This window comes from Tribolium madens, unplaced genomic scaffold, assembly GCF_015345945.1.
Source record: "Tribolium madens isolate multiple individuals breed KSU strain unplaced genomic scaffold, Tmad_KSU_1.1 Scaffold_3;HRSCAF=73;Tcas5.2_LG2, whole genome shotgun sequence".
In the NCBI taxonomy this organism is placed as follows: domain Eukaryota; kingdom Metazoa; phylum Arthropoda; class Insecta; order Coleoptera; family Tenebrionidae; genus Tribolium; species Tribolium madens.
Window position 1 is genome coordinate 2,060,122 of NW_025401006.1, and position 72,089 is coordinate 2,132,210.

At 35.0% G+C, this 72,089-nt stretch overlaps 1 protein-coding gene across 1 annotated transcript; it reads left to right on the forward strand.

Annotated features, from left to right (window-relative positions):
• Positions 1–23,178: 23,178 nt before the first annotated feature.
• Positions 23,179–42,487, forward strand: LOC123007538 (toll-like receptor 6). The gene is made up of 2 exons (XM_044402902.1): positions 23,179–27,366; positions 41,651–42,487. The coding sequence occupies exon 1, from the start codon at positions 23,516–23,518 to the stop codon at positions 27,347–27,349; it is 3,834 nt and encodes a 1,277-aa protein (XP_044258837.1). The 5' UTR covers positions 23,179–23,515; the 3' UTR covers positions 27,350–27,366; positions 41,651–42,487.
• Positions 42,488–72,089: the final 29,602 nt, after the last annotated feature.

Sequence of the window (72,089 nt, forward strand, 5' to 3'; positions counted from 1 at the left end):
CTCTGGGATGCGGGCTCTCCCAAGACGATATTCTGTGAAACATGCGCATCCCAACAAGTCTCAAGGGAGGAATCGTGATCCGAGTGATGAACAAAGCTTACCACCACATACGATTACAAGTGAGGGACGTTTCCCTCTAACAAATCAACACTTTTTTGCCCCCGACGATGCGTGTAGCTAAAAAGTCCATATGTGGGGCGGCCGAAATGATGTATCGTGGGGAATTCGTTCGGTATGTTACCTTTTAGTGGTAGTTGGCTTTGACGTGAGAAGGAATGTAATAAAAGTAAGCGAGGGTGCATTCGAGGGGTAGATACAGTTGATTGTTGTAGGTGTGTTAGCTCGAGGGCGATTTCTTCTCGTACTAAATAATGAAAATAAAGTTGGGGAGCAGCAAGGCTATTTGTCAGGAATTTCTAATGACATGCGGAATTGGCGGCGATGTTGAAAAGCAAACTTTTAGCGAATTGAAATGTATGGGAGATTTTTTTAATGATCATCTAGATGTTGTTTTAATCTGTAAAGTAGAGAGCCGTGTAAAAAGTCAATCTAAACAATTTAAATTTAAACATCCTGGCAAAAGGGTTTTCCGGAATTTAGGATAATCTCCTTTAATCTGACCAAAAGTCTGGTCTTCTAAAAAGGCAACTTTGTTTAAGAGGATTATTCCTGATATATAACTTCCCATATCCAAGTCTACCGTAATCACCATGTAGACGTTTAATTTGAAAGAGCTTTTGCCTACGATGTAAAATTAAACCCCCAAGAGTATTACTTTTTATCTTCAACTTTGCATTCGCGAAATGAATTTCTAAAATTAATAACCGTACGGCAGGCAACTCGCTGGATTAGGATATACTAAAGTAGTCTGTCAACTACCCGCAATTATTTCACTGCAAACATACTACATTCTGAAATCATTCCTTACAATCGTATTAGTCGAGCGCAAGCGCCTTCAAACTCCTTACTGCCTCTCAATGTGGCATTAATTAAAGATTTAATTAAAACGTAGTCGATTTGGAAATGATATTTCGTTTATAGCCGCGCAAATCTTAAAAGACCTCGAAACTTTTCCTTCGACTTAAACGACTCTAAAGAGAAACGGTAAATAAACTGCCGCCAAGCGCACAAGTAACTCCGGATTGCAGGGACTTATTGGCAACTAATTTGATTGGCACATTTATTCCCTAAGGAGGTGATGCCGGCAGCTCTAAATTTCCGTTTGAAATTTACCAAAGTAAGCGTGAAATTGTTTATTCTACTTGTAGCTGAAATTCCCTTAAGGAAAATTAATTTTGCACTAATTATAGATTGCGGTTTATTTAATATTTACTATGAAGTTTATCAGTCTTATTAGATACTTACAAGACAAAGATAATTAATAAAAAGAGCGATCGATGAGATGCTACAAAAGTGTCAACATTTAACGCTCAACAAATACGGCGATAAATCAAACTCGTTTGGCACATAATTAATTTTTATTCCTATACTTATTAATGAAGGCAAACTTTTTCCAACTTTCCAGACAATGTTTGCCCTACCAAATAAGAGTTACGATCATTGCAATTAGAAAGTTTTGTAAAGTTTATTGTCCAATTTTGTGTGAATAGTCTGAACGGGCTCAATTTTAAATCCTTAACTTTTAATAATTAATAATATCAATAAAATTTATTCCCTGCACGCAACAGCTTAATGAAGTTAACGACACTAAAAATCTCCGTTTTACAAGCAAGGAATCACGATTGATTATTAAAATCTTTTGAATTCCTCGAATTGTAAAAAGTTTGTCAATTTCTCTTATCTCTAAATGAGATCATATCTGCGACCTGCATATTGCAGCTATTGACAAGACCCCTATACATTGGTAATTTGTAATCAGTCATGCATGCCAATGTATCCGGCCTGTGAATGAAGGACCATATTTCACAGCAATCTGCGAAGTTTCAGCTTCAGATGCTCAATTTACGATCGACCGCTGTCCATCCGACTCCTACATTAAACATAAATCAGTAACCTCGACGAGCTTTATTAAACTATTTGTGTCTACCTGTATCCAAGAAAACATCCTAGTAAATCTTCAATTTATGGTAACGATAGTCATCGTCTGCTGCAGACAAAAATAAAATAATTATCATGCGAGCGTGTCACTGTCATCACAACATCGTTTATCACGAAACAGCTTTAGAAAAAAAAGTGAAAAATTCAATTCGATTTATTACAACGACTATTTTCTTCAAAAAGTCGCAGTTGAAAAACGATTTGAGAAATTGTAGTCAAAAATTAGAACTAGCAATATTGTGTGCTTGCGTTTATCGAGTTCAGTGGTTGTTTATTTTTCAATTTTAATGTGCTCGTATCCGCAATGCAATGAACAATTCATACGTAAGAGAGTTTCAGCCCTCTCGACTTGTTCGATGGAATTATTGGCTCTGGTTCCTGTTTGTTAGCAATTCCGGTACTGCAATAAGTACTTCCGAATTTATGGATATTTCCAAATAATTTAGCCTCAGTTTAGAATTTATCTTGTCTATGGAATAAAGTCGGCATCTCCGGTCTACTTCACCTGCAATAAACAACACTCGACTCCTGGTTGCCGAGATCCAAAGTGTTCTTCCACCACGTCCTTTTTCGTCGGGAGGAAGCTTTAAAACAAGCGTGATATAAAAGTAAACAAGTTAGAGCGCTTCTGAGGCACCATTCTTCTTTGTCATTCTAAGAGCGAGATTTCCTTAATTCTATTATCCGTATTCAGTCCGCGCCTCTTCTGGAAACATATTCAGCATAAATATAGTTCGGTTGATTCCCGCAGGGCTCTGGGGCGCGCTACGGTCGAGACCTGCCGAAATTTTCAATTCGCAATTATCGACTTCAGAAATCCCCTGATTATAGGGACAAATTCTCTTTGAGGAAATGCCGAGTTTCAAAAACGACTCGACCCTCCTAATGGCGATTTTATTATGTTACGCAGTGATAGCGCATTAAAGGGCGCACATAAATTAATCCTAATGAATTTTCCTGAATTTTAATGCAAGATTTGTTAACAAATACGCACTACATTGAGGAAAAATAAAGTTGAATAATGTCGGTAGTTGTGAAGTTAATTAGGCAAATAATGGGGTTATTGTCTTGAGAAGCACCTGGAGTTACAATAGAAGGCAACTATAGACGAGATAGATCCCTGTCGTATTCACACTGGGACCTAGATAAGACTTAACGAGTATAACAAGTATTTACTTTTAACGATACTTCCTTGTGGTGTCATTTCAGAACTCCTGTCATTCGTTGGGTGTTATTTTCACATTCTCTCGTAACAAGAACGAAATATTCTATGTAGAAGAACGGGCTGCAAATGTATTGTCGTAAACACATAGTTGGAGAAATTACGGTCGAATTAAAACCCAGGGGTTTCTATCCGAAAGGTTTAGAGTCGGATTTTAGGACCGTAACGTTTTAAAATGCTCGTGGATACAGAGTAGGTATTTTATTTAAAAACGCTGCATTTGTGTAATACTCTTAACTTGAATTGTTAAGGTGCGCTGGCGGGTGAAAAGTGCTAAATGATTTTAAATTCAGCGACTTAAAATGTGAATTTTAATAAAGTCGAGAACGAGATCAGCAAACCATTAAACATCCTTTGTGACAAATTTACAGATTTTTTCTCAAGCAAAGGAAAAACGTAGATATGATGGCTTAAGGTCGTAATGTTGAGCATATGTCAACATAACAAACCCCTTCTACTCCAACTGATCAAGATCTGGTAATAAATGTTCACATGGAAGCTCATTACCACTTTGATGGACACCCATATGTCTCCTAACCCATCCCCCACTGACCGGTTTGATTAATCTTCCATGAATTTTTGTTGCCTCCTACTTCCGTCAACAGTTAACACGTTTGGTCGACCACCATATTTAAAACTGCAGACTTTAATGAACTAAAATGAACATTCGTTATTAACGCTAGACCTGTTGGGATACCCAATTGCATTACGTCTAGATTAAATTACCTGCGGTTGAAGTTCTGTTTTAATTATCGGAATGGTTGGTTGAAATTTACATCGGTTTATATCTACATTAAATTTACAGTTAGTTTCCACTAATAATAAGTTTAGCAAATTTACATAAATATTTTAGTAACCGAAGCATCTTGCTCAAGCGATTTGCAATCAACCGCATTGTTTAAAATTAATATTTACACGTTTTGTATTATGCAACACGTTCAGTTAAAATAAAGTCCATATTTATGAACATAAACTTTAGTAGTTAGTTGAAACAGTGGTTGTAAGATACTGGCAAGAATCAAACTAATTTTCCAATAAATAGTGTCTGATTACAAGAACAAGATAGGTACAATCAGAAATTCAAATGTGGATTCCAATCTAAATATGTAGAGGTCGTTTTTCAGTCTTTCGTAATTTTTCGTTGGATTTGTGTCTTCTTCAGTATAAATTACCGAAATAAATACTAAAAGGAAAAGTGTGTCGTGGGATTTGCATATATGATTTCGGCGTGCTTAAATCGTACTTAAAAAATTGCTATAAATGGATTTGTCTTCGTGTGCGATGTTTGTATTAAAAATTGGCTGTCCTTGGGAAATAATGACGATGCCTTATAAGGTGACACCTTAAGCTTAATTTTTATGGCAATCACGATGAAAAATTTGCAACTTTAAAAGCTTACCATTGAATTGTAGGTATTCACGTAATGTTACCTCTTGTTCCCTAGAATTATTTAAATCCTGTTAAGAATGGCACCTATTTATAAGCGATTGTCACAAACTGTCCCAACAAAACCCTTTTTCATGATTACCTTTCCATTAGCATAGACGTGCTTTCATGAATAATGATGAGATGAAACTCAAATTTACACATTTTTCTCCTTCTTGCACTACAAAACTTTAAAACAAGTCAATCGTTAATTAAACTGGACTTTTTCAAAACATGTGTGACATTTAAATCGGATTATCCTTAATGCCGTTGATCTTAATTAAGGGCTTAATAATTTTATTCATTCGAATATAAAACGTGGGATGTGAAAGTTGATTCATGCAACAAATTAAAAACAAAATTTCACGAAATAATTTAACTTTTAAATTATACTGGCTAAAAATAAGTCGTCTTCACTCCATTTTATCTATTGAACGAATCTACCATCTGACCATTGCTGTCCCTACCTAGAAAAAGCTGCCAATTATTTCCGACCATTAGAAGAACCAGATGGCGCTATGAGGGTGATTTCACTTTTTATCTAACACTCTTAAAAGACTTTCCTTGCTCACTTAGAGTAATTAATTTCTCCAATATGCAGCTTGCATGCTTTCAATTAAAATAAAAATTGAAAAAAGTCGGCTCGAACACGTTATCGAGGCAGTTGACAGCATTTCCTGTTTGCGGTTTCAGAGGCGGCAACTAAACGTCAACAGGTTCTTAAAGCTGTCATCTACACGGACTAATTTACTGTTTCAAAAAATAAAATTTGCGTCACCAATGCAATTATTTCATGAATAGTGAAAAAGGGGCGATAAAAGAATCCGGGCGATTTCCTGTTAGCCTTCCGGAGTCCAGTTTGGAAAATCACTTATTTCCCTTTTCGTTTTGATGCTCCGATAGATCGTTCCAATTCTACCTCATAAGTTAGAGAAGCTGAATAAATTCAAAACCGTTCGCCAATAGGTATTCATCCTCATTCGAACCAGTTTGCTTTGACTACATTAGAAGGCTTAGTGGTGGACAATCGATCCAATATTACTCCCGGTTTAATGAGATTTACTCAAACATTTATTTTTCCACATATATTAGAACCACACAAGAATGCCTCCCTTGCTCGAATTTGCAATAATGGCGAGTTTGACTCAATTGCAAATTTCACAAAGAAACATTTTTTATTGAAAAGTGTAATTTAAATTGTTTTTAATAAATTCTCTAAAAATGTAGATTCTTGTGTAAAACCTGTATTCCCAACTAAAAAATACTATGCAAATGCTGCATATTGCTGATACATGATGAGAACTCTCGCATACATTTCATAATAATTAGTTCTTTTCGCCTGAATTGCAATTTGTGTTCAAAATGCGCTGAAATAAAAACTAAAAACTTATTCAGGTATTTTTTTGAAAATAAATAATTTCATTTAAATTAATCAATTTTCTAGAGTTCACTAATTGTGTTAAAATATTCTGTCAGAAGTGGCCGGGCTTTTCATAACTTGAAATGGGCAGGTCGTTTCCGGTCATTATCTTCTACCCTAACGAGGCCCAAATAACTATGAGCTGATTAGCTAGAATCGGTGGCTTAATTTACTCAAATGCACTTTTAATTCGTCGAGTGTGATAAGAGAGCGAAAATGGCCATTAAAGTTAAATCGTTGATTAAATTTAATTTGAAAACAATAAAAAAATCGAATAACCCTTCAACTGTTTTTGGAAGTTATCGGATTTTTATTAATTGCTGTGAGGCAATTTATTAGTTAAATGAGCATTTTAAATAGCGCCCTTAATTATAATTAAAGCCAAGATACGCTCAGTACCTGAACCTAATGAATTCTCTAACTTGTAGCCATTAACATAATTTAAAAGTTTTTAAAGATGAGATACGCTTTGAAAATAAATTATTTATTATACGAGCTTTCAGAATATTATTCAAATAGTGTAAAATTGAGAGAAACTTAAATATAACTGTTGAAATTATAAGAACTAGAACTACCTGCCACACCCCCCACCCTACGATAAGTTCAAGTAGGCCCTGCAAGGGGATGGAAAAGTAAACAAAAAGCATTACTTGCTCGTCTCCCGAATGAACAAGATGTGTATGTAAAGATTGTTGTAAATATAGAGTTAAGTGAAACATAGTGTCTCATTAACCCAATCCAATGATGATCACTTCACCGTGAGTGAAGTTCGCCTCAACAATAACAGTTTCAAATAAAGAGTGTAATTGGGGTGTTTAAATCGCAATTAGCATGATCAAATTGATTACGTTAATGTAGTGACTTCATTTACATGTCGATGGAAAAATTGAATAATAACCACTTTGATAAATTAACTGCTATAGTTTAATGTTCTACTCCATTAGCAAACAGGATAACATGCACAGCATCAAATTTTAGTTAATGCATTTGAAATAAATTACATACATCAATTTTAAAAAGCTTTATAAATAAAACATTTTGCAATTAGACCGTTTCAGGAAGCAATTTCGCGTTAAACTTCAACGCTGCAAGAACAAGATTGATAGGAGTAGAACGAGCAGGGTTTGCTTTATATGGTCACTTCATCCGAGTCTTCTGTAATGAATAAGGCGCAGTCTCATTAACAACGTTTGTTGATTTTATTATTTCAACTTGTTTTACTGGTAGTTGAAACAAAACAGTACTGCGATCGTCGACTTCAATGCGCTTTGATGGTGTTATTATCCTCTAAAGAGCAGATATCCCCTATTTACTTTACTCCACTTTCTACTTGAAAAGTAAATAAGAGAATTTAACTTCCAGATGAGATCAAAACTTTCCAAAAATTTTTTTGCAGTGTTGGAAAATTCCGCAACGCACGTATATGGTATTGTAATTTATTGTTGAGGAAATAAAATGTATACGACTGTGTTTTCTCACGCTTCCTTTTTATTTAGGTTACCGGCTTCGGGATTAGATTCTCATCTATCTTGTTAAACTCGTTTGACATCGAGAAAAACTCTTTGACTCTCCAGGAATCTTCAATTATATCTCGCTCTCCATTTATTATCGACTTATTTAATTGATTGAAAGCACACACGTTTACTCTTTTTTGCCCTAATAATGTCAGTAGCAAGTAAAATGTGTAACTTTTTAAAACCTCAAAAGTACGTCTTGAAACAAAACCCAATCTCGACAATTTAGGATTTACACGAAAGTTGATTTGAAATCACACAGGAATAATAAAAGTTTAGTACAGAACATTCTCGCTTGTGTCAAAGGCATTTCAAATTTTAAAAATCTCACCTCAGAATCGGCACCAATGAAGTGTCTCAAATGTTGTCAGTTTTGGATATAAAGCCGCACATTTAAACAAAAAGCTCGCAAATAGCTAATTCAATCCCTTCAATTTATGCCAAACGATTGACCTATTTCTGAATCTGCACGATGTCATCGTTGCTACCACAGTTGTGCATTTCGTTTTATCAAATACAGTGATTACCTCTAGCCAAGAGGGCTTGTGTTGATAAAGCACATTCGTGATAATGGTTGTTGCTTGGATTCCTCATAACGAAGGGCAATTTGATCAACATTTATGCAACGCTGCAATTTGTTTACGTGTGATTGTACAAATAAGTAATTTCCTGAAGCACAAAAGCTGCGACCAATGGAGCTTTGTCAGGCTATAATACAGTTTGACACAAAATAATGTTCAGACTTTCAATCGGAATTAAACTATCAGCATTTTAATAGCATAAATGTAAAAACGAAATTTTTTATATTTGTATAGGTACCGATTGTTTGTAAATAAAATCATTTTTAATTGTTCACCCTTTTGAAGTATTTGCTATGTTTAATCACATTTTATCCAGAAATGCATATTGATTAGCACAATCAATTTCAACTACAGTTTTAGAGTAAAAATAAAACACAAAAATACTTATAGTCGATTAAATCGACTTCTGAGGAAGCTGAGGGGGTCGTACAAGGATGGTGCCCCACAGTACCACACAATATTTGAAAAAACTGCAAATATAAAAAGAGTTGGAATTATGTTATATTTATACTTATTGTAAAATCTTGTCACAGTAGCAGTTACTACTTGTTTCTTGTTGGTCCATGAAAATCGAATGAAGGAAAGCGGATTGTAAAACAAAAAAAAACATTGCTCATCTCCAAGTACACGTTTTTATTTAAAATTAAAATATATATAAAATTAAACAAAAGTAACAAAAAATAAAATAAATTTTTAATACTTTCAATAAAACTATTCAGAGTGTTCCGTTTTTATTGTTACAAATTTAAACAGGCGATAGAATATTCAATTTTAAGACAAAAGTTTCCCATGAACATACAGGGTGCGCCAGAACTCGCGCCCCAGAGAAAATTTTCAAGTAAGGTAAGATACCAGGAACATGAAAAAAAAAGTTTAAAAAATTCTGTCAAAAAATTTTGACATTAATTTTTTGACATTTTTTATATCTATTTAATGAAACTGATTAACTTGTATATGTTTTTTTACAATTATTTAGTAAAGGGACAAAAATTTTGCCAATAAAAGCCACAAATAACATTGAACAGAGTTACAATTTAGGATTTAGGATTTTAATAGCCTATGGTAAAATAACTTGGAAAATTATTTTTCCGAAATTTTTATAGATAAAATTTTTTTAACATTTTTTCCATGTTCCTGATATCTTTCTTTATATGGCATTTTTCTCTGGGCCGCGAGTTCTGGCGCATCCTGTATATCGAAAAATCCACGCGTCTTTTAATATTTTTTTTCCAATATTTCCAAAACCATTCCAAAAAATCAAAATTTGGTAACCTTTACACACCTAAACGAGTACAAAGATAAAATGTTGAAATTTTTAATTAGGAGTTTCTTAACTGGGTGAAATCGGTTTAAAAATGTTACAGACCATAAACAGCATAAAAATTAAATTTATCCGCAAACGTCACAAAAGTGACCACTTTTATGACTAAATGACATAGGTAAAAGTTTTACTTTTCAGACATGGAGTAAAAACAATGTTATTTCAGCATTTTCTGGGGAGGTACAAGGTAGATTATCAGCATTCGACATTTTGCACCATAAACTACACCAGTTATTCACCAATCAGCACTTTCGAAATCTCAACACAAATTCCGAAACTGACGCGTGACGTTTGTTATGATTTTATCGCAAAGCGTCCTGATTATTGAGGTGATTTACTTGATTATTGGTATGTTGCTCTTTTCTCTCCACCTGAATCGTTTGCGAATAAAATAGTATATGTTATTTGGAGTAAAAGTGAGTTTATGTGGCTCAGCTGAATCCATTTGCCTCACTCCGTTCGTCAAAATAAACGTTCAGCTTCGCCACATGAACAATCACTTTTCCTCCTAATAACATAATCTACTATTGTTTTACCGTTTAGGACGCCCCTGATTAAAAATTTTGGCCATTTCATCTTGGTATTCGTTTAGATGTACATACATATAAAGATTTTCAGCTGAACCAAATTTTCTAATTTTATCTATTATGAAACATTAGGAAAAACCGTAAAAAACGTGTAGCTCCCTTACATAGTATTATTTTTTCGAAACATGTTTATAGAAAATTTTTGTCTTAAAATTGAATATTCTATCATCTCTTTAAATTTGTACTTAATAGTATATATATATATATACTATTATAGTAACATTTATTATTCGTTATTAGTTTCAAATACATGCATATGTATTTGCTTTAAAGTATACAGGGTGTCCCACGAGTGATAATGAGCCTCAAAATTTTTGGAAGTAACCAACATTACATTACATTTCAAAGATAACGTAGATATTAAAATAATTAAAATATTTAGATTTAATAAATTAAACATATAGTGATCAAACAGCACTTCAACTTTAATTTATAAAAAGTCAAACCGTGGAGAATTTGCTGAGAATTACTAAAATGTTGCGGAAAAGACTAACAATATTCTCATTTATGAAGAATGTTTAAAAAACGCTTCGCAGACTGCACGTTACTATCCAGCGCGATATCCAAATATACTGAAGTAAAGTCATTTTGACTGATGATAGAAATTTGTCAAAAATAAAAATACGGTTACCATGTTTAACTAATTAAAACGAAATATTTTGGTATTCACGTTATCTATGAAATGTAATGTTGGTTGCTTCAAAAAAAAATTCAGGCTCATTATTAGTCGTGGGACAGCCTGTATATTTTAGTCCATTAAATTATTGATCTGATTTATTTGCCGACCGGCTGGTTGCTCAATTTGAAAATATCCCATTTTGGCCCACTTCCTGAAATTATCAGGTGATTAGTGCAAAACCTCTCTAATTTGTAAATAATGGTTTTTAATTTGGCTTGATGAGCGGGTCAGTTTTGCCGCAATGGCTCTAAGCTATTCCAATAAATACACCATGTGTTCGAGTTAGGTGGGTCTGCAAGGTCTCTGGTTAAGCAGCCTCAAACAACATAATGACTCTTGTAATAAGCAGACGTGATGCCGGTCGCTTTCGGCACCTGCTTAGTGCACCTAATAACACCTTATACTATCTTCTGCATCTTCCACATCACAGGACCGGCTTTAAAAAGAATGCAGACTGTTGTAAAAAGAATTACTTCCAAAGAAGTGTGAAACGAGTTACGTTAATTAACGTGTCTGTTTAAATAATTCATTGAGTTTGATAACGCGGTGGGCACGTCTGTACTGGGGTGTTTTAATTAATAATTCGACGTTTTGCAGCTGTTTAATTACAAACACATTAATTAAAGTCGCGCGGATTTTTTTTAAACAGATTGTTTTATAAAATTTTTAATCCGTACCTGGGTGGAGGCCGAAACCTCGCAACACCAACCTTGTTGTTTACGCCTGTGCTTAATAATCACGCTACCCAAAGTCGCCGTCTGAAGACCGTTGTTAACACGATAATGACAATGAATTATCAACCAATAGAAAAATGAGAGTGATTTAATGTAATATAGGTGATCTTTTTCGAGACGGAAAAGTTCTTTTCACTACTGATAGATGAGTCAAATCGTGTGGTTCAATGCCGTACCAGTTCCTGATTTCCATAAGTAATTGAAGATCGCGTGACTTTCAAACAGTGTGTACTGCATTAAACTCGTCATATATGAGTTTAAAACTTAACAGGAGATGGAAGATCTTGTCTCGTTTCGTGTCTAGTCGCTTAATATAACATGTTAATGTCACGTAACGTGAGCAATGTTGAAACTAAAGTTGGTGCTTGAGGAAGAGTGACGCACAAACCAATGTTCTACGCCACTGGCTGAGTGGCTGTCACTCTTAATTAGATTCATGTTCTAATCACAATGAACACAAGCAAAATACAGTCACCATTTTTTAATAAATCTCCGCCACTGTGATAAGCTATAAACTGCCAATTGAGATAACAAAGGTCAGCTCAACGTCTACTATCATTCTCCAGCATCGTTTTCAACTTTACAACTAAAATTTCCAAGAAATCATGTGTCCAAATAACTGCCGAATTGAGATGCTTAGCTTTGAAAGCTTGTTGTCATGCTTTCTTCTATCGGTCATCTTCTAGCAGTGACAGTGAAACAACATTATTACCATGCTTGATGGTCACGAGTGAAAGTCACGAATTTCGGTGAACGTGATTCATGCACCAGAGTGCAATTGCAATCGACTGCTAAGTGCAGTAGATCACAAGAATCGGGACCAGAGTTCTTCATAGATACGGTACAATAATGTCATATTTACGGGATGATTATTTACATAGTCGCTTGTGTATAACAACCTTGTAAGGGATTGTTGAACCAGAAGACGATCCTCTCACCTCAGTTAAGTCACGCCGTTGGTGCAACAAGATGTAATCAGGGAAAAATCAAAACCAAAAAACTGCAACAATTTATGGCCACAACATTAGATCTAATAATAAACTAATTAAAAAATAAAGAAAAAAATGTTAAACAACTTTTGATGTTGGCTCCTGATTTATTGTATTACTAACTAATTCGGCCCGTTGCCATCCGCTCGGCATACCTTTTGTATGTTGTTATTGGCTCATCAGGTAGAGCAAAGAGCAGTGTGTACACATAAAAGTTATTGCCACTCTGGTAATTATGTCATTAATTCTTGTTGAGTTTCTTTGATGTTTATGGCACTATGTGAACTTTGACGGTATCATTAGGTCATAAATTTCATCAATCGTGGGCCTCTAGTAAAAAACACGTAAAACAACCTGCAACTACGATAAATAACCATCGAGAAATATCGGTACAAATTTTGTTTAGTATCAACATAAAACATTTAATAGTAATAATAAAAAATTGTGTGTGATACAGCAGTGTGTTTTATAGTAAAATGCATATTCAATTTGTGCAACCGTGGAGAGAAAATGCTATAAAAACAGAGAATGTTAATTAATGGAAACTGTTTAATGCATCTGTTGTGATTAGACTAGTACAAAAATAAAAAATAAAAAATGTTTGTATGATCAAAATCAATGTTTGTTTTGTATAATAATGGATATACGCCTGGTAAATTTGCATTATGTTTCAATCTATGCACATAACAGCTAAATTTTATAATAAAATGAATAAAAATGTATAATTTTAATGAGAAAAATTATGTTGTTAAATTAGAGACGTTAATTTACTTTCAATTATTGTTAAAATCAAGATTCTTTATAAAATAATAACCGCAATAACTGAAAAGCATGTGTTAACAGCACTACATCAGCTTGAATAATTTATGATCAATTTTGTCTGAATTGAAAAGGTACCTAAAGTTTGTTTTTTTTAAATGGAAATTACCAAGTCAAAATTTTGGTGAAAAAATTGGTAGCAGCTTGTCTCCATAGCCACAAATTTTGTTTGCTCTTTGTTTTTGTACCTAGAAATTTTGTTAAAAAATTATGGTTATGCTTTCAAATTCAGATGTTGTCAAAATTGTGACTTTTATGACTCTTGTGTGCCTGTTTGCTCTTTGAAAGCACTATAATTGAACACCTGAGGACAGACATCATTACCTAAGGTCTAAAGACAGAATTCAGTGCTAATAACTTTGATAGAAACACACTGCAAGTAAGTATAATTTTGTGGACAAAAATGAGGATCTTGCTACAAAAACTTTGAAGAAAAAGTATTATTTAGCAAAAGATACAAGTAGGTATTATGATGATTGGCAATAAATTTTGTGTAATTTATTGAAATGAGCTCAAAGTTGATGCATTTTTTAAATGCTTCTTCACTTTAGTTTCAAAATTATTACTTTTTCAACTCGTTCCTCAAAAACGATGCACAATACACTAATTTAATTGCATTCTTTCCGAGGTTCTTTCTCATTCATGTTTATTTTGTATTGTTGTCGATGTCTGGCTAAAAATTAAGAATATTTAGCAAACCTGCATTACAAATTGCGTCTACATTTTAACGGGTCCTTGTTCTAACTTCCTGCTTGCGAACTACTCGTTTCCAAATTTCGAAAAACTGTTAGCGGTACTGAATTTGTTCCTTTTTTGGTGTTTCGTCTCTAAATTTTCTTAGACGATTTTCTGTATTGACGTTTAATGACATTGTCTTCAAATTAATTCAAAAAACCAGAAATGCCAACTTCTTTTATTAAAATTACCAGGAATGAATTTACTAGTGGTGCCAACGTTAAGACTGTTTGGCATTTCCATTTAAAAAAAAACAGACTTTAGTAATAATTGTATTGTGTCGAGGTTACCGATTGGTTAGATCAAGTAAGTACATAGTAAAAAATCCAGTGTCAAATATTAAATATGCAACTCTATTTCAATTATACCTATAGGGTTATTCATAAATATGAAGCAATATTTGAACCTCAAAAAAAACCTATAAAATGATGTTAATTTAAATAGTAACTAATGTCCTATCTGTATTGATAAGAAAAGTGCTCGGAATTTGGATATGGGAATTTGTTTTTTTTATAATAACTTTGGAACCATTTGACCAAATATTATAAAATTTGGAACAGTTATTTGCGAAAACATACCTTTTAAACTGGTAATCACAAAAACAGGATACATCTATACTGAATTTCTGGTTACTGCAGTTGCAGGTTACATTTTGTGTTTTCTGTTTTTTTGCTCTCTTAGCACTAATTACTAATTACTAATGCACTAGCAATTTTAAATAAAAAATTCATAACTTTTATACACCTAAAATAGACCGATTTAAAGATATTTTAAATTAAAGTGAGGCAGTGGCGTAACTAGAATTTGCCCCCCCCCCCCGCGAAAGACGTCTGTTGGGCCCCTCTCTTATCTGGTTTCGGAGAAGAGAGTAGTGTAAAGTATAAGAAGAAACTAAAAAATGCAATCCTTGTAGATTATACATACAGGGTGTCAATTTTAAAACTTGCAATCGGCAAAATTTCTAGAACTAAAAAAAATATTGAGAATCACTCACCTGTTTCGGTGGTTTTTAGGGGAAATCAAAATGGTATGGTAAGTGACGCTCCTCCACCCACCCTTCAAGCCACAGTCACCTTAAGTTAAAAATTTTAAATGGCACGATTCTACTTGCGATACATCGTTGGAAAGCCCATAACAAGCGCTTTTCAAAAATGTCATACAACAGCCTATTTGGTAAAGCCATTTTTCCAATTATTCAAACACGAAGACGTTAAATTTTATTTTTTTTATATTCAAGGGTGGGTGAAAGTGTGTCACTTATCATGTCATTTTAATTCCCCCTAGGAACCACCAAAACGGTTTTGAGTGATTATTAATAACTTTTTCAGTTGAGAGAAATTGCCGATTGCAAGTTTTAAAATTGACACAGTGTATACCTAGTATGTATATTTTATTTCGCTAAAGAACAATAATTCTCAAAGAAACAATAGTAGAACAATTTAACAAAACAAATAACAATAAAAAAAAATTATAAGCAATAATAGCAGAGTAACAAAATTTCAGCTCACGTTTACTTAGGTAATTTGTTTTTTCTTTGCTTTTAAATTTGCAAAATTTTGGATAACATTGTCCATGTTTGGTTTTTAAGCGACATCGTATTCTAATGACAAAATGGACAAATTTGTCTTTTTTGGTTCATAGAGTTCCGTAAATAATTTTTATTAATTTTCATTTAGAAAAGGATATCTCCGCTGATGTGATGGTGACAGGCATAGTTAAATACAGTAAAGAAGAAAAATTCTGCAGTTTTTTGTTTTTTATTGCATTGGCTTATAATAATTTATGTACACCCTTTAATATTTTTTAAACTATTACCATTATTATTATTATTATTTTGGAAAGGGCCCTTTAACCCAAGGGCACCCCCGCGGTCGCGGGCTTTGGCGGGTGGGTACTTACGCCACTGAAGTGAGGACTGCACAACGTTGAAAGCAAAAATTATGAATTTTGAATGAATGATATCTAATATCTATACCTAGCAACCAATGACCATGGACAGACAAATCGCTGTCAACTTTAACATTGGACATTGTTGTAAATTTTTATGAATTAAATGTTACGAGATCCATTTGTGGGTTATGTATGGAGTCTGTGGAGAAAACTTTTTTCTTAGTCTAAATTTTAGTGTTACGATACTCTTTTTCATGTTGAATTTAGTCAGTATATCTCTAATTAGAATATTTAGAGTTTGTTTTTATCTGAATTACACGAGAATTTCAGATACAAAAAATTCTATAAATCTAAAACATTTATTTAAATAGTAGCTATAGTTTTTTTTTATTTGCTGGTGAGGATAGTGTGAATCACATGACATGACCTCCGTCTGTTTTTTAAAATTTGACAGCTTGTGACCTTTTGGTAGTAATGTCAAAAATTTAAGTTTCTCCCTGACATTAGGATATTTATAAGGCTTGAATTACAATTGTTATGATTACGTAGAGGGTATAAATTATAAGCCCCAAAACAATTTTTTCATAAAAAATAAAATTATAAATGACCTACGTGATGTACGTCACTATAGCTCTGCTTTTTAATCGCATTTGTTAAAGTGTGATAAATAGTGTGATCGACCTTATGCAACAAGGCTGTTTACAATATTGAAAAGAGATAGCTATCGGGTACGTGTTTCGAATTATTAATTGATTCACACGCATAAATAAAAAAACGTACTTTACAGACATTATAATAAAATAAAAAGTATATTAACTAAGTATAATCTTAAAGTTTTAACAAACAAGATGTACCCTGGAACCAAAAACTGTTTCATTAAAGAATATTCTTGTGCACACATAAATTTCTGTAAATTAATATAACTTATTTATTGCTAGAAGATAAAAATTAATTCCAAAAAGGTCATTCTTTTCGTAATTACTAATTAAACTCTCATTGGGATTGGCAACAGTATAGTTCTAAAAAAACTTCCCGCTTAAATTTTACTAAGTTTATAGTAGTCTGAACACTACTTATGCAACTGCGGCAACTCAAAATCGTGTTAAATACACTTTTTCGAGTTACAGTGTAATTTTTTGAGTAAAATGAACACTTCTGAGTAAATTAACTTTATTATATATACGTGTTAATTCAAGTGTAAAATTTAAACTGCAAATTTTACACTATTTACTTAACACTAGCAGATTAACACACAAAATCACTTGATTTTTTACTGTGTATATTTTTTTGAATTGAGTCTTTTAATGTTTCAGTCTTTTGCAATTAAGCACGTAATTAAAATGTTTTATTTACCTACAAGCAAATTCCACTAGTGTCCTAAATTTTCCCAGCTTCAGTTACAATTAATTTGAATTACAAAAGTTTAATTTCTGATTAAACAAAGCTACTCTTTAATTAGAAACTTTTGGTCCAAAACAGTTGTTTACTTTGTGCTTTCTTAAAGTCGAAACTTTTCAACTGTTTTATTACGTTTTCTTTATAACTAAAAAATTATTTGAAAAATAAGTTTCCACTTGAAACAGTTTGAAAAATTTTGTCGCTTTATTGTTTTAATTATTGGAGATTTTGAGTTATTTAAAGAATCCACGTCCGACGGAACGGCACAAAGTGAAAAATGGGGAAGTAAATTAAAGACTCGCGTCATCAATGACAAATTGGTGTCATGCATCATGCAACGAAGATGGAACAAACACAAGATGTTCCATTAATTACACATCATGGCGCAGACGGGAGAATTACAACAAATTATTAAACGCACTTATTTTTGGATCACCTTTGAAATAACTGTTTTATTAAAAACTGTGTGATTCGGTTTGCGTTTGACAATTAATCAAGCGAAATTTATGTGAGTATTTGAATGTTTAGTCCTATCTGGGCCACCAGATCGCATTGATTTGTTCGTTAACATATTTTACATTACGTCCTGGTTTATCAGTTTTACAAAACTTGGTAAAATTTCATGCAAATCGGACAAATTTACATAAAATAACTGCAACTTTACCGGTGATTTCTGCTCTGATGATTTATATTGTAGTCGGCAAACCCGCGGAAAGTCGTTTATTAAAAAATAAATAATAAGGAAAGAGTAATTTGTTGCTTGAGATGAGACAACGCCCAAAACATAATAGCGAGGAAAGTTGAACATTATTTCGTTTATCCATGCAGCGTATTGTTGCAATTTCACTGAAAGTTTTCCACTCAGGTTTGCGGTAATATTAAAGTTGCTTGTTTTGTTTAACTGTTTAAATTGTTTTCTCAATATTTGTTTATTTTCAATCAAAAGTTTGGTGCAAAGCTCACAACTCTACGACAATAAGCTACAAACTTTATCAAGATTTTTCAAGCAATAGACTAATGAAATCCAACTGCCACTTCGCTCTGATTAAATTCGCGAGTCATTCGGCTCACATGGTCCTCGAAATACAAAGTTTTGAATTTGTGCTTTAGAAACCCACAAGTTTTTTTAAATTGGTTTATTAATAAATGATGCACAAGTCTACCGACTATTGAACACATGTTGTGGGCTTAGAATTCGAATCGAGAGCGTATTAATTCGCGCTTTTGTTGATTCGTCATGGCCCCATCACGAATTGAACCGAAAACTTTTAAAAAGGCCGCCGAGGATTCTCGTCTATAATAATTCTAAAATAAAGTTGAAAGTAGACCCGCTGACAGAGCGCCCCGCATTATTTGTAACGTTCCAAAAGTTTTGCCGGTCTCTGGAAAAATCACCAATAATGATTTTTTATTATTCCAATCCCGAGAGTCTCCAACTGCGCTTGGCTTTGATTGGCAAATTAAAGGGGCCTCCTGTTGCGTTCATTTGGTGTTTATTATTGGCCCCATAAACAAAAATATTTGAGAAATATGATGGAATGAGCATTAGTCAACGCGGAGCTTTTATGATTGACGATGTTCTCGACCAAATACTCTCAGACAAATTAAATCGGGGAATTTGCTTTATTTTGCTCTTATTTACATTCATAAAAAATCGTGTGGGTTTAGGTCGGAACCAAATCGATATAAATAGTTGAGAGTTATACCCTCTTTAAGAAAGAATTTTCAGTAGCTGCCTCAAACTTTAAATTCAACCAATAAGAGAGAGTGATTTATGCGGGCCTCACGGTGGCGAAAGGGCGTTCTAACGACGACGTGTATTAAGTAAACATGTAATATTTTACTCAAAATCTGCCAACACTGTTTACATTTACCCGCACCGTTTTCATAATTGTAATTACAAAAATTTCATTACAAACAAAGTTGCCCCGATGTGGCGACACTTTTTTCTCTGTTTGAGTTAACCGGATTGTCATACGGGTAATTTACGAGTGTGGAATGTTTCATTTAAATCATGAGGGCTTGTGGTTACAACTGCCTTACTTTTTCAACTTGAAACATCGGTGAACTACACAAGAACTATTTTTTTGATCTCCAATAAAATTTTTAGTTCACTTTATAATGCAAAAAATAGAGCAAAGCCAAAATCCGCTAGCGTTATTATATTGTTTTTAGTTTTTTTTTTGTATATTTTGTATCTCTGCTTAAAAATCCTCACAAGTGATGATAGTGTGCAATATACGTGCAGCGAATTTTGCTCCGTAACATCAAGTTTAGACTATAATTCAGATTTGATGCAGCAACAAGGCTCGTAGAACACGACGTCGTAATTTTAACAAATACAGCATCATTATATCGAAATCGAGTCAATTTGGAAGTTTCGCTTTCACACATACTTACCTGTGGCCGTGACCCGAGCTTGTTAAAAGCGAATCTCAGATTTTCTATTAACTGAAATTGAAAGATAGCATTGATTAGCATTTTTTTATTGTTGAATGCTTTGGTGTTATAATTAAAATGTAAGTCTAGTTCAACAAACATCCCGTTAATTCTATTATAGGAGTTGTTAGAAAAAAAATCTTAATAATAGGAACTAAACAAGCACAAAAGAAATATCTTGCTCGTTGTAAATTAATCTCAACATGTTGATTAATTCTTTTATTAATCATTGGTAAAAGCGTTGAATCATGAACTGTAATGGCAAGATAATGCCTTTATTATTACAAACGTCAACAGCCACTATCAGCTCGAGTCCCTGTCAAAACAGCACTGCCACTAAAATGTAACTTGAAAACGTTAAACACAATAAAGTCGAGCTCTTAAAATTTTATTCTCTAGTTTGTTACCGTTTTACAAAGTTGCCATAATGAGTACTTTGTCCGATAAACCAGTTTTATGTGTTCAGTGAAATAAACGCCTTATTTTCTATCAGTTTTATTATTTTATAAAATGACAATGTCACTGAAACACATTTGAGACAATACTCAGAAATATCTGCCGCACTATGACTATAAAAGTATGAGCCAAAGCTCGTTACAAACACGGTAGCAATTTTTCGAGCACAAATTGATTACTCCGTGCCAAAATAAAATCAGACTGTCGTAAAAACATGTTAATAGAATCGCCTGTTTTATACTCGACAAATAAAATAAAAATGAAACCCAAGTCAAAGTTTTTGCTGGACCGGCTGGAAAACATTGGAGAGTCCCAAAACTTACAGGATTGTATTTACTTTAATCACATTTCAATTTCCTGCTACGCTCTGCAAGTCAGCAGGTTTACAAGCATTTCAATTTCCTAAACGTACGAAGGCCTATTGGATAGACTTTGTTTTATTTGAGCTGCAATCGATCCCGGTTCCAAATTTCAAAAATTATTATTATTGTTCGACAAATCCATTCAATCTATCAAATAAACTTTTTTATTGATTTGCCATAAATTTGAGGATGACGGATAAATGTGTATTAATTCTTTTAAAAATGCATTCATTCAAATTGATTAATGAAAATGGTATTGTCTAGTTTGATTTATGAGATTATATTTTTGTTACAAATCAGAAACTGTTAAAAAAATAAATTCTAATATATGTACCTATTTAGTCCGTTTGTTTACGCATTGTGATGTAGGGAAGTAATGTTTTAGACGAATAAATATTACACTGTGGCAGGTATTTCCTCATAAAGCCCGAAAGCAAACTAGATAGAAGTTGAAACGGTAAGTGGTAGACTGAAATTAATGCTCTTAACAAGGCTTTTCCAGTTTGTAAACCTTTGAAAGTTTGTTAGTAAAAGTCTTAAAAATTATAATCGATTTTACCTGTTGACATAATTATAGATGATGCAGATTCAATTTGGCGTAATTTCCTCGATTTAAAGGAGTTACTTTCAAAAGTGTGCTTCCGAATACATTGGGGCAATGCAAGCAAAACATAGTCATAAACTTGCCCCTTTTTATGTTTGCACGAAGCTAAAGTTTGCCAACTTTAAAAAGTCGCATTATAAAATATGAAAACGGTCGTGACTTTGTACATTTGATGCGACAAATTAAACATTTCCAGTTTTATTCGCGCTTTTAAAATTTATTGCTGGGTCCGTGTATGTAGTCGCATCTTCTCTACTTTTTTTCATCTCGTGTCAAGGTGTATTGTAGAAAATGCGACAAGGTACGTATAAAAATCATGTTTTAAAAATAGTGTGTTGCCATCGCGTTTTTAAGCCAAGTGGAAAATATGTTTTACAGGGGGAGGCGAGTAGATTTCCCGACCCCAACTTAATTTTCCGCCATGTACATCTCGTATGGTGCTGTGGTAAATGAGTTGCACTTCATTGTCGTTTTTTTCTCAGGCGTGTCGTTCTCTGTAGGGTTCTGTTTACTTTTTTTATATACTTTGTCATGGTGCCACTGTTTAAAATACACATATTTCTGCAAACGTCACGCCGGCTCGCACTACGCCTACTCAAGGTCTACAAACCGACATTGTAATTTAATTTGAGCATAATTTTAAAGAAAAAAGCACATAATTAGGCAAATCATCCCAAAGTTCCAAGAACCTTCCATCCGTGCAACGCAGGTTACCATAAATTGAAAGAAATGATTTAAAAGAAGTGATTTTTGTTGTTATTGTCATTGCATATGTGTGCCTTTCTTGCCGTAAGCCAATTACTCTGGAAAGTGTGCAGCTCTATGCATAGAGGCTTGCAAAAGTCGAAAAGGAGCATCAAGCTTTGTAGTTTCGGATTATGATTACACGGTCGAGTCGATCGTTGTATAAAACCAATCTGTTGCGTGATTCAACGGAGTCGGGATCAGACATTCAATATCTGCGAGTTCTTCTGGCTATAAAATGCATTGCCGCCGCCACCAAACGTGTGCATGCGCGGCGCCGTTCGAATTTATAGCCGATGAAGTAGCGACATTAGTCGGCAGGTGTTTACCCGGTCAAATCAGTGCCCGGAGTCGGAAAGTAATACAGTGGTGACCGCGGGAGCTACCACCTGCCACTCCGGACGCTGCTCCGGGCCCTCCTGCGCTAATCGTGACAAACGACCGGGGTTATTTTCTCGACCATCCTCGCCCGACTTCACTCGATTACGTTACTTACCCCCTGTTCGACCGCCCAACGGCCGCAATACTTCTATCTAACTCGTGTTTTACAAACCTTTAGCCAACGCTTTGTTCTACAATGCCGTTTTTGCAAACTTGGCTTTATCACTGTCAGCACGAACCTTTGAACCTAAAGATAAAAGTCCAATATTTGCACAAAAAATTCTTTGTTTCATTGCATGCAGATTTTACCAGATTTTATACACCCACATTTGAGGCCAAAACATCAAAATGAAAACACTCTGGTCGACATTTTATTGATTATTAATTAAAAAAAAATCTTTATTTTTATATAAATAAACATTTACGTTCTTTTTTTTTACAAAGTTTGTGTTTATTTTGGGAGTGGACTTGTTGTGCGTTTAATCTGTTTTAAAATGTGCACCGCGTCCCAGGATCGGCGCTTGTGACCGCTTGTAGCGTCGGCTTATAGGCGATGTTGTACATTATTGATGGCAATTGTCCGCTAGATTTAACATATTCAATATCTTGAATAACTTGCCGAGGAATTCTTTTCCGAGAGGATAAATTTGGCGGGGTCTATAGGGCGCACAATTCCTTTTACGAGCGGCGCTTTTAAAGGCGGGGCGCAGACGCCAAGCTCGTTTGATCCCGCGGACCTTCGCATGCCCTCGGATCCCCACAAGCTCACGCTCTTCTCATACACGTTCCAGCATCCGGAGTTTAGTCTATCACCATCTTCGGAGAGAGGTGGTAGTGGTTCATGTTCACATTCCGGGCGTGAACAATCACTATTTCTTAAAGTTGGGGCAAAATGACACAGACACTGTTCTCGTTCATTGTCGATATTTCAAGTGCTTCTAACGCTTTATTAGTAATTTGAGGGTTTTGGCCACTTTCCGAATAAATTATTGTTGGGGGTGATGCGGTGTCGAAAGTGGGGCGTGAGTCTGTTGTAGATTGGTGGTCGTCAGTTTTGTTGCGACCGCCGAATGGAAATGCTGGTTTGTCGCCGATGCACCCTTTTAACTAACGCGCGCACCATGAGTTAAGACTGAGTTTGTCGAAGAACTGTCATAATGGCGGTTTTATCTGGACTTTTCGTGATGTGTTTAGTGTGTTGTGTGTTTGGGAACGAGACCTCGCCAACGGATTCCTCTGCACCCTTGCGATATGAAGCTCCCGATGACTGTCAGTGGTGGATCCGCGAGTCTACCGTTTCTGGCGGGCAAGACGAAGTGGCCTTAACGTGTAATTTGAGGACCATCAACAGTGAATTCGACACGACCAATTTCAGTGTCATCCCATCCGAACACACCACTTCCCTCCGGATCGAGTGCAATGCGGAAATTATGTCCCGGAGTAGCTTAGACGACCGCAGTTTTGTCCATTTGACAAAATTGAGAGAATTGGAGTTGGAGCATTGTAAATTGGGCAGATGGCCGGCTGGTACGTTATTAGGATTGAGGGATTTGAGGAATCTGACGGTGAGGACGCACAACACCGATTGGCCGGCAATGAATTTGGATTTTGCTAAAGACAGCTTTATGCCAGTTCGACAATTGGAGAGGTTGGATTTGAGCTGTAATAATATTTGGTCGTTTCCGGAGAACATTTTTTGTCCTTTGATCAACCTTGTGGCTTTGAATGTCAGCGAGAATCGACTTCAAGATGTGAGCGATTTGGGTTTTCGGGAAAAGGCTCCCGGAGTTCCGCAACCATTAATTAGTGTATCTGAAGATGATCAGCCCCATAATGCTGAAACTACACGCTCGTTTGCACATCCGTGCAGCTTAGACATTCAGGTACTTGATACTTCATTTAATCATTTCGTTTTGATTCCGGCAAACGGATTCAGTGCACTCCGGCGACTTCGGGAACTTTATATTCACAATAATGAGATTTCGATGGTGGCGGATCGTGCCATCGCCGGACTCAAAGCGTTACAAATATTCGATTTGTCTAATAATAAAGTAGTGGCTTTACCATCCGAACTTTTTAAAGACTGTTCCAATTCCATAAAAGAGATTTATTTACAAAACAATTCGATTAGTGTGCTTGCTCCTGGACTGTTTTCGAATTTAGAACAACTGTTGGCATTAGACTTGTCGAAAAATCTTTTATCAAGTTCTTGGATCAACTCGGAGACATTTGCTGGTTTGATCCGCTTAGTACTTTTGAACTTGTCATATAATCGCATAACGAAATTAGAGCCGGCTTTCTTTAGGGACCTGTACACGCTTCAAATCCTCAATTTAGAACATAATTCCTTAGAAACTATTCCAGCCGACACGTTTGCTCCCATGAATAACTTGCACACGTTAATTATTTCCTATAATAAAATCACGTACCTCGACGCATACTCGCTAAACGGGCTGTACGTTCTGTCTCTGCTGGCGCTTGATAATAATCTCCTCGAGGGAATTCATCCCGAAGCTTTCAGAAACTGTTCCAGTTTGCAGGACTTGAATTTGAACGGTAACTCACTGAGAGCCGTGCCTCTAGCGCTCAAAGATATGCGTTTACTTCGTACAGTGGATTTAGGCGAAAACTTGATCTCTAACCTCGAAGAGCCCGGTTTCCGAGGCATGAGCAACTTGTACGGCTTGAGGTTAATTGGTAATCAACTTCAGAACATCAGTAAACGCGTATTTAACGATTTACCAGCACTACAAATTTTAAATCTCGCCCGCAATAAAATCCAGAGAATAGAACACGGAGCTTTCGAATCTAGTCCCAACCTTCAGGCAATTCGTCTCGACGACAATATCCTAACGGACGTCAGCGGCCTTTTCGTCAATATTCCAAGTTTATTATGGCTAAACATATCCGATAACCAAATTGAAGGGTTCGATTATTCACTCATCCCCAAAGGATTGCAATGGCTCGATATTCACAAAAACAAAGTCCGTGAACTTGCCAATCGTAACAACTTGGAACTACAATTACGCCTGCAGACTTTAGACGCCAGTTTTAACAAACTAACGAGGATTAATGCCGCAGCCGTGCCCAACAGTATTGAGTTATTATTTTTAAACGACAATCTTATAACCACAGTCGAACCCCACACTTTCCTAAAGAAAACAAACTTGACGAGAGTGGATTTATACGCAAATCAGATTGTTAGTATGGATTTGAACGCTTTACGGTTAACTCCAGTAGATCCGGAAAGACCGTTGCCCGAATTTTATATCGGAGGTAATCCGTATCAGTGCGATTGCACTATGGAGTGGCTGCAACGCATCAATAAATTGGATCATTTACGCCAACACCCTCGTGTCATGGATTTGGAAAGTATTTATTGCAAACTTTTATACAATCGAGATAGCAATTATCTGCCGTTAATCGATGCGGAATCTTCTCAGTTTCTCTGCACTTACAAGACACATTGTTTTGCTCTTTGCCATTGTTGTGATTTTGACGCCTGTGACTGCGAAATGACATGTCCTACAAACTGTACTTGCTATCATGATCAGTCTTGGTCTGCCAACGTCGTCGAATGTTCCGGTGTAGGATACACAGAAATGCCCAGTCGAATCCCCATGGATGCTACTGAAGTTTACTTAGACGGAAATAATTTTGGCGAGTTGACGAGTCACTCTTTTATTGGTCGAAAAAATCTAAAAATTTTGTATGCCAACAATTCGAATATTGCAGCGATTTATAACGATACGTTTAGCGGCTTGCGCCGATTAACAATCTTGCATTTGGAGAATAATAAAATAAGGAAATTGTTGGGTTTTGAATTGTCGAGTTTGGAAAATTTGAGGGAGCTTTATTTGCAAGGAAATATGATTCATTATATTGACAATAGGACGTTCTTGGAGTTGAAGCAGCTAGAAGTGTTACGTTTGGATGGGAATCGTTTGAATTCATTCGAGGTGTGGCAATTTGCATCGAATCCATATTTAGTGGAAATAGGATTAGCGGAAAATCAGTGGTCCTGCGAATGCCACTACGTGGAGAAATTCAAGTCGTGGTTTAAGGTAAACCACGGGAAAGTGCTCGACGCCGGTAAAGTAGTCTGTTTGTTTAATAACATAACGAAAGCTGTGGGTCCTCACATGGGCGATTTCAACGCGACTGCTTGTGCTGCATATACCGGAGGCACTCGTGCCATCGTCGAAACGCAAGTTATGAACGATTATTTGCCTTTACTTTTAGTAACGATGTGTGTCTTTCTGGCCAGCGTTGTGATAGTGTGTGGCGCCTTTTATTACCGTCGCGAATTGCGCGTGTGGATCTACTCTCGGTGCGGCTTACGTATGTGCTATAAGACTACAGCGTTCGAAGAACAGCAAGATAAAGACCGCCTCTTCGACGCTTATGTCAGCTACAGCGTAAAAGACGAGGCTTTCGTCAGCCAGGTCCTAGCTCCAGGCTTGGAATCCGGCGATCCGGGCTACAGGTTGTGTTTGCATTACCGGGACTTTAACGTATCCGCTTACGTCGCCGATACGATAATCGAAGCGGTGGAGTCGTCCCGTCGGACGATTATTGTCCTCTCAAAGAACTTTCTACATAACGAGTGGTGTCGCTTTGAGTTCAAATCCGCCCTGCATGAAGTGTTGAAAGACCGGAGGCGCCGTCTCATTTTTGTGATTACTGGCGAGTTGCCGCAACGTGATTTAGACCCGGACTTGCGGCTCTACTTGAAGACGAACACAGTGATCGAGTGGGGCGACCGCCAGTTCTGGCAAAAACTCCAGTTTGCGATGCCGGACGTGCGAAGACCGTGCATGCATCAGAGGTCGTCGAACATCTACGCCTCGGCGACGCCATCCCATCTGGAGAGGTCAAGAAGTCCGGTGCTGCCGCCGCCTCCGCCACCCGGAAAAATGCCGCCGTTTTTGCATCATCCCTCCAGTCTGCCAAGGGACACTCGTAACATGCCTCATCCTCTGTGGGCGTAGCGGATGTTCAGCCGCAGGTGAGAATGTTTCCATATATATTTGCTCAACTTTTGTTTACTCGGATACGATTCGTTTAGCTTTTGCAGATGTTTCACCAAGCGGGGGTAATTATTTGTATCGCTGAGTAATATTTTTGTATATCTGGGGGCGTAACTTACTCATTTTTCCGCCTTAGATAAAACAAATTGTATGAATGTAAATTCACTTCAAGTGAAATTCAATAATTTTGATAGGCACTTGCTTTTCAAAGGTGAATTAGGTTCCGTTGAAAAGTATCTAAGAGGTTTATATATGTAGAGTCGTGGCAACAGGCGAATAAAAGACACAATTTTAATATTCAAAATGTACAAACGATTTCAACTCAACTGAAGCATAATGTGATTTATGTTTATGGTTGTAACTTCTATTATTATGCGTTTTGTATCGGTAGTAAATTTTAATATGGCAAACTATACACACTAAAAAAATAAACCTATAAAATTTAATTTTCTAAATCGCTTTAACAATTTATTTATTCATGACGAGTTTTTGCTACATCTCTAAAACTAATTAGCAGTTATTAAACTACTTTGAATAAAATGATGGAAACTTTGAGACTACAGTTTGATCAGCTAGTCATACTCTCTAAACCAACTGGTATGGAGCCAATTTCAAAGTTCTATCATTCATAATCTTATTACAAAGTTGGTCGATTCCAGTTTTCCATAAACTACCGAGAAAAATGCTTACTTGAACACATTATTATCGTCACTTACCAAACTTCTAATATTTTTCAAGACCAAATAGTGTACAGTAGTTGTGAACGATTTTTGAGATTAATAATTTCGATAATTTTTTCGTCTTTAATAAAACTGTTTAATTATAAAAGTAGTGTTTTGGTTGAGCTGGTATTCCGCGTATCCAAAGCTATCGACCACTCAAATAATTGCGTGTATTGATTTTGGTATTATATGTGTTTCAACTAACAATAAAGTTGTCACGTTTGTCAATAAACATAGATGCGTGGCTCGATAATAAATAATTTGTTATGGTGTTAGATAATAATACGCAGGGATTTTCAATGATTCCCGCTGCTGTCGTTATTTTTTCATTAGTGTAAACGTTGTGGGAAATTGTTTGAGTTTCCCGTGGTTGGTTCCGGATGTTTAAGAGAGATGCCGTCTCGATTCTAAGGTAAATACGTAAACAATAAATAATAGAAATCTAGGATCAAGTCGTGAATTGGAAATTAAATTTTATAAAGTAAGGTTGAGGAATAGTCCTCTTGTGTCTTATTGTGCTCTTGCTTCGGTGGCAGTGAATGGAAGCTCTAACTATAGGCCGACCCGACTATTGTGCGTTAAAAGGATAGGAGGAGCACAGTGTGTCTCACCGTCTCGGTCTTCGTCCGAGCTGAAGCGAGACACCCTGTAAAGTCATACAAAGAACCAGGTTTCAGTTTAACTAAGTCCTTTAGGTCGAGGTCGTTACGAGAAAAATATCGGTTGACATTTTTCGAGTGCACATATTATGTATGAGGTACAGTGCCGTGTAAAGTACTCGGTAAACAAACCCTAAAGAATTCTACACTCGGAGTGGCCATGCCTGGTTAACTAAACAAATATTTGGTTTCCACTACAAGGGACATATGCAATATCGTCGATGGATACGAACCGAACGGCATTAATTGTCACAGGAATGTTGGCGATATTTTATCGTGACACTGTTGTTCTCGCGTTTTTTTGCTTTATGGGGTTGTTTCTTACGACATTATTGCCCCGCGGCAGTTGGCGCTACCGTTTACAACTAGAGAATTATGAGCAAGGGCGAGGCCTCATTCTTCGAGCATGACTTTCCCATTATATTGCGAGGCCGGGCCCCAATCGAATTCGGGCACTACTTGCCTCCTAATTTCATTTTTTTTTTATTTCAAACTCAGCATATTAAATCCACTTCTGTCTTCATGGTTCATAAAAAGAAAATTTTCATATTTGTCCCTTCGAAACATTAATTTTAAAATAGGATGTCGTAAAGCTAGGAAAAGCATTACTAACAATTTTGGAGCAAATCATAGGACAATGTCATAAAATGAAGAATTTTCTATCGGCAGGGTCTGTGATTATGGATAATGGATCCCGAAATAAACTAATCGCATCTGTCGTCTTTCAAGTGCAGGTATAAGTCGATGTCTCCAAACGCATCCGGTCCTTTGGCAGGCACTCGTTTCAACAATCACACAATTTGCGATTTTATGCCCAGGTGAACCACTTGGGGTCCGGGACATAAAAGACAAACGTCGAAACCAGCTCAAAAATATGTCTTTGTGTGGATTAGAATTGGTAAAAGAAGATGCGGTTGGCATTGTCGGGATCCGTGCTGCTCCGTCAATAGTCGTTCTGCCATCGATTATTCGATTTATTCGAGACGTCTCACTTTTGAGCGGTTTACTACTAGAATTGCTAACTACAGTTTTTTTACGAGAGGGAGCGGCGACGTTGGGTCTATTTCCGCTTGATCACGGAAATGACCTGCCGATAGTCAAATGATGATCAGTTCGCTAACGATCCGCATTGTACGAGATCGGAACTGTAATCCCTACGTAGCTTCATTTATTCGAGATTCTATCCAGCTACCGCCGCTCTGCTCTGACCCCGTCAAGGGTCGCGTTTTATGAGCCCGACTTCGTCGAACGAAAATAAACCGTTTCCTTCTTGATGAATTGATAAAATTTTATCAAGTTAATGCGGAAGTGTCGTGAAAAAGGCGGATTGATGAACAAAACAACTACTCCAATTCAAGATCATCCCCGAAATCGGAAGTTTCGATTATTTTATTGATAGATATTCCTACAAAATTCCGGGACTTTTCATTTTATTGTAACGCTGTTGCTGGCACAGTAAAGTCTCATACAAAATCGATACAATATGATTAATTAATTTAAAAATGAGAATGTAGATGCGCATGAAAAGGGAAAACCTTAGGGGAGATATTGATGTTCTGTGTTTTGTTTATTGGCAATGATTCCAGTGCTTCTTTGAATATCACCCAATTTTTGGACTTTATGTTGTCAACAGATTGATCATTTGTAAACAAACACGCAATAAATTAAACTTGACTACAAAATTAAAAGTGTTATGTATGGGGATTTGCTAATGCAAAAAACTTTTTTAAACATCAAAATATTTTAACCATTTGTGTGTTAATTGCTTTGAAATAATGCTAAGTTTGTTCATTCTACTAACTTCACTTATTTCCTAATTTTACTAAACGCTTAAAGGAGGAGGAGTACCAAAAATACATGCGAAATTCGAAGAGCATAAAGCTTTGTGTAGCATAATAGCCCTTCTGTATTTATCACGGTCCTTGAAAGTTATGAAGTCGCTATCTATCAAAGTTTAGCAACCCTTTAGCAGTGTGCGCTAAATATTAAATGCTTTAAAGCTCTAAAGATTTGCCTCTTTTATTATTAACAGTTTTTACTGTTTGAAGCTCAAATTAAATTTTGTTCCTTAAGTGTAACAATAATTATTTTGTTGACTATTTTGCAACAGCATTGGTAGTATAATTACTTTAGAAAATTACATAAACAAACAAAAGTGGAATTCAGCGTAAAAACATGGGAGGTCGCAAAGGGAATTTTAATTATCATTTATCTTCTCCTCGCTCGATTCTTTCTTATTTACCGGTGGCAAATTTCAAAGGAACTTCATTCAATTTTTCGTTGATTATTGGGGAAATAAGAAACACCTGGAAAAAACCGCTGTATGGCGTGTGTTTTTATTTGATAATTTCCGTAACAAGGGCATCTGTCAAACGTTGCCTATTTGCATGTGAAAAGCTCAAGTATTGTGGAAGGTTCTTTGTTCGGAACACGTTTGTGGTGGAGCTAACTAGAGATTAGCGAGTCGTTTATACATTAATCCTTTATGAAATTCAGTCGAATGAAGATAATATGTGGCTTCAATTTAACAGAAGCCCAACAATATAGGCGCCCTGTTTGCAGAATGAGAAGATGTCACAAAAGCGCTTCTGTAACCTTCATGTTGAGTCGAAAAAGTAGACGAAAGGAGGAAATTAAAACGGCAATTTCAGTTAATTAAAGAATCGTTCCGAATTAGGCAGCTTGCCATTGGTTACTCGAATAATCTTTAATTAATTAAAAAGTAAACGTATCAGTCGGGTCGTTTTTGACGTGATTAAAAAAGTATTAATGAAAAAGTTGAATGCAATTTATTCTGGAATTCAATTACCTTTAAGAGAATTTAACCTCGACAAATGAAACTGAAATTTGTGTTTATGATAGAACGCGGAGGAGTTTATAAAAAAGGACCGCCGGTCATCCATCAAAACCAGGATTTCTTGATTATCGGGCCTACGAATTTGCCTCAAACAGGCGCAAAGGGCAGGTAATAATTCCACTATATAAATTTTAATACATATTTATGAGACCGCGACAGATACGAAAGCTTCCAGCCACTTTGTAAAAGGCTCCAACTGAAGCTCTGTCAGGACGAGCCTCAAGCACGAATTTGCAATCAACTTAAGTACACGTTCACATTAAAGCACATCAGACAATTTTTCACTCTTACACATAAATACCTTTTACTGAAGGTAATTGCTAAGTTACGTCAATATACAATATGGCGTACAAAATATATAAACGTAACTTGCAAATTTATTCCATTTACACCCGTCAGTTTTCATTTGCTAAGCAAAGTGACAGTTCTTTCTTCTTTTTCCTAATTTAATCTTAAACACAAATGCTTTATGACTTTACCTAAAAGTTTTTTCACAAACTGTCATCTATAATTTTAACTAAATGAACCCGTGAAAGTTCTAATTCACCTTTAAAAATATGGCTAGTAATAATTCCGGTTTAGCCAGCGGCTTATAAAATAATTTCTTATAAACCAAGAACGACGTGCTCATATGTCCCAGCATTTTACTCAGTTAATAAAACCGTTAAGTAAAAAAGTTGTGGCTTAATGGAGTTGTGTCTGATTAAGTCATTAAAGGTAGTTTAGTTAATGCTAGCTTTTGAGTAATAACTACATACCGCAATCTTAATTCAAATGCCATTACTTTGATATAATTTCAACTTCGTGGTCATGTGATGGCATCAATTTTGGTATTTGAACGTTTTCAAACTGGAAAAAAACATATTACTTTTCACGACTGAAGTAAAAACTACATATGAAGCTTCCGGCGTTGTATTCGATATGAGTTTTCATTAAAAAGCGAGCGCATGTGTGTTGCAGAATTCTTTCTTGGTCGGAGGCAGCGAACTGTGAAGAACGAGCACTGACTTCGTTATATCTTTCTGTGGCGCCACAACAGATAAATAACTTTTCCTACACTTTTTATTGATCACAATTTCGAATTTAGAATTTAGAAGAGCAAAAACGCCTTCTTCTGTAATAAATAGTGAGCATAAATAAGCTGACGGGTCGAATTAATGTAACCAAATTTATGGATTATTTTATAAAATATCGCCGGTGGTGTTGTAATATTACTGTAGGTTTAGCTACACTGAAAATAGGCAATTTCACTTTGAAATTGTATTCAAATTATATTTAATTTCTTTCATGAAATATGCATGTCGGTTTAATTTGTTTTGAATTGTTTTGATTCGAAAATGTCGATTTACTTTTTACTCTTTTCAACCTTGTATTGAAAGAACACGCGATTTTTCAAGGGACTGAATCAAAAGAGAATCGACAGATTGAAAAAATCTAACTTTGCCCAAGCGTTATGGAGAAAACGAACCTAAGAAAAGAAATACAAATCTGTGAAAGACTATTTAATCACTTATCAAAATGATATTTATCTGGAAACGTATATTTTTTTATCGAAATTCGATAAATGTACTTTATTCTGTTGCCCTATTTTCGCTCACATCAAGGCTAAAATGAATTAGGGCGGAAACCTTGTCGAAAAGAGAGATTACAGATAATTGCCACCCTTAGGAATCAGCTTCTCTACTGTTACAATAACTTTCAAGATTGATAACATTTTTGAAAATCATCCAAGATAAACACATTAATTCGCCTTTTATTGTCTTGAGTTGAGCCAACTGTAACTTTTATCTAAACAATTAGCTTTTTATTACTTGACAGGAAAAGTTTACCGAAAAATATGGAAGCTATTTAAATGACAGAAAATTGCCTGGATTTGATATATAACAAGTTTGGTGGCCACCTGTGGTCCACTTCTAGAGCCCATCTAACCGTCGAGAAGGCGGTTTATAAGAGAACTATGATGATAAGTGATGTCAAGCACTTAATTAAAGTAACGTAATACAAGCTGGTCGAGATAATTCCAGCTACGTAAGAAAACAAATCTAATTGAATCTTTAAAACATCACACGAGAAAAATTCTATGAAGTGGAGCGACGTTGACTCATTACTAATTAAATCCATCGCTTCATTTAGAATTATTCATTCAAGTCGTTAAATAATTTAGCACAAGACGTCGTAAGCGATTTTGATTAAATCGAGCTTCAGAATATCTTCACACTGAGTGTCGTCTATTGTGGATTTAATTCCAAATTGGAAATACAATACTTAACTCGTTTAAAAGATCGATAAAAGTTTGCTGTTTGGATGCTGCAGCTTCAAATTAACAGAAGTTTTGACAAGAATTTTCAGATATGCAAATATGCAAATTATATTAGCTCACAGTTAAGTACATTGTTAAAGAATTTACGCTTCATCAAATATTTTAAATCAAAAATTTGGTTGTTTAGCTCGCCAGTAATTCTCTCTAAATTTTGAATGTGTAGGATTTGGAGAGGAATAATTTATAACAGTTGTTACAGAGCAGTCATTATGTTAATAACTTTGATTTCGAAAAGTATAATTTGTTTGAAATTAGAATTAAAATTGCATTGTTACAGTAGCTGTATTATTACAGTGGGTGTTTTTTTGTTAAACCTTGTCATAATTTTTCCGTATTTAGTGGCAGTCAAAGCATGAATAAAATAATTACACATGTAAAAAATGGATGACGCAGGACGTGAGAAATGGTTATGAAGCCCTCTGTTAAAAGTTATTATTAAAGTTTTTCGAGGTGGAAATTATCAGCCTAATGCAGAACATCCGCTTCTTGTTAGACCTGTTTAGTTATTTGAAGGCATCAATTCGTTCGTCAGGAAAAAACCTCATTTGGAGCCCACAGACTGTTTGTTTTTTGTGTCACCGAAACGTCGAAGAAGAAATTTTCAACGGCTGTCGCCCTAATTGAAAAATATCAGTTTACCATCCAAATATTTCCCTTGACTGCTCAGATTTTAATTAAAAACTCCCGAAACAATTCACGCGACCATTTCAGCAAACACCTGCCCAGTCAGCATGACGGCGCAATTCCGACCTTATTATTAATTTAATCTGTGGAAGGAAAAGCGATGGACAGCCGATTTCCTCGTTAACATTCTTGATGGCCGTTAAAGTGGCGAAACACAAAAACGGCCCACTTAAAATTCATCTCCGGATCCACTATTTCATTTCGAACAACCTGTTAAATGGGCCTCTAATACTAATTCAAATTGTCAGGCAGCACCGCCCCTTCCAGGCTCAAAACGCAGGAACTATCATCGGAAGATCTGAGACGTCGGTAGCAATTAACATTAAGGCAACGCGGTTGCCACGTTCTAAATTATTTAAAATACGTTATAAATCGTCAGTTATCGCACATCTAGTGTTTGGCCCTGTTACGTGAACAATGGCGCTGGATCTACTTACAATGGTCTATACATCGCACACAGACTCCGTATTTGGCCCTTCTTTTTCTATCAAAAACAGACCTCACTGTTAATTGCCGGATCGCTAACGCTGTCGAGTGTTTCTTTTTAGAATCTTTTTTGAAACAATCCCGGTCTTAAGTGGTTTTATGTACAGCCGGGATGCTTTTTATTCTTTCAAGTATAATTAATTAAAAAGGGTACGTTTAGTGTTATTTATATCAGCTCTTTAAGGGTCCCCAACTCTTTATCACGTTCAGATGCCACAACAATCTTTCCCTTATTAATATGACCGCTTGCTTAGAATGCTATTAAGTTTAATGCTCGATATGTAGAACAATGACCGGCATCAGTAATGACTGAAGTTTAGGTATGCATTAAATACCACCCTTCAAATAATGATCGTATAATATTCCACTTATCCTTCGGCAAATACGCAATTAATGTCTAAGAAAATTTACTTCAGGCAATATTGATCTCGCCTGCGATCATTCCTTTGCCAATTTTGAGACTTTTCATTTTGTAACCAAATATTTATAAGGAATAAAAGACAGTTTTTTAGTACCTATTTGTTCAAGCGCACATAGTCATTTTCACATGATGTGCAATCCTATTGTCACAAATGTCGTCTTTGTAATCTTTTTTTAAATCTTTTCATTGTGTTTGCTAATTCGGTGAAACCATTTTGTTTTTGATTTTTTTCATCCAAATGTGATTCGATTCACAGAAATAACGGTCGCTTTGTACGTTAAATAGATGTTTCTGCGCCAGTGATAAAAACGCAATAATTTTTAATGTTACTGATTATTGTTTTTTATGTGTAGTAAAGTTTGCTTAATGACCAATTAAAAACCACTGTCGGTAAATCACAATAACACTCCCCTCAATAACAATACTACTGTAATAAAGCTATACTTTTGACAAGCCCTAACAAAAAATTATTAACCGGAATGAGTTGTCAGTTTTTGAGGGCACATCATTAAATTATCACTCTATAAAAATTATAAGATTTTATCATGATTCTTTTGTAAGTAGCAAATCGTTTGTTTATTGGCTACCGCTTTTTTTAAGTGGAACGGATTCGTACGGATCTGCTGGTACCGCGTTTATCAACTATAGATTAATGAGTAAAATTCCGTGAGAGAGATTTTCAGATATGCGAGTTCCGAACAGATGAGTCGTTAAGATACAATTAAGTGTCGTTTCAAATAGGAGTAATAAATTGTCCAGGTTTCCTTTTATTAGGTGCCCAAGTCTAATTTGCCTGAGAGCTTCTCTTTGAAACCGTGTGGACCTTTCGCACACCTTTGTCGTTCCAACAATGGTAATTTTTGACAAACGTTCGGTCTTATGTGGTGTCACAAACACCAGTCAAAGAAAACGACAAAACGAAAAATAAGTTTTAATAGGAACAATGGCTTTTCACCCAACCGTCGAAATTATGACGGCGTTAAAAGAGAGCAAATTGGTTCTCGACTCGGATGCCTGGAACTTAATGGTCTACTTGAGTTTTAATTTCGAACCTTATTCTGGATTATTTCGCCTTGAAGACACAGCGGGGCAATTTATACGAATTTTTATCTAAATTGTAAATTATCACAACATAAATATTTACCCCACGGTACATTTGGACATAAAACGGCTTATCGCGTTCATATTCAAACGACCCACTTTAGTCTATGTATGGAATAAATAGTGACTAATTTAATGCCACGAAACGGACAGAAATCGCTGGTTAAAAAACGCTTACAATGTACACAACCCTCATATATACATGGGCAAAAAGATAATCTGGTTAAAATAGCACAAAACACTGCAGGGTGACAGATCGCCGGCCAAATCTCCTCCAAGTGTCCGACCCTACTTTGTCCTTGCCCTCCCATATCACCATCATTACCTCGCATCAGAAACGATTGTTGGAAATTTGTAAAGTGGCAAGGATCACCATTGTTTTCCGCGACTGTTAATTACATACGCTGTGTACGGTTAATAACAAATTTATAATGGCTGCTAGCCATTCATTCGTATTAATTACCCAGTGGAAATAATCAAAAAAAGGGAAGGGTGATCCGTTTACCGTTTTGTTTATTATTAGGTAATGAAATATACTTCTATGTATTTTTGTGTCAGAAAAAATCGGGTGGTAGTTTGAAAGTCTGAAAGTTTTTTTGGGATGGACCCTTCTTTGACTGATGTTAAATTCATATTACTGTAATAGCCACACCTTTGACGTTTTTGTCGGGGTGCAAATCGATTATGAAGTTTTTTGTGGAATCACGTCGTTGGTCAGGGCAAATCGAGCGAAAGCGTCGAGATGATGCATTCCAAGGGTGTATATTGGTCAATGGCTCATGAGTGTTTATGGTGCGTATGACCGTAGAACTTCACCCCAATCTCGAAAAATGGATCAGTGGCGTTTCCAATTAATTGAGATATCCCTTCAAAGTCGAAAGTTATCCAAACAACAAGTTGAATTTGTATGAAGGGGTCTCTATAATGAAGTCCCCGCATAGTTTACGATTTTCCGATAATTAATGGCTTCCCTCGTTATGGTTTATTGGTCTTTTTCTCGAACTGAAGGCGAAACACATAAATAACTTTAACGGCCTTTGGCCGATTTTAAAATTTTCGACCGCTGGCGTTTTGTTAAAAACTAATTTATTTTCGTTTAAGTTTAATAAACGTCACAGAGGGTCGGTTTTGTTATCTTTTTGTAGTTTAAAGGGCGATTTTCTCAGGCAATTTCAAAACTCGCATACAGATGGTTAGACAAATGTCGACTTCACCCTTGAAATATGATACACTCGACGGAGTAATGTATGCATCCCCTCTGTACTGATATGTATAAAATTCTCAAGGAAGTCAACGAAACCCCGCCGAGGCGACTCCAATTCCTATTAATTTTCCAGCGATACTGAAACAAAAACCCTACGAGATCTTTATGATACATAATAATGGCCAGACGAAGGGTAGTTTAGTCATAATGGCGTTCAAATTTTCCAAACAATACATTTGACCGCAGTATAAAGGGTGAGTCCTACAGTAAATGCAGGGCTTAACGATACGTATCATTGACTCACACAATGCAAACTTGCGATTTCGTAACGATAACACGTTCTGCACTTCCTCCTTCAACACATACGCGACATATGGGACATTATTCAAACCGACTGAACCCAACCTACGAGTATTACAGCCATGCACGAGTTATCTCCAATTTTATATGTAATTTGATTATTCTATTCATAATGACGATTATTCATGATTTCTGACAACGGTTCAAGCCATTTTGAACACGGACATAAACCTATCGAATTATGACACCGACAACCGTAAAATTTCGTTATTTATTAGCATTTGCATAATTAAAACAAATGATTTGTTTGGTTGTAAACTTATGCCCTACGATATTTTGTTACATTTTCATTTCATTTGAATTTACAAAAATACAGTAGGTTTTAAACACGTAAACATTTAAAATTTTGTTACTTTTATTTATTTATTTTTTTAATAAAATTATGATACAATCTATACTTGGTCGCAGGACGATTGCAACACCCTTTATGATATCACAAAATACTCTTTAAGCTCTCAGCAGTAATTAACTTCTTCCCTGTTTTATTAAGTGTGTATATCAAAAATTATAATCCACGGTTAACTGTTGTCTTCACCCCTTATTATTTAGTACGATATATTCATCTTGAAAAGGAGGTAATACGTAGAACGTATAATTTTGATATTATAATTAGCATTTTATTATTTGAAGAGCATTTAGAAAAAATATTGTTTTTAGGGTAGAGATTTGGTCGTGGCAGATGGTGATTAGTATCTTATAATTATAGCCGGTCTTCATGTTTGAAATTTAAATATTATTTGTGGGTGAAAAATACCAGGATAATGGTACATTCATTATACATAAAGGGAGACAAATGCCCGATCCTGAGGTGCGAAGCCCGAGGGTTATAAAGCACTAAAGGAATAATAGCATTTCTCTCTAGTGGTGTATATACTATTTTTTTGCACGAGTTGTGTTAAAACACCCAACAAATTGGCTGTATTTTTTTAACAACATTTAAAAATTAACATAAAGCTAAAATTATTTGAAATTACACCATCGTAACAATAGAAATGTTTGTTGACAATGGGCCTTTCAATGAATTTAAATGACTTAGTAACGGCAGAGAATTTTGACTTCTGTCACAGTTTTGACATAAGAAAAGTTGATTTCTACTCCCTGCCGTGCAGAAATTATAATTATACCGTGCGATCAAAAAAAAAATAAATTTAAGTAGGCGGTGATTAAAGTCCTTCAGATGGCAATCCTGATTTTTGATATCACATGTCAGCGGAAACTTTGAGAAGTTTGCGTTTTATTCCTTTTAAGTGAAATAATGATCACTTTAGAGCAGAAATTTTTTATTGCTGTACAAGACGAAAACGGTGAATGGTCATTTTCACTTTCAGTTTGTGTGAAAAATTTCCAGCCCAGATTCCCAGCCAATGTGTTGCCAACTGTAGAATTTAATCGACGCCTACTCTAATTTATTTTTTTTAATCGCACGGTATTTAAAAATAAAATATCGGCTTTTGAAAAAATATATAATTATGTGCATAATGACATTAGATTTACTTGCGAAAAAATTTTACAACCCGTTTACAACAAATGTTATGAATAACTTCACTTACTTATTTAACTTAAAAAATCTTGAGAAACTTTCCTTCATTGTCTCAAAAAAGTTTAAACTTTGGCTTTACAAAACAATTTTTCTAGTAACAAACACGTTTAAAATTTGTAACACGATGACCTCTAACAGAAATTTTGAGTAAAAGTAAAAAAGGGTGTAAGATGCAATCAATACTACATATTCCGATACGAACTCGATTACAAATTTACAAAAATTAAATAATCTTCCCTATTGTGTTCACCCTTTCAAAAATTACGTGTTTAGATTAAGATAGATAAACTAGAATAATATTCATGCCGTCTATTGATGGAACAAAAATGATAATTGTTTCTGAAAAACTGCAGTTTATGACTATTAATGAAACAGTGACTAGTTTGACTAATTACTTGTCATGGGTTTCCAAAAATTAAATAATTAAATGTGTATTTTTGTAATCTAGTGTTTTGTGACTTTTGTATATTTGGGTGCGTACATTAGGCGCAAGTTATGTGAAACACCCTGTATTAGGCCGACATAAAATTTGTTATCCAGAAAGATGTAATTTATTTTGCTAAACAAATCACTTTCGATAAAAAATCCCTCGTCTATGTTTCCCCTATATTTAGCTCTAAGTTTAATTATATCCGAATGTAATTAAATTTCTAATAAATTCGGCCCCCGATGGAACGCATATTAAGGAGGCAAGAAGGATCATTGTTAGCTTAACGATGGGATTGTTGAACGTTAATACAAGTCAGGGGGAGTATGTTCATTCCTTCCAGAATCACGAATCGCCATAAAATAAAGGCACCAATTAACGCAGCTGCGTGCAAAGTGCGTGCGTGTGTCGAATTTCGATTGCTTTCCGACTTCCACACCATTATTTACCAGTTTGAAAATTTGACTTGCTTGTTGCATCCCTGCGGTTCCGCGTCAAACCAATCGTAAAGAACGAAACGAACTATTAATGATATCAAATAGGATCGAACAGCCGTATTAAAAAGGCAATTAACTTTGTAACTCCAGATGGTAACAGGTGTCGATTGTTGGTAATAATCCTGGTATTGTATGCTGGTGATAAATTGTTGCTTTTGCGTGATAGTGTAATCACAAACTAGACAATGCAGCAAATTATGACAAAAGGATTTTTATTAATGATGCTGCAATCATTTTAATTATTCCAGGATAATTTATGGAACGGTACTACTCCACGCGGTGTGATTTAATTGTTTCAGTACTATTTTAGCGGCAGCTTGCTAGAATTGCTTTTCTCCCTCAAAAGTGGAATAATTGCAGTTTTGCACCCATCTTTTAATTACCTAAAGAAAAAGTCTCTTCGAGTCTTTGCTTACTGTTGTCAAAACATCAATAGAAAAGGGAAGGTATCGCAATAAGATAACTAACATCGTTTATAATAGAACGTTCGTAATAACATACTAGTTCTGTTAGACAGTAATGGCACTTAGTTCGTAACATTGTGCTTTTGAATATTAAATGTTCACTGAAGTTCGAACACGATTCCATCGAATTATTACACATATTAGGATGTCGACTTTCCCCGATTATAATAATGTGTAATATAAAACTTGGTTCATTACAGTGATGTTCCTCATCTAATGTAAAAATTCCATTCCACTAATGATAAAGTGTTTGATTACATTTGCTGATATTGTTTAATTTTAAATAATAACGTCGCTTTTATGTAATATGATGAGTATTTAGTGGGTCTAAACATCGTGTTCGGTTCCACGATTTTACGTCTAGAAAACCATATTTCGAAAATTGTTGCGAAACAAAAATTTTCATACCTTAATTTCTATTTTAAATTCAATTTTGTCCAAACTCGATCCAATCACGTTTAATGCATTTTTCCGAATCTTATTTATCTTACTCTGATACTAATTGCTTTTTCTTTTTCAGCGATCGACAACTCCAACGTGCGTTTTTGACGAATTAAAATTGGGAGATGGACGGTTTTCCTTGGCTACCGAGGTGACTGTGATTGTGATATTTTTGTGAACTTTAATTATTCTAAATAGATAAAACCCATTCGTGTGAATGGACGCTATTCTAGTTAATTATTGTTGTTATGATTTATAAACAAAGGACTGAAAAAGTTTGAATCGAATTTAACTAAAAAAAATTATAAAGTCAGTCTTGATATATCAATGTTCTTCACATACTGCTTCATGAGCTTATTATTAATAGGTGTATTGAAAGAAATTTTCATGTATTATAAATCTTTCAATTAGTTCCAACAGTAACTATACTGTGACAATTCATTTATCGATCATCTATTAAGGTTTTTCTTCACTTTAAACGGGTTTTTCGTTGTTTTATACGCCGATTATTTATTTGCCGCGTATTACAGAAAGGTTGTGATTTATGTATTTCCTACAGAACTTGTTATTAGTATTTTAACAGTATCCACAACGATATTGATAGACTTAAGTATCTTGATTGGACAAATCAGCATTTGATCGTTTAGTTTTAGTCAAACACCAATTGTTACAAAATCAATAATAATTAATCACCAAATTATTTTTTATTTTAAGGCCACTGGAAACGAAACGATCAAGTGGAGGACATCCATGATTTACGATTCCTAACTTAATATATTGTAATATTATTAATTGTATATACTGTGTATAAATAATTTAAAGGTATATTTTCATCAGAAATCCCAAAGCACACTATGTAAATAGCATTATTATTTGCTTATTTGGAACGTAACTTAAAACTAATAAAATTATTTAATTTTAATTGGGAACTTTTATTTTATCTGAGGGCAGGTTTTTCTGTTACTGTTTGTAGCAAATATACTAGCTGCATGTTTTAATTATATCTAATGGAACAGATGCATATGTAGAATCCAACAGTATTATTTTTGCTCTATACAACCACTTTTTTATTTCCCAAGTGAAAAGGGTGGGTGGCTTTATATCCTGCGTTTTATTATAGCGATGTTTGATTAACGAGAAAATGTAAAGACAAATGAATTTAATTTTCAACAAAATACCCACTGATATTTTAGAGTCGTAACAGATTCTAACAATATATGTAACCCAAAACCTCAATATGAGATCATGTGACACAAAGAAATTCGTAATAAAAAAGTAAAAAATGTAATATCCACAGAATACATACAAAAAAATGTTCAAAAGCTTGAGAAGAATAAAAAATTGCATTAAGCGCGAACGTGATGCCGTGTTATTAATAAAATGGAAGTTTCAAAGAAAAAATATCCATTTACGGCTGGGACATGAGCAAGTAATTAAGCAGAGTTAGCCGGAGTTTAGAAAAATTGTTAAACTCGAGTTTGCCGCTTTATTTTGTTGAAAATGAGCCATCTGACATTGCACGTGTTGTGTTTTTAATTATCCTGAAACTGTTGTAACAGATTATAAAATCTCATGGTTGACGGTCTGTTGTCGACTGGGCTCGAGTTGGTTGGCGAATCCCTATCGCATTTTGTTGTTGAAATTGTGTTATTAATTTATGGTCGGTAATGAAATTGCGGACATGTCCGTTTTATAAAGCGATATGGATCGTGGCACCGTGACGACAGCATCAAAAGAAAACAGGTTGGTAATATTAGCGTGTAGCACCAGCATGGTCGGTATTAATGAAACGATTTAATTAAATTGTTATCATCACTATCGGACGCTGCCTGACTCCATAATATATAAGGAGTTTAAAAAAATAAAGTCGTGGTCACTAAGATGAATCGTTACATTCAACGCTGAAGACTAGTTCTTTGTTTGTGCCACCATCATACATCATAGTGTCCATCTCTCGACTAGACATCGCATGGCCTTGGAACTTTAAACACAAAACGGAACTTTGTATTCAGATGGTTTAACAAAACGTGCGATCCTTAATATCCCGTAAATGATAAATGGCCCAACTTAGAACCTCAAATTTATATATTCAGGTGGAATTTATCGCGTTAGCGCCCGATTTTGATTGAATTATTAATTGGGTCAGATATGGCGTCATCTACAAGAAAAGTCATTTTTACATCTTATCAGTTATCACTAAACTGGGAGACGTCAATTTTATTTAAAAAAACTGTTGGTTAATAAAATTGATATTTTCCCCTCAAAAAATGTAATTTGGAACTTTTACCACAACCTTTCAAAAATTGCATCCATTTCATTCCAACAACGTTTTTTTACATTTATTCCATTTAATTTAATTAATTTTATAGTTGTTTATTGGGTCTTTATCATTGTTGTGAAAGAGTTAACAAACGATTACAGCGACAGGAATTGCAGAAATGATAAATTAACGGATCGGTGCAGAATACAACATTAATAAACTTGAGTGACAATGACAATTGCAGCGAGAGAATAACGAATAGCTGAACTCTGTATTTTTGTATTATTTACAAGTTTGAAGAAAGTTCTGTCAATTGGAAAATGTCTTCGTGGAACATAAAAATTAGTTATTGTTTACGGTATTTTTAGTTTTAATACCGGCAATTTTATACTTAAATGCGCAGCTGATGCTACAAGCCTATGAAATAAAATCCAATTTAGTTGCCTTTGTGAACGTCTTGGAATCCACTTTTTGCTACGGATAATGGTTTTCTTTTAGAAATTGAATTCTTTCCGCATTTTTCATATTCTGTAAACAATTAAAATCCCCATTTTCCCGTTATCAAGACATCATAAAAATAGCGTGTCGGCAAAAATCGATTCATTAAAATCTCGACGTTTAGTAATATCGTAAAAAATCTATACAGAATAAAAAGAGGTGGGATTTTCGTTTCTCCTTTGTTTCATTTTTACGTCGGGATATCGACAAGCGACGAGCGAATTGACCGTGTTTTTATCCTCGCTGATTCGCTATTCAAAGGCCGTACGTTATACGTATAGAATACGGCCTAAACCGAATATGACCAAATATAGACCACAAGATTTTGTCTTTTCAACACGTTCTCCATTCATGTGTCGTATAATCTAGGGCCGAACTCGTTTTAAAGCTAGTCCACAGAAATTTAAGTTTGGAATTTAATTGTATTTAAATAAAAGGTCTCCGAAAGCGATCCGATTACGAGTAATCTGCTAAATGAAATTACTGGTACAGACAAAATTACATATATGACCATTTATTACAGGATATAATTGCGAATTTAACACAAGCCTTATTCCAGGTTTCTTTGTAGGTATAAACTCGTAAAGAATGATTTAGCGAATTCATTAAAAACAATGATTACTTTTCACAAGTTAAGAACTTTTATAAAATGCATTATATTCTCACACCAAGCGAGAGAATTCTAAAATACTAAAATAAAAAATGTGGAACTATATCCTCGAGCTCATTTTATGCAATTTGTAAAGTTTTAAACAAAGTTTGAGCATTCCTACTTTTATCTCCAGAAGATTATAAGATTTTTTGTTTCTAAACCACATTTCCAATAATTGTCTTATTAATCTTTTAAGGGAGTAGAGACAATATCATCTAGAACATGTTTATAGCAATTTAACGGTAGGATGTCAAATGAATTATCAACGATATCGACAGGATACACCCGGAAATCGCGTTCCAATCTCCTGGAGTCAGGAACCGGAAGTGGGCTGCAGAGGAAAATTGCTTAATGTACTGTAAATTATATGCATTACGGCCTAACTTGCAGGAATGGTTCATTCTGAGCTTGGATAATAGTGTTTTGCAGAAGTTTTTTGTCCCGACTTTTATATGCAGAGAACTCCCGTATCAACTTATTAAACATTAATGAGATTTTGGAAGTATAGCGGTTTAAATAATTCCAAATCGGCACTAAACGTCGATAACACAACAACCAATTGGATCAGGAGCCACTTTGGAAGGTAAATGAATTGAAATGGGAACCGGCGGGATTCGGTATGATTTATCGATGTATAATGGGAAATTCGAATCAAAGGTCAATTTTAAATTAGGTTGTATGTTATCTGCAGCTATGTATTTATGCTAATGCACTACACAGACTTCACCATTTTATTTACTGTCTGGCGTTTGCCGGATTTACTGCCAGAAAATAAATGGTCCATGATGCAATTTTTTTTTAAATATTTTTGATAACTGCAGAGGTTCTAACCGTACTGAATTTGCAAGTAATTTTCAAATTCGTATTATTCAATTTTTTTTTTACATTCGAGCAGCAATGAAAAACAATACTTTACAGTTTTTCGCTTGCTTCTTTGTTTTACAGCTGAAAGAAATAAACGAAAACGTTTGCTCAGAAGGGTTTGCTTGCTCATTGGTGCACTTACACTATAAACACTAAACTACAAATACAAAAGACTTTGCATTTTACGTCATTTTATAGAGTTGTAGGGAGTTTCAATGACACTTGAAGAAAACAAATAAGAAACTCTTTTCAAAAACAAGACTCATTATTACAAATGAGTAATAATTGTTCTTTTGTCTCTCAAATGTCAATGAAAATGATAATATTTATTTTGTATCTTTGGCAAAACAAAAGTAATAAAGAATTAAAAAAATTATGAGTTAAGAGTTTTAATTTTTTGTGAGGTGCAGTAGTGAAATCAGTAGGTGCGAAGTTGTGTCCCTCGCTAAGTTTATGGGTGGTCTGAAGTTAGTTTAACTTGTAATGCGTAAGTTTGGTTAGTATATCCATCTACTTAATTTTTTGTTGCGAAACAAAGTTATCCCTTGTTGGTTAAAAAGTAGTTAATATTGTATTAACAGTAGCAAAACCTCGTTTAATAAAAAAAACTTGTTCATGTAGGCCCCTTCGTATTTTTCGCATAACAGCCCGTGTTGACAGGGTAATTATTCATCGAGCAACTCGTCCAGCTATACCGTACCTATAATTACGTCATTTTATAAATCGTGTTTTAATAACAGCGCCTGTCGCTACTTTAAACATCTCTCATCGTAAGTTGCGAGCGTGTAGATATTAGACCATTCCAGAGTCAGGAATTATAAGCAGAAACAATAAATTGCCCCATCAACACATGGTGATTAAGTGGTCTACGTATATGCAAACCATTCGGTATCCATTTTGAGAAAAAACTTTGCTCATCTAGATTATAACTAACGGTTCTTCGAAATTATACGCTATTAATTAGATTCCTGTAGTTTGTCAATAGGGGGCCAGCACTGTTTTCAAATTAACTCCGCACATACGTTACGTTTCACCGCTGTCACGGAGTGAAATGTGTGTATTGCAGTATACGACTCCGGTACTCCGGAATCCTGGAAATGATAACGCTTTATGATGTTCGCTTCGTCGCTGCGATATGTTGCACTAAATTAGTCTTAGAACTGCAAGTGGCTTGACCACTGAATTACGTCATCTGGAATTACATTGCATTTCAAGCGAAGCGTCGAAATGACTCCCGCTTTACTCTCCTCTTGTTTGTGAGCTTTTGGAATTTATTAATAACACAGGGCGACCTTCTATACTTTGCGAATAATGCACTAAATAAACACGAAAAAAAGCAAAATACATCCATCGACAATACATGACAGCAAGTGGAGTTTCTACATCCCTAGTTAGTCCCGACTTTCCTCTGATAACATGAATCAAGCTTTAAACTCCAAAGTAGACAATACAAGTTGAGAGAGTTTACTCTGATAATAAATTAGAAAATTTATTACTTTTCAAAGTCATTCATTCTAGATTATGTAGCAGACGTGTGTTGCCATTTAATGAAAAAGTTTTGAATAGTGCAAAGAAATTGTTTTAAACTATCTTATTTTACAGTTTATGATAATTCTATGCAGTATTAATATTCATTTTCTTATTTTATTATTTTATGGTAGAATTCGAAGTCAGCGGTAGTTTGCAAAGTGGGTAAGTTTTATAAGGTGCGATGCAAGCTAGTTTTAATACAACTTCTGAAAGTTGATGATTTAAAAGTTTTAGTAGGTAGTGAATTTATTACTTGTAAATAAATGAAGTTTTCACCAAAATACTTGTATTAGGATTTTAGTGTAGAGAATGAGGTCTAGCTTAAAAATGGTAAACTACATCAAAACAATAAATCGTAATAAAAATTGTTAAAAATTATTTAAATACAAATCCACTTAATTCAGACAATCCAGATAATTATTTTGCATTCATCGATTCCAGAGTTATCGACATTTGTCGAGCTTAACCAATTATACAAATTGTAGTTTAATTGGTTCAATTCAGTTTTTTAAATAGATATTATTTCAGTTTACGTTATGTTGAAATTTCCCTATTCATTAACAGTTTCAACATCTCTTCGCATACTCACTTTTAATTAGTATTAATTGTGTCAAAGTTTCGATATATGTAACACCAAAATCTGTGCATGTTTAATTATAACAAGTCAGGAATTGCACGAGTGTTCCATTTCTCGTTACTGAAGTTTGTGTTCAAACTACGGCGTGATGATGATTGTTAAATTCGTGCTCGTCAAGCTCATGTCTCTGATTAGCAAGACTGTCTGACAAAAGCCCTCGGCTAAGTCCAAGCGTAATGTGTCACTAGCAGTGATCATGTGACGGAGCGTCAACCGAATATGATTAGCATATAAGAGTGGGGGCGTCATTGTGTGTAACTGAGAGGGTTGCCAAGAGGGTGCGCGAAATCCCCTTCTCGAGTCAATCAGGGCGTGAAAACTGACACATTTACATACCATCCTATTGAATCACTACAAGAGTTTGAGTGGCGGCCGGACGGCTCTTCATTCAAGGGTGGCTTAACCGTAAATGAACCACTTTTTGCTAGAAATTTGCGAATTTTCGATGGCGGGTTTACTGTTATAGACGTGCAGACATAGAGACACCACAAACCTATCGTTTCATTCTATTCATATGCATTCTGGTATCGATCCTGCAACACCATATATGTCTGCAACGAAATGATTTCAGGCACTTCCAATAACGTGACATTGTTTTCAAGAAGTTACAATACAGAATCTTAGAAGAAAACTTAAAAAAGAAAGATGAAACTGTTCCGCTCAGAGAATAAGAATGTAAAATAACAAGTTCCTACTTTAATAGGGTGTGAAATTCAAAAAAAAGAGCTTGATTAGCTTATGTTTGTGATTTATTATGTTTAGTGTAAAAGCAAGAATCACAGAAAGAATTATCTATTTATTCGACGATGGTTTAAATTTATCTTTAACACAATACCTATTACTGTGGCCGTTGTTTCTCTGAAAATCCGTTACGTAAGCACCTATAAATAAAAAGTGGTTAGAGTCTGTTGTCTCCGAGTTAAATTTGAAATGTAAAAGAAAAAGGAAATGATATCTGAAATCGGAATAAAATAGCACTCAAGTGCTTTAACTGCCATAAATAAATTTAAATACAATAGTCATCAATCTCTTTTAAAACGGCAAGTCGATTTTATCATGTTATCGGGTACAAAAAGAATATCTTCAATATTCGAGAGATTGTATGGCAGGTGAGAATTCATAATGGCTCATCCATCAAGATGAAGACATCACATATTATCGTTTTCCAGCTTTTGGCAGGAACATTCTCAATTTGAATCAAGAGTAAAGCGCAATTTAAATTTCGTTCTGATTTCCTGCCTCCTGTCGCTTTTTCCATTAGTGAAATCATTTCACTTATTTCATTTCATACGAGGAAATACGGACAACAATTAGTTTTACCCCTGTGAAAACATGTATTAATGGTATTAACTGAAAGCACACATGAAAAAACAGAATTAAAAGTGTATGTAAACAATCAGTTTTGTGGGGATTACATAAAACTGCAATGCAGATCACAGACAGGTGGAAGCCGAATGTTGTGGTGGTCAGACACAGGAGATTAGTTGCACTTTTATGGCATAATTTACACTATATCCATAAATCAGAAATGCATTTACCGACCGTCCATTTACCGGTAATGTAAACATATTGACGGGCTTTGATTTATAAGAGCCCACGTAATCTAACTTACAGAACCCACATTCACACCAAACACAACTCGACAGCTTTACCAATAATTTCAATAAAATTTCTGACTAATTTTTCCTGTTTTATCATCTGTAACACCTCAAGAGGCAAATCCATTATTTTTATCCTTAGGCTTGCCTATTTTTTATTCTGCAAATAACGGAAACATTGAAATAATTTATTGACGCCAGAAGGAATTTATTCTAAATGTCATATTCAGTAAATACTATCATTAACACGTCAGTCGAACAATATTTTATTTTTTGTATGGTTTTTGTGTCAATATTAAAAAAATATATCTATGTATATTTCAAAAAATTATATGAAAAACTGAACTTTTCAAAGCAGTTTTTCCCTTTTGTCGCACGTGTGATTAGTTTTTCATGTCTGCTAATTGGCTGTTTGTCCAATTATAAGGCCGACTTGAAACGTAATAGAGCTGTACCTAGTTGTTTTATTGAAGTTGTTTATTTGGGTGTCTCATTAGCGCCTAATTAATCATTAATTTTTGCGGAAATGAGTGGGTCCAGGCCGAAATAATGGTAAATTGTTTAAGTTATAATTTAATTAAATGTAAATTGATAGAGTGGTAAATATTTGGGTAGTCAGCTTTCACAAATGTGCAAAAGATTTGCGAAGTTTCAATTCCCATTGCTATATCTTGGGGTTGGAAAATGCGGGAAATTACGAGCGCAGATTTTGCTATCACATAAATTTTCTTTCGATTTGTTGACGTCGAAATAAACTTCAACAAATTCATAACATTTCAGAAGTTGTATATTTACATGTCTGAGTTGCAAGTAGTCGCAGATGAATAAATCAAAGCGTCTCACCTACGCATCCAAACTGGAAAGTTTGTTCCGCTCTTGGAGACGCAGTGTAGGCAATTGGCAGCAGTTTTTCGGTCGAAAAGAGTGATTGATTTCTCGAGGGAACAGCACCCTACGATCCATCAAGACTGATTAAACGACCCGAGCTGCCGATGTTGCGAGATTATCGACTAATATCTGGGCTAATGCATTTTTTATGTATACCGACAGTCATCATCGAGTTTGCATGTTGGTCCTCTGAGATGGCTATCTTACACGATTCATGAGGCCTGGTGTCAATAATTAACCAGTCGGCTCTATTAAACACGTTTTGTATTTGCAACACGTATTTAGAAAAGGGGAAATAACGAGAGCGATGCTTGGATACGTCTAGACTCACTGCAAGAGTGGAAATGTAACCGGAAGGAAAACTACTGGATCCGGAGGTAGCAGATGAATTATGTACGATATCTGACGAAACTTTTCCCTTTTGGACGAGTTCTTGTTTCATTCGCCTCTCCACGATGGAAATACGTAATCTGATTTTTCCGTGTTCTACACAGGCGGACAAAAGGTCCGCCTTGATAACTAGAAATCAATACAATTGTTATCTCTCGTATGAGTCATCAATATTTTATGAGCCTCTCCTTCTGTCACCACCCCAAGGAAACACATACATTTCGTCAAGAAGTGGCTAAATTCTCCTGGTTTTGTTTTTTCTAAAGTCCGATAAAAAATGTGTTATTTGGTGTTTGGTAGCCATTCATCGCAAATGTCAGGAATGGCGACTCTAATCCGCATTCTTACATCATTCCTTCTTTACGAGAATATCCCAGCGATTTTTCTTTATTTCTGAAAAGTAAACTGCGCCGTTGCCTTGCAAGAATCACCTCAATTTTATATAAATTTATAACCATCTCCAAGACAATTACCGCTCCCGTCTCAACAATTAAGAATTTACAAGATATGACCCTCGTCGGTATGTTAATATTTACTGCACAATTAAGACTTCATACAACATGAACATTCTTCCGACAAACAAGTGAGAATTATTATCTCGTTGGAGCGTCGAGATCTTACGAAACTTGAAGTAAATTTATTTACATCAGCATCATAACAAGAGTTGGTCTGAATTAGCCAAGACACTCGAATTAAATTGCTTCCAATGTCCCTCTAGCTCTAGTTGGGATGATTTAACACAGGTGAAGTGCTAAAACATTTATCATGAGAACAATGAATTATGAACACCGCGAAAAACTCAATGGATGTATTTTACTTCCGAAAAAATGTCTTAGACCAGTCGTCTAAATGTAATACATCTTCTTTCTGACTGTTTTCACGTTGGGGTAATTTGAGAAGAAAAAGATCAATATTATCCATCTCTGCTTAATTTGTATCTGATTAGAAGATATGAATAGTTCTCATGCAAAATTTTAAAATGTTAGGACATAAATTCTCCGCGAGTTTGTATACCGTTGAATATTCCAGAAGCGGCAAATTTACAACACTTCTTTTTAGAATATCAGATTTAGAGAAAATATTTAAAAATATTCAAAGTTTTAACAACCATAAAAGCAAGCTAATTATCAATAAAACGACAAATAATTTTACGATGCTTCTAAAAATAATGATAGTAATCAAATTTATTCTGGCGTTAAAAGAATCCTGTCACTGAGCATTACAAATTATTAATCTGACCTTGACTAAAAATTTCTTTGGGGCCATATCAAAATGACAAATATGTAAATTGACGTGGCTCTTGGAGATTTCGGCTCTATAAAATTCCCTTAATTAGTTTAATTATCTTGTCAATAATACGGTTCTTTTTGAGAAATTTGAAAAATGTTGTTCTAAAGGCATAAATCCATCGCAAGAAGAAGAACTTTGAAAATGAACGTATAATAAAACTTTGTCTTATATATTTTGTCTAAAATTTAATGCGTATACGCAATATCTTTAAAATGTCTAGTGTGTGGCACATAAACACGGCAGTTTATTGCCGACGTAACTTTGGTCTGTGATAAATAAACACATTATAAACGTAATTTACTTAATGAGCATACAAACATATCACTTTGAGTGAAAAGCATTGATTAAGTGAAAGCTCGCATGAGATAGCCTAGGCGCGAATCCCGCTGTGTCTTATAAATTAGGAACAAACCTTGGCTTTCTCATTTTTACAAGCCCCTGATAAATACTGAAATTGGTTGCGTTCCAATTAATTATTAAATCCGGATCATGATGCCAAAGTTGAGTGTCATCCGTTGATGTATTTCATATCTCGAACTCTTTGCCAAAACACAACTTGTGACCCGGTTTGACTCTATTGTAGCATAAATATTACATATGAAATCCGGGATCCGGTCCGGAGTATTTGTCTACTTGACGCGCCAGACGATATTCGCCGTTTATCTGAAATATTTGCGCAAAGATAGGACGCACACAAGAACAAATAAAAAGTTGCTGGCATCAACAACATTTAATATAATGTTGAGAAATGTAACTGACATGAGCGAGGGATGTTGTTATCATATTTTTCCGGGAGTAGTCATATCGTTAGTTAATCTAGACCTTAGACACTTCAATTGATGCATCGATCAACCTGAACACCCGGACTACTACGCAATACCTTTCCGGGTACTTCGTGATGACTGATCACGCCGCGACGACTAAATTAATTTGAATTCTTAATACGTACATCGAGGTTCCTAGTTAACAACGACCGGAGCTCCGAGTTTGATATTAATGTGGAACTTTTTTATTTTAGGGTTATAAATTTACAGCTCGCCTGATGAAATTCACTCCCAGAATACGGTCATTTTTAAAATCTCAATCAACAACAACAAAAATCGTGGAACGGTTTATAATTATTAGAATTCAAGTTTTGATATTATTTTTTTGTAAATACCGACCCATTTTTAAGATTTTACAATCCTAGGGTAATACTGAGTTCCAAAAAAATTGAAAAACACCACTGGTATATTAATCAGAACAAAATTTGCTGCTGATGTTCCTACAGACAGTTTTTTTTTATTAAAAAAAATAATTCAGATTATATTAAATCATTTTGTTTATACAACATGTACCTATGTATGTACCTATGTTGATTCACATTTATTTTTAAGAAGTATCATGAAAATGTTTTATAGAAAAGTTATTATAACTTAAACGGTACTTTTGACGTTAGTTAGGTATTTTTCCAATTTATTTATTAAGCACTACTCGTATCAAAAAAAGTCTATTAAAATAAATTATATTAACATTTTCACTGCATACATTTAGATTAATAAAATTCATTTGATGTTTAAGCTAATGTTCAATTTTATTTTAAATAATGACAAAATTAAAAATAATTATGACAAATCGTGTAATATAAAATTTAAAATCTATTTCAATTATACTAATCCATTAATATTATTTAACTTTTAGAATCACTTTGTCACTACAATAATTTCTCATTAAAATGCACAGTTTTACATTAACTATTTAGAGTAAATCAAATTGAACATTATTTATTTAGTTTAACTTACAGCTTTTATGATGTTTAATAAAAACTTGCTTTGTATAATTTATAAATTTATAAAAGAGAATCATATGCCTGCATTAATTTCCATTACCTACCATTGTTTGATGAAATTTAGCCTTTGGTTATTATTCTAATTTTAGTTTTAATAATACGACTAAATATACACATTACATTGTGATTTTTTACAAAACAAAATAACAAATAATAGTTATTTATTATACAAGACGATAAAGAAATTGTTTATCTACGAGTGAAAAGGTTAAGTTTACGAGTGACAAAGTCACGAGTGGACATTTTTCACGAGTAAATAAACAACCTTTATCGCCGTGTATAATATTTCGTTTTATTTTGTACTCATCTACCAGCATTTCTTAAATATAAACAATAGATAAAAATTACTTTATTTCACTTGACTTCACTTGACGATACTTTATCTACTGAAATTAGTAGATAAAAAGCACTCTTTAACATTGAATACAAAATAAAATTACTGATTTACACTTCCAATCATTGATTCGGACAATTGATAAACAAAATAATGACGTTACGAATGAGTTAATTAACTGTGTAGCCAAAATCCTTTTTTTGCTTTTAATTTATGTCAGTAGTCACGCACCGAGAGATATAAAGTTCTCACATAGTGTGCAGTGTGTGGAAGACATGAAGGCATTTAATCTAAAGAGCGCTTGTGTTCCGTGTCCAATGCTGTTTAGTTATTTTTGTTAACAAGGGATGGTCCTTGTAATTTATTAAGTTGATATAAATGACGGAGTGTCGTGTCGGTAGGGTGAAGTTTTCGGGGTCCAAAGTCCGGTTCCAACACCTCTGATGCTGTTTTGTCATTGTCAGCGTAATATCGGCGGTCCTGAGGGATGGCAGTGACAGCGGGCGGCTGTTGCTGAAAAGTGCATGCAGGGCTTAGGAAAATGGCCCGTTTTCCAGCCGTTTTAATTACCATATGAAAAGCTCCGGCAACAGTTGAACAAATACACGAAACAAAACACATTCTATGTTTGCTCGGTTTAAAACATGACAACCGCCAGCATTTTATCCCGTTTGAGGGATGGCAGTGCGTTCTGTTTGTGCCGTTTCATTTGCGCTCGCTCTGATAGAACATTAATTATTTCGGGACTGGTGCATCCTTATACGCAAAAAGTGCCCAACAAGCACATTATCGATCCTGGCGCTATTCCGGATGCGGTTTTATTTCGAATCAGTTGCAAAACTCGCTCGCTACCGACACAATCATGGAATAACACTTCAGAAATTATAAACTAGACTCGATTGAGGGCGGAAATTAACCGCACCACGCTAAACACAACAAAGGAATTAATCGGGACACGATCCCATCAAATTCCTCAACGCTGTGACAAATTACCAACAACCACTATTAAAATAACTCGACGAAATTTTATTAATGGAACAAGTTGACAAACATTTTTTTTTTCAATCTACAGTCAAAAGTTTTCAAGTCAAAGACAAAAAACTTTTCCATTGAAAATAAATCCAATTTTTTTCTTTTATACACATTTCAGTATTGGAGCTTTCAACACCAATCAAACAAACAATGACATTTAAATATTCTGAATACATTTATTCAAAATTGTTGGCCTAGTTAGATGAATTTTGAGTAAGCTTACTCCTGGGGTACATTTTATTCAGCATGTGCAATTAGAATATAAACCAAATTACTCGAATTTTAATGATGTTTTGGATGGAGTGACAGGTAACGATTTCATCAATATGTGTGTATTACTGATTTATTTAACAGCTTTCATTCAATGAGTGAATTTGAGAGTTCACAGGGATTAACTGAGTTTTATATTGGAACCAAAATCTTTAACAATAGAATAGATGATTAAATTTAGTAAAGCCCTTTACCTCATTATAATTAAATCAATAGTATTCCCGTTTTAAATAATTTGCCAACTTTCGTCAAAAGAGCCATAAATATGGCTTTGCATAGAGAGCCATAAAACTGCAACAAAACAGTATTCCAGTTTTATCTCTTAGTATTACAGCGTGGTTGATATGATGTAGAGAGCTTCATTTGTGGTACTCTGTAAATCTTGTAGTTTGTTCCAAAGTTTTAGTACTTTAAATGCACATTATATTCGTCAAACATACGTGCCATTTATCACCGCTAATGCAGCAACATTAAGCTTCAATAACGAAGAAAGCGTCTAAAATTTTAAACAGCATTCATCATTCAGTGTGTATTTTTGTGCTCTTTGAAGTGTTAATTTATAAATTTGATTTGAATGGCAAAACTCATCCAGTGAATCGACCAGCAGTCTGTTCGGTGTCATGACGCAGATCGCATTCAATAAATTTACATAACTGGAGAGAAGTGGCGGTAGGGGTCTCCGGAGCAGCGGTTTCGGACAATCTGTCTTCAAGCTGCCTGCTTCCTAGGGACCTCCTGAATCCTGCTCTACACTTCCGTCTCGCTTCGGAGCCAGTTTCATGAATAAACGCCTGAAATAGACGCACTTCCACTTGATATTTTTATCGAGCAGGGGCTGAATATTTCTCGACAGAATTAGGACACGGATTGAAATATTGATGGCAGACAAAAACATATACATAGGCTAAATAAGCACAAACTGTTGTTTTGAATGGTTTTGTTTGGGAAGATGCTGCCTTTTGGCGCAGTCATTTCTGAACATTACCATTAATTTTAAGTTTGCGGAATAAAAGAACCATCGAGGGGTTTAGAAATTGTGATTCGCAAATTTTATCAAAATAAATACTTACAAGAAAAAATAGGATGTAGAGCAAAATCTTCTCTGAAGGAATTTGTAAGGTCAAGTTGTTTAATCAACTAATAGATCTTTTGATCCTTGCTTGGGTTCTAAAGTTTTAATTGATTTTTTTCCTAGTTTTTTTTTCGATTCATCATCCATTAGGTATTCAATTTGGCATCCTTCCGGATAATTAAATTGCTGTTAGTAGATTTATCACAATTTTTATTTAATCAAGTCTAAGGTTGTCAGAGGTCTCCCGGGCTTTCCGTTTTAATAAAAAAAAATAATCTACTTGATCCGAAAATAAGTAGCCTTAATTGGGTAGAAAGGGTGCAGCAAGATGCTGTGCACTATTAAATTTACGAGGTCAACCCTCTGAATCCAAACCCACCTTTGAATGAGACAAAGGAGAAACAAGTCTCTAACAATAAGACCATAATCCTCTTTGAGAAACTTTTAATTAATTTTAAAATCGATGTCCCTTTAACAACCAAAAGTCCAAACAAGGTTTCTTTTCTTTATCAGCCGTCCTTAATGAGAACGCGATGTGTTCCGACCAAATCACTGTTCATTAGACGGGCTTATGCTTTGTTCGAGAATTTCACTACCTAGTTGTTTTTTGTGCTTCAGGTAGGTAGTTTTATCTATGCTTTAATATCGTCCTCAGATAAGAGACAGTTTAATTGCACCTCTTTAATTTTATGAATTGCTCCAGTTAATTTGCTTAATAGCTCCACCTTTTCTTATTCGTGTCTCAAGTTAATTTGAACCCTAGCATCAAAAACGGGCGATTCAAATTAGTATCTCGCAGGTCTAGACAGGGTCACTGCAATGTAATTGCAGTCCGAATTAAAATTGGACGTGACATGGGGTAGAACCCTCTATTTCCACCCTTCAACATGCAACTGTCAGCTCTTGTTTTTCGAACAAAGACACCGAGAATTGAGGCGTTAATATTTGCATCAGTCGCGACACGTTTTTATAATTTTCTTCGCCTAGAGATTTTTTCTTGCACCTACGTGAATGGTTCGGGTCGCATTAAGCTCGTCTCCTTCATGCTTCACCTCATTCCAATATTAATTGAAGGAAAGGTCGAAGCTGACGCGTGATCTGGGGTTCAAAACGAGACTAATCATTTTTTTACATACACTGCCTGGAATGTAAATACCAACTTATTTGCACTAGCTAATAGGTTTTAGCTTGATTGAAAATGAATCTGCCAAGCGTTAAACTTGAATTGTGTCGTTGAGTGGCGCTTTTATTTTAACACAAAGTTGCCTCTCAGAATTTAGATCGCATCAAAACACTAATTAATTCTTGTCCAAGTTTGTCAAGCTGTATTAAAAATGCCAAACATGTTTCTCAGTTGAAAATGGTTATAATTTCAAGAATTTATAGTAAAATCTACATTCTAAGTGGCCTGTTGAAACTTTCACAATAATTTAATAAATTTGACGATAAGTGAAACATGGATCTAAACAATGGGCTCATATTTCGTTTAGTTTATTAGAATAAAAAGTGTCTAAAAACAAATTACACAGGTAATAAAATTAATCTCGAAAGTAATTATTCTAAAAAGTAACGTATTGTTCTAGTTAATGACCGGAGCAGTCGCTAATTAAAATTGCTTTAAGGTGATGAGGTTGGCTCTCCGCTTTGTAACACGTTACCAAAAATGGCGCAGCAGATCTTAATAACTGGTTGAGTATAAAATTACAGGTTATCGTTTGACTTGATACATTGTAGTGCCATTTAGTTATTGATAAAAAAATAAAAGCGTCGAACTGGAGGCGCTTATTACAGTCATCCTAAAAAGCGTTAATTACTACTTAAATTGCTACATTATAATTAGACGTTCCACACTCCCATTCGTAATAATACAACGGCCATGCGTCTTGTTTAATATTCAAATTATGTACGGAGAAAACAATCAAGGGCGGTACTTTGACTTCCCGACCAACTACCATTGTTCCCGTCCCCATTGAATTCCTACTGTTAATACGATAAACAATAGTTAAGTTAAATCAAATTTCGTCGTGCAGAAATTGTTGCAAGTGGTAAAAAAGCACCACTGTCGTTTTGATAATGAGTTCGGAGTAACCCGAGCATCCTTGACCCGGAATAATTATTCAGTTGAGCAGGAGCAATTAATAAAACCACCAGTGCTGTTGCAAGGGGGCGCCATTGCGGTGCAATTGCAACCGATGTGAGGCAGGTAGGCCATTAGAGGACATACCTCACACTGATGTTCACTGCAACGCAAATTACCGGCATTTATTATCGGGGACAGCTTTAATACGAAATATCAACATCTAATGTGAGATGGTCCGATTAAGGGTCGTCAGAAAGTAATAAACTATAACCCCATAGGAGCTTATCTATGCATCATTCTTAAAAAAATAGTAAAAAATTCTTCTAAATTTGAAATTTGATTTTGGGCAATGTGTGTGATTATTGCAACATTTAATTAGTTAACTCTATTTGCTGGTTTGAATGCGGTGTTAATGATATCGCCTGTCCGGATAAAATCACTTGTGTGATAGAACGGATTCAAAAGTGTCCTTCACGTTGTCAGAGCATTGATGAATTTAACCGTTTTCCTGGAGGGTTGCAGCGCTTGTATTCACCCGAACCATTCATTCCGACATCAAAGCGAATGAGTTTTGTGTGTTGTTACGATCGTCTAACTATTAGTAATTAAAGCAAAAGTTTTGGAATGGAATTATGTGTTATTAAACCCGTCGCCTTATTACCGACAGGCCCTTTGCCATTGCCGTCAGTTTTGATTTTATATTTGCTCATAAAACCTCTCTAAAACCGGAGGAATGAAATTATAACCAATGCACGTTGTTTGGAGCGCGTAATTAAATGAGAACTCGAAATGCGTTGATTTGATCTCATGGTTTTATTAAAATATGATCGCATGATACAGTTGACGAAAAAATTGAAACCAGTTTAGTAAGATAGGACTTATCGACGGAAATAGCACGAAATCAGTGCACGCGATGGAGTTATAGGTTTCTAACAAGTGATCTCTTTTAATTTATCGATGTTTGTTCTGGGACTACAACCCTCTGCAGTTAATTAATTAAATGGGGATAATGACAATATAGTTAGAGTTAGGCCGAGTTGAGTGGTTCGTTAGTTATGCTAATCTGTTGATTCCGTGATTAGCGCAATTTGCTTTAAACACAAATAACTCATTAAATTTAACTCGTTTTCAGCAATATGCCGCGGTTTCGTTAATAAAAATTTATCGTCATTGTTCCAGTTTTTTCCTCTTGGAAAGAACCTGGCTTTATCTAATCAGATTCTGCGACTCGTTTCACAACTTTTTGGCATCCATAAATCGTACAAAATGCCACTCAAAACATCTCAACTAGCAACTGCATTTTACAACTTTAAATTAGAATATCAAGCGCCAAATCTCCAAGTTCGTGTACTTTTTTCTTATTTTCCGAGCTCAAGATGTAATAACTGTAAGAATATATGTGCCTATAGAGCCGCTTTTTACGACGATTCTCTACATGGAATTTTTCTACGCTGGCTTATCGTTTCCAAATGCAGCTGTATTTATGATCTTCTATTCCTAGTTATTCTTCTTTTTCCACATGTCGTTAGAACCAACTTTGATTCATTATTAGGCGTGCTACTTAAATCAACATCCAAGGATTGTTTATACTTCTGTATATTGAGTCTTCAGGCTGCCACAAAAAACTTGTTAGTCGTGAGAGTTATTCGCAAGTCTCTTTTGTCACAAAATATAGCTGCAGATAATTTAATCGCGCTTAAATCAAGTTAATTTAAAAAATGATCAAGTTCCGGTCGTTTAGATCGTGAGAATGTTTGTAATAATCCATAGGCAATATATTTGTAATCTAATTAGGTTCAGGTTAACGTTAATGGTGTTTATAATTATTATTAATGAAGCATAAATAATCGAGCACAATGATTTCCACTTTTAAAATACACATGAGATTGTTTATTTTCTGTACATGACGGATAACGCTACATTGGACATGTTAATGATTTATAACACAGTATATTATAATATTACTATTTAGTGCACTGACATTACTGTTCCCCGTTTGTACATTTGGGAAAGTACCTGTATTTTATAATTTAAAACAAAACATGTTTAATTGTTATTAATGTAATTATTTGTTGTAGTTCAGTGCGAACTAATGGTTTATCTGTAATTATAATTATTTCGAAAGCTGATGTTCATTTTATAATGTGTAATTGAATTGGTTTTGATATGTTTTCAAATAAAACAAGTAGTGCTACAAGTTCACAGTGATTTATCTATTTGCAACGAGTCGGTGTGCACTCGATCATGGCAATTTCCATTCCAAACTTTTCCACTAGATTGTTTGATAAAAGAAATTGTAACCGCAACTGAAACATTTTGGTAATATTGATCTGACACAACTTTTGCCACCAGCTTATTTTCTCTCTTTATTTATTTAATAATTATTGGGTAAAAATCCTAACTGCTATAACATCATCTGTGTTAATGTTTTACTTAATACAACACACAACTAGTTAAATGCATAATAATATAATCCAAAAATACTTCTAGAATAAACACGTGAAAGGGATCATGTCAAGTTGCCGGTGAAATATAGCAGCTAAGCCATGGTGTCATTTCATTCCACGGTAATTTATCGAAAGAATTAAGATGTTTTCAAGACGGTTCACTACATTCACGTACATTTTAAAATTTGAATACGTAATTTGTTTAGCCTGTTGGTATTTTAATACGCACAAAGGCGCCGCACAGAGACGATACAAACACCTTAAGAAAGGTTATAAATGAAACCATAAAGTTTTTTATAAGTATTAAACAGAGCTGGAGGAAGAAACTTGGTGCTTGAATATAGACAAACTATTAAAAATTCTCATTAGCAAAGCAAAGTTTGTTTTAACTTCTCTTTCCTTAGCCATCAACTATTCAAAGACAACAGCTTTTCCGCTAGAAATTATAAAAATTAAGCACTGCGGTTTCAGTCACCAGAATTGACTATAACTTTTCAAAAATTTTGACTTAAAATTGCGCTTCGAGTCCGAAGCAAGTTTAGTCTTGATTAACAATGTAATAAGATAACTGATAACTTTAAGCCTTCAAGCTTTGTCTTGTTGTGTATGGCTAATAAAAACAATTTTTCGCACAAAATTAGTTTGCATGAAGTTCAAGTCGAGTTTGGATCAGTTTTCCGTCCCTGAAACTTTGCTTGTGGTTTCGCGTAGGTAGTGTCAAATCTCTTCGTTATACCCAAATCTGGTCGAAATTTCATAACAAATTTGTATTAATTAATTAATTGCATTAATTAATTATTGTATGTAGACTTGAATCTATCGAAACGTTTTAAAATCGATGAGATTTAACCTTAGGGAAGCTGTTTAACCGCATTAGACTGAACCGGTTTGGCTCATTAACGAATTCCGTCATGAAGCCTACTTCGATTACCTTTTTGTGTCGTTTGGTGGAACGACGGAGCATGTTTTTGTCGGTATATTTAGGTGTCGTTAACGCCGCGGTTGTCAAACCGACGAAACAAAGAAGGTTAATGCGAAACGCGACGCACCCGTCGCGTATAAACATCTGGTTCTACACGATTTTAGTCCACTTAAGGCCTCTTTACACGCTGTAATAGCCACTAATTGCAGCATGGAGAATTCTGACGCAAAAAGACATGCTGGACCAGATGCAGCTTTCGACATTTTCGTCACAACTGTGATCGTCGAGAAAATATCAAAAGACATAGTCTCTTCGATGATCACAATATAAAACTTATTTCTACGAGCGTTTCTTTTTCTTATATCCCCTTGATCAGAAAGTGCATCTAAATAAAAAATAAATCTATAATCTGACGTGCTTTGTAACGCGCCTGAATAAAATTCTCACGCTATTAGGGTCTCTTCATGGGTGAGAAGCCAAAGTGTAGCCGATATATTCAAAATAATTTAAAATTCACGCTGCGAATGTTGTCGTAAAAACTATAATTACTATCTAAGTTTTTTCTTTCCCAAACGTTCCAAAAATATTAGTATTTGAGCTTCTAAATTATTCTTGGTCATCGATAACTAATGGCTGTTTCAATTATGAGGGCTATCGTTACGAAAATAAAGGGTTGCTTCAAAACGGTGTATCACATCCGTATCAAAGTTAACCGATGTAATTATAGGATAAAGCTGTTGTTTACGAAACTATTCGATTAATTATTGTAGAGGGAACATGATAATCACAATGATTTCTAATGGTTATTAAAAGCAAATTATGCGTTTGGACCGAAACAGATGCCTGAAAGAAAATTCTGGTGAAAATAAAACAAATATGTCGACACCTGATAAGGTTGATTACAGCATGGGCGCCCACAGGGTTGGGCCAGTGGGGGCCGTTGCCCCCTCTAGGACGATAGTGGTTGCTATATTTGATATAAAAAAAGATTTTTTTGATTTGTTACAAACACGTTCCAACTTAAATTTTCATGAACGGAAAAAGAAACTAATATTTACATTTTTATCACGAACTGAGTGATACGAAAATAGACAAATGAAACTGTTATTATTAATTTCGACTCTTTTTTTGCCCCCCCTGGCCAAAATTTCTGCGGGCGCCCATGGATTACAGCAAGTGTGACTGGTGAGATTCCGCCAATTATATTTACTGACAGCTGATTGCATTAGCATTGGTAATGAAGACAAATTAGGGTATTAAAACTTACTAGTTTTACAAGATTTATTCCATAACTTCAGTCGCAAAGTTGTGCAAAGCTCCAGCGCCAGCGGTTGCATTATTGCGAGCAGCGAATTAATTTAATTATTTCAAAAAAGACACGAGTATGAAATACTCGTTTTAAGAGAACAAATAAGCAACTAAGAAAAATGAACTTGAAGTTGGAGATTATTTGTTAAAATTGCTTTAGAGTGATGTCTGTTTACTATACTACGCTTAAATAGTTAAAATCATGGCCGAGTTTCGCTTTCATTTAAGTGAAACAAACACACAAAAACGATACAGTAAAAGTGTTTATCATATCCTTTTAAGTAAAATGAACTGAAAATGAAAAATGATGTCGGCTTTATTATTGTCATGAAAACAATTTGGTAGTTTCAAAAATCATCGCTTGTAAAATTTCTCACTAATGACAACAATAAAATGAGTTTGCGTTTTTTTAAAAACACAAAAAACACTCACTAAATGTTGAATTGTACATTGTATGCTTATGTGCTGTAATGAGATTTACATTCATTACTTAAGGAATTGTTGATCATTAAAATTCCGGTCGGAATAATATCTGAACATCACATAAAATTATGACGTTGCTGTTTCATAAGTCCCGAAGAATTCAGTCGTGTCTGCTTTAAAAAAAAAATGTATGAATTATTAACTCGGCAAAAATTATAAATTATTAAAACTTAATAGGCTGTAAAATTTTCATTGTAAGACCTGCCTGGATGAGGTCTTAATGAAATAATTTGATGTAACCTACATAAACTATAGAGCATCATTTACTGCCTATACCTAACTTTTAGAATTACAGCAGTCCTAATTGCTTTGGTCCATTTTCAAGATAATGAAGAGCTACCGTAATTTTGTTAATGTAATACTTTAGCTACTAAGAACATATTTCAAAATTTTATCTTTAAAATACATGGGTTATAAAAAATTTGATGTTACACGAGAGTATTCGTGTAATTTGTCATAAAAACAAATAAAAACGTATTAATACTTTTCAAAGCTCTAATAATTAACAGTGACATATCGCTGAAATCGAACTGCGAGTTCGATTCGACGTAGCAAAAAATGGTTAGTGGCCTGAAGCTGTTTATGTAAATCAATAAATTTTCGCTAACGACAACCTAGTATCGAAAATGTAATTTACATAATAAAACGTAAATGGATTTATTGAACTCAATATCAACATACTGCTGCATAGTTACAAACAAAGCAATTACCTGAACTCAGGCAGCTAAATTATTATACGGCTTTTGATTTATTAATGAAAAACACGTTAAGAAGAACCTGTTGGGAATAAATATTTTTAAAATGAACTACTTCAACGGGGGATATTTGCATTTCCAATAATTAACCCATCGTTGCTTGATGTGTGGATAATTTGCGTGATAATGCAAATAAAAGTTTAATGGCAGAAAAATTATATCGGCATCACAGGCATTCAGTAATGCAGCGACTATATTAATTTTGATCAGAAATCGTTAAGAATAACATTTTTTCATACGTAAATTTTTTATATGTAAATTTAAATAAGCGACGAATTAAAATTAACATATTTGATTACATTTGTACTCCAGTGTCTTAATTTTGTAATGCAAATATAGGATAATGGTCCTTTTTTATTATCTGATTTTTTCTGTTAATGCCCGCCTGGGGTCATATGCGACCACAAAGGTAGGGCCTTAATTGTTACAATTTCAGCTTCCACGTTCCGCTTTTATGATTGGTAAAATAAAACGCGGGCCATTAGTTACTAATATTGCCTTATATAGCGTCGGCGTCCTTTTTTTTGATTGCGTGAAAGTCTCGTTAAGGAATCGCGTGAGGAAACTCTTCTTTAATTTTATCTTGTATTTTATTATTTAATTGGATTCTGTCTGAAACTCTTGACATTTAATTATAGCAACGATAAATAATTTCATGATAAGTCCAATAAAATTGAGAATCATGCTAATTTTATTGACTTAATAAGAAACTCTTCTTTTGGTTTATGAAACATGTCGTGCCAAGAATCAAAGTAGTATTTGATTTTTACATGTACTTGTGCATCGTTTAAATTAAGTGTGACAAATACCTTATGTATAAAATGTTTAAAATTATCTTAAATTACATACTGTTTTTCCCCAAGTGCTGATAGTTGTTTAATTGAGAAATAATTCAGTAAACGAGAAATGCAAGAATCCATTTCGTGCTGTTATAAAGCTACAAATGATTATAGTGGTTGCAAAACAATTCCGACAAGATGAAGCCGTTTTTATTTTTGCGTTTGAATCAGATGCATAATAACTTGTTTTTTGTTGTGCAAAAGTGTGGAATTCATCTTGTGAGAACGTGACATTAAAGAGAAGACAAATAAAACTTCAGAGACATGAAAACAATTTTCCATAAAATATCATCTGACAAATGAAATTCGAGAACAAATTGATGAATATTCCAAGCTGTTTCGAGTCAAATTAAAGTCAAACAAGCTCATGGTGACTGTCAGTGTCGTCGTCGCATGCAAATCGAAATAAAACCCCGTTCACAATTACAAAGTCACATTTTTAACCTAAGTGGTTTGAAATTGCACACCAGACTTTGTCGGATGGTTTGAATTTTAAAAGGCATGCTGTGATTATTGCCCTCTGAACACGGTTTGCATTGGGATGAACTTGACTACTACCACACACAATGGGCACGTCACTCACGCTACCAACAAGGTGAAGCTTTTTACAAAAAATGGATGTTCGTGTTAACAAAAGTGAAAAAACTATTTGTTCTAGGCTTTTGTTCGAGATTTTTGAATTGCATCTGTATTCGAACGCTGAAATGTGCCACAATCGCAGTGAAAAACAGCAAAATACGCGTGGATAGGACAATCTGTAGCATCTAAAAAAATATTTTCATCCTTTTAATATTTTCGTGTATCGCATTTCATTGTTCTTTGTTATAATAAATCTACTTCCTCACTACAAAACAGTTAATTATTTTGAATATTTGAACGGCCATTTGTCGCATTACGTTAAACTTTTTTACGGTTTTCAAAAACTCTCTATTGACTTATCGTGGCGCAAAATTGTCGCGTCATGTAGATTTCTATGTGTTCTTATCTCAGGTATGTCAAAAATACCATTCCGTTCTGCTCGGTGTGTAGAAAATGATTTCCTCTGTTGATCGTGGCCAGGAAATGGCGTGTGGAGGGTTTGTCAAGTAGTTTGCTGTCAGATTTTTCCGATAACATTTGGGACCTACTATCTAAACTGTCCCTATATTCATGCTGTGCGAGTTTTACATTTTGAAGGTGTACTTCCGAGTTTCTGTCGACTTGTCTAAAACTGTGACATTTCCTTGTCCGAATCAGCTTGGCACGAAATATGTAAATAGCGTCGATATTTCAGGTCGTCAGGGCCAGGCCGAGATTAGGGAAGCGTGTGGTTGTCAAAAAAGCGGTCATAAATTGACGAAAGGACGAATCCAGTGTCTGGTAATCTGAAGATACCTTCTAAGAAACTCGATATAAACAGGGATCAAGAACGGGATATTTCCCAAACCTGGCAGATTCTTTCAATATAATTACCCGTTTCCATTTAAATTATTATTGGCAACGCGACAATAAATCTAAGAGCAAGTAATTGGAACGCAATCACAAATCTCGCTTCTTCGGGGAACCCCAGTTATGGATTCGCACGAAAAGAAGTAATTGTGCATGCCGACGACTTCCGAGGGGTTCATCCGGAAGGGGAAAAGTGATTTATCACCACTTGGGACGGAATCGAATAAGGAATGCAATTAGAGGTGGAATGTCTTTGCTTCAATCTCATCCACCAGCGTCATAATTACCTGCTGTATCGCAATTATTTGGCTCGAAAGCGAGCGTTATGCATAACCTATTTCTTCCAAAAAAAAAGCAAGCAAATAGAATTCTGAGACACTTTGTATATATTGGCCATTTACTCTCTTCAAGGAGGTATATTTCAGCGTCTTATGATTTCCACTAATTCTTGTACTTGGCAACAGTTCTAGACACACAATGTCTTTTAAACGTTCATTCATTTTCAACACGTCATGTTAAAAGTCTTCACAGTTGTTTCCACAAACCCTAATTTCAACTTAACATCGGCTATCTTATAATATTGCAAATGTGTCGCAACGCTCTTAACTTATTCAGAGAATGCAGGATATGAAATGAGATTTATTTATTACTAGAGTCGTGCGATGGTGCGACTCATAACAATGGAACCCCTTCTTGAGGGTGCACTCGCCGTAATTTAATAGATTTCTGGAGTGTTTTCAAATATTTTGGCACTATAGTTAACGCATAAACGATTGCATTCAAGTGGTCGCGGTTTAGACAACATCCAAATAGTTTATCATATTTCTTTGCACTTTGCTAAAATATGGGGGGTAATGGGTGTAAATGCTGTTACGTGCTTGGGCATTAATTCGAAGAGGTGTTGTGGCCGGCATTGCAGCGAATTGCATCGTAACACTCGATCATCGGGGGATGAAATGCAGCCACGTGCCCAGTCGCATTACCATAAACAACAGACATGCAGAACACGCATTCAAACACGACGTTTCGGGGTAATATCTCGGGCTGGCACTGCAGTCCACATCTGCCGGTCGAAACCCTTTGCATAAATTATGAGCTCGACTTGGATCGTTCGCAACCTACGGCCGCAACTCGCAAGAAAGATGGCCAACGGGGAAAAACGAAAACGGCTCTCACACCCACAATCGGGAATCAAATGAATTGAAATTTATGCAAGGGGTTGCGACTTGGAAGGTGTGTTGGTTTGTCCCGGTTGTTACCGCGAATTATAAGATGTCGACTGAGACAATGTTGGAAAAGTTTGAGAAAAAAGGAATTAATTTGCTTAAACGGACTTTTTTATTCCAGACAGTCGCTTTTCCGGCACGGAAATATATTTTATTCGGAATAAAAGGGAACAGAGGTCGCGACTTCTTTAATAGCTCATTGAAAAAATTAATAAAGGGACAAAATTCTAACGACATCAATGAAGATCAAAGAAGTACACCATATTTTTCAGTACAGCCAACAAGACCAAAGCAAGAAGCGTGTTGGATTCCTTGGCTAAAAAATGGTCTTGCGACAGCTTGACGGACTAAAGTCAAAAGATAAATAACTACTTCCAGGTCGAAGTTCAAAATTGTATAGAAAGTTAAAAATTTGGAGATGAGACCTCATCAGTTTTGAAGATCGATTGATTGGCCTTCCTGAGGCTGATTAAAATCGGTTTACATTGACAGATAATCCATTTATTAAGTTACAATTTGGGGCACGGTTTTCTAAGCTCGTCCAAGATTTTTCTTTGTGTAACACTGACAGCAATTAACACTGGTTTTGCTTCGCGGCTGCACAAATATGAAAGAACCGGTCGATAAAGAAGGGGCCTGTCAATCATACGTGTTTGAATGGCAGGATTAGCATTTCAAAGGAACCGGCCCACAACGACCCACCACTAAGTGCCTAATTCTCTGTCAACCAACATTTCAACTGTTACGTTTCAAACGGCAGGATATTGGATCGTTCATGTGTCATTTCCAATATTAGCAGGAGATTGTGATAATGGCCGCACAATTGTTGGCATTTGAATGGAGACAGTGCAGAATGCGGGAATGCATTTTGCATTGTCCTGTCTGATACGTAGGGTTTTTCGTTCACTTTGTGTGCACTTCTATTCATTCGGCCGATGAAAATTAACACTGCTGCTGCGTAATTTGGGGCCATTTCCATCACAAATGAGCAAATTCACAAAACAAAGTTCACCAAGAAAATCATTTGCTTTTGACAGCGTCAGCTGCCGATGAAGTCACTCAACATTCAATAGACCAAAAAAAAAATAAACTACAGTTCCAGATTGTACCCTTAAATACTATGTTACTCCAAAACAAAACTAATACATTACGTCACACGTACCTAAGAATGTAGAATAGTGGGCAGATTGATGCATAGATTTTAACTTTTTTTTACACTTAGCTAAAATTAATAGTGTGGAATGAAATCATATCATATTTCTTCGTGTCTAGCGACAGTATTGCTTATCATCAGCTTATTTACTGAGTAAAATAACACCGTGATGTAAGATTAAATCTGTAATATTAATTATTATAATCGGAGTTTTAGATCCCGTTCGAGACTGTGACAAGTTCCCACTTACATACACCAATGTAAATGATGAAGGTGGAACGTTACAACTTTTGTTTTATTTTGGGATTTTAACTGTTCATATTGGTCGTGACTTAACTAGCTACGGATATTACTACCTACTAAGCGTTAATTGCATTCCTGTTTATGGATTTGAGTGATAAGTTTAAAGTGACGAGCATAAAAAACTAAATTAGTCATAACTTGAAGCAAGTCACGTCAATAATCCTGAGAAATTCATTTAACTTGTTAAAAATAATGAAGCAATTAACCAGAAGATTACTCTATCTTTACGGCTACAATAGTTAATTCAAGTTTTGTGCTAGTGAAGACGAAAAACACATTAACGACTATCTAGTTACACTTTTAGTAATCATCCGTTTTATTTTTAAAGCTCTATAAAATTTCAGGCCAGGTACTTGAGTAAAGTGGTGCAAGCTGAGCTTAGTGAGCTTGTTGGTGTATAAAGATTTAACAATTGTTTCAATAAAATAAAGTGACTTTTAAGTTTATAACAATCTTTAATTTTAAAACTACAAACTCTTTATTTTGTAGAGCAAGTCGGTAGGTAGCTTTCGTTGTAAACCCTTTGATCTAAGGATCTGCAGGTCTAGTTTAAAGTTTGTGCAAGGAATTTATTCAATATATGTATAAGTTAGGAAGATCAAAGCGTGATTGTTTTTCAAGAGTCCCTTATTTTGCAACTATGTACTATCTGCAGTTTTAAAGTTTCTTACAAACTCTTGATTTTCCGCACAATTGTCGCATTTAAATCTCGGTCGCGTTGTGGTTTACAAATGGCCACTTAAGCAGCAATAAAATCCAGGGAACGATTTAATTGTACCATTGTAGGTTCATTGTGAGTTGAAGACCATCGAACAAGAAGCAATCAATAACAATGGTCGGCTTGCAATCGACTAAACAATTCTCTACCTACTTAAAATTCGCAGTACACTGAGTTAAATTGCGAAACGGATCGTGTTTACCTCCACCGCGAACATAACAATGGTTATTTGGCCTGTTCAATCGTCCGCTTTAAAACGGCATTTCCTTCTTAAATCTGGTCTTGATCGACGATGGGCGTATTGTTGTCTCGACCATAAATAAGCCACCATGGTTTCGTTGCCATGGAAAATACAGCGAAAACACAACACCAAGAAAATAACCAATTTCAAGTTGTGAAATTGTGTTATAAGCCGCAGACAAACAACGTTCAGGTGTCTGATCCAACACCAATTACACTTGTCACTTGGTGGCGGCAGCTACAAATGATTATTTCGCTAGAAGTACAAATTTAGTTACGGAAATGGCACCTATTCTCACCAGAAGATTTAACGACAAATCACCAAATTGCTGAATTTAATGCAAGAGCAAACTTTTCCCGATAAAATTCGATTCTAATTAGTAAACTTTAATATTAACAGTGTTAACTTTATGAGCTTCATTAGTTTAATATAGCTACACCATTAAAACGACACCTACACTGTCTACATTTTCAACCTTTGATGATGTCTTATAAGACTCAGACGCTGAAAATTACGAATTTTTTATTGTTTTGATTTTATATTGCTTTTCAATTGGTCGAATTTTATAGTGAAGGCATATGGCGGACGTTAACGGATTTTCGCAGCTTATATTTCTTCCATCTCGTCTCCACATACATAACAATAAATTTGACATTTATTTATTATGGAACAACGAGTTAATTAAGGCTTTAAGTTCAAACACCTCGCATGCTGATTAAGAAAAAGACCATAAAGTAAAACTGCGTTAATTATGATAAAACCAGCTGTGAATTGAAAATAAACGTTATTTTTTATGGGAAAATAGTTCCGTAATGGCATTTATGGCCAAAATTCCGTACCTTAGTTTATTTGTCCCAACAATAGATAATTGGTAAAAAGCAACCGCAAAAGCTATTCATTTTTCGCGTGATCGGCAGCTTGGAAGCACACATAAACGAACGAAATTGTTCTACGGCCAGCGGGAATTATTTAGGTACGTAATTCGGAATCAATTCCAGTGATATTATTATAACAAAAACACGCAACGGATGCACGCACCACACGCGACTCGGCCGCAAATACAATTTTGTTGATAAAAGAAGTGGTAATTAAAATAGGAATAATTGATACACCTGCTGCGAATTGTTGGCAATTGATGTTTCCCTAGTTTTTATATTGTTGTTGCTCTGAAGACAAATAAGGTCATTATAAATGTTTAAGAGGCCATAACTCACAACATAAGGAGCCTTATAAAATTCTAGTCAACAGCTAATTTCAATTTGTATTTCGGTTAATTATCACATAAATGGAAGAGTGCCCGGTTTAGGATTCATAAAACCCATTTGTAATGCGATGGAATAATATTATGTAGATGCATGAAATGAAAAACGTTGCCCCCTGGTGGCGGCCCGGCAAGGTATCAGCCTAATTTATAGAGGTTTATCTGACTTCCTTTCCTACCTGTAGATTACCTCGTACCCATTAAGATGGCA

What these genes read in the sequence shown, in the direction of transcription:
- LOC123007538 (XM_044402902.1), top strand. Translation starts at nt 23,516, where the DNA reads ATGGCGGTTTTATCTGGACTTTTCGTGATGTGTTTAGTGTGTTGTGTG.